Consider the following 69198-nt stretch of genomic DNA (forward strand, 5'->3'; position numbering starts at 1 on the left):
AAAGCTCAATTTCAGTTGACTCTTCTGAATCACATGAACATGTAAATGCTGCAATCTGTTATAAAAATACAAATCTGTCCCCTGTATTTTGCTCATTAAATTGCCATTTTCCCATTGTCATTGCTAAGCAATTTACATATGGGCAGAGCCTTATTTTTTTCTGTACAGTGCTAAATGCACCCACTGTCTTGTATAGGGCCCAGACATTTTCATTTTTGCCTGGAACATGAAGTCCTTCAATCCATCAAGGTGATATGTTGCCTTTACTGCACATCAGTAGTAAGAATCTTTCCTTCAAAATCAAACCAGCAGGGCATTTGAAATATATTTGTTTAAAAAATATTTTAATGTATTTAAGTAGTAACGCTAATAGTTTAAACAAAATGTAAAATTTCACTGTACATTTCCTTTACAAACGGCCCATATTCAAACTTACCTTATCAGAAAACTATGGAGGCTGACTTCTATTTGAAAAAAAAACTATAATGGTTTCTGAGTCACTCCACTGGATCGAGTGTAGCAGAATGATGTCCATTACAGCCAGGAAATGTCTATTTCTAGACGGGGTCATTATGGCAGCCTCCAGAGCTCTCCAGTGGCAGGTATATTGTAAAGCCAGACTAATACCTGACAAAAAGGTCGCTGCCAGGGTTTCCCATGAAGTATGCATAGTAAACTGATTGTACCTGCTAAACAATGTGCTCTATTGTGTAAAGTCTAATTTAAAGGATACCAGAGCCCAAAACATTAGGAGATATGGAGGGGAGCAGGCATGTATGGGTAGCTGTCCTGATGCCCACTGCTCCTCCTTCCCCCTCTGCATGCCCCCTTTCATACCTAAAGCCCCTCCAGCAGCCTCTTCTGGGTCGCCTGTCACTGCACTTGTGCTGGCCCGGCTGCGCGCGTCCAACAGCATGCATCAGGGAGTGCTATACGCATGACATAATCTTGACGTCATGTGCATACCGCAAGCGATCACACTATGTAGGACGCACACAGTCGGGCCAGCACAGGCACAGTGATGAGTCGGCCTAGAAAATATGGGTGATGCAGAGAACAGGGTGGGCATCAGGACAGCTACCCATACATGCCTGCAAACCCCCCCCCCCCCATTTCTCCTAATGTTTTGGGCTCTGGTATCTTTTAATGCAGAGTGTAAATGGACAGAAGATAACTATAAGTGTTGTCAAATCATCCCTTTAAATACTGACTCTTCTAAACTATGCAGGTTCTGGGGCTACTTCCATATATCCAGTGCCTAAACTACATCTAATTAGTCACAAGACCTATATAGTTAATATACAGCCAAGTACCTGTCTCTGGAACAGATTTTTTTTTTGGGGGGGGGGGGGGGGGTCTGCAGTAATTAGAATACTCCCAGTGTCCAGCACCATCTTCTAGCCTTCTTGTCACTCCTGGTGGCTTTCCAGCATCTGTGCACGGCTCTCTGCGTGTCACATGACCTGACACGGGTCAGCCGTGAGCCGCGCACAGCCGCCAGGAATATAAAAAGACATTGCCGGAGGCTTGGTAAGGCTGCACAGGGGGCAGGGCAGAGGGGGTTGTGCTTTTAGGCCAGTTGCTCAAGCAACTGGAAAGCACATGTATCTGGCATCAGGTGATCCCCGCCGGTGCCGGATACCGGAGTCTTTGCTGTATTACAGTTCGGCCCGGTTCATATTAGCTTTTAGCAGTGGATCCGGCTGTATGGTTTCTTTGTCCGTTCCGCTGAATGGACAAAATACTGCTGCAGGACCTAATTTTGCTGAACGTTGTGCCCAGCGTAATGAACATGGAAGGTTTTGCAGCACAATAGGAACCTATGTAAAACCGATGTTTACAGCACACTGGCTGTAAAAACGGACCGTTTTCCAGAATCCAGAGGGCCGGATCCATGCAGCCAGATCCGCAAAAAAACACAGATGTGAACTCGAGCATAATTAACAGGTATAATTTAACAACACTGATCTTATGTAAAACGGGCAGCCTGCTGCTTAGCTGGGTGGTAACTGGTCTCACTGCATTAGTCTACCTTTCAGATGATGTCCAAGCCTCCTAATGCAAGAGAATGGTTGGCAGACTGCAGCTTAGCCAGGCAGGAACAGGTCTTGCAGCTGTGTGCTGTATTGTGAACAGTAGTGTTAGAATTCAGGAGCCTGTGGTTTGGAAGCCTAGAACACACCCACTCAGCACCATCTCAGAACAGAACAGCAGGATGTAGTGCATTTCCTTTAACTGCGACACTTCCTCCATCCAATTGGAAGGAGGTTCTGAACCACATGGTGCCCAAATTTGGCCACTAATGAAGAGTGACTTCTGCATGCTCTGCATTTCATGAGATATTAGACAATAAAGCGCATTAGAGGAGTTCTGTCTCCAATACATAAAAAAAAAATGCACTTTTTTTAAATAGTATAGAAATGGCAACCGCCCCCTACGGAGAGAGAGGGGACCCTGGCAGGCTAGTCAGGCAAACAGTGGTCAGCCAAATACCTGTGAGTCACGTGAAGACGCACTGCCATGGCAACGTCTGGTATATGTATCGCTTCACAGTCCGTCCAGAGCTTGCCAGATTAACCCTGCGGGGTCCTCTCTCTGTGTATGCGAGGACATGTGGCAGAGCACTGCATGAGCCCAAAGGCGGTGGCTGCCAGTAAAAGATGCATTTGCATCACTTTTACAATAGAAAAGGGCCCATATGGACGGTCTCTTACAGATTTCTGCATCAGATCCAATGAATGCCTACAGGCCTGTTTCCACTAACATGTTCATTGTATGGGAAACAATGCATGATGCAGAAATATGCAACTCAAACAACAAGAAAACAACAAGAAAAAGAACCCATCTGTTGTATTTAAATAAACATACTGAACAAAGTATTTGCAAAATTAGAAAAACCTTTTATTGATATCTACACACTAACAAACAATTATTAAAAACATAGAATTCCCTGCAATGGGGATAACCCCTGCTAATTTAGACCGTCATATATAAGTTTGCAAATGCAAAAGTTGAGACTCCAGCATATGGGGGGGAAAAAAGGGACTAGTGTTCTGTCCAGAAAAATTGGGTGAAAAAAGTGAAAAATGTATATATGTGAAAAAGGTTAATTCTAAACCAAAATAGGTAATTGGTTAGTGATAAAAATAAGAGAAAAATTGGGGATAGTGCTAGTGTGCTAGGTCAAAAAACGTGAAGAAAACCCCAAGGAGCCTGGACAGTAGGCATCACAATAGTGCATGTACAATTAAAAAAACCTCACACCTCCCCCCCATATGCTGGAGTCTCAACCTTTGCATTTGCAAACTTATATATGACGGTCTAAATTAGCAGTGGTTATGGTTATCCTCATTGCAGGGAATTTTATGTTTTTAATAATTGTTTTTGTCAGTGTGTAGATATCAATAAAAGGTTTTTCTAATTTTGCAAATACTTTGTTTAGTAAGTTTATTTAAATACAACAGATGGGTTCTTTTTTTTGTGTTTGAGCTATATATGCACCCTACATCTGTGAGTTATTACTAGCTCTATGCGTTGTGTTGCAGAAATATGCAAATCGCATTTAGTGGAAACAGGTCCATAGGCATTCATTGGAGTCCATTTTTCTGCATCCATAATCCGCGTGTAGTGGAAACAGGCCCTTCGTTTTAGCCCCTCAAACATCAATGTTACCATACATTGATATTCTTGTATCATTTTATGATGCACATTTTTTTTATATTAAATGGCATTATTTACCATAACATTTTTATACTATTTTTTTTTTAAAATTATATTTATGACAGAACTCCTTTTAGCAGGTAAAACCTGCTTTGCTTTATGAAAGGAGGGTAACCCTGTCAGTAATTATTCTTCCCAGGGATGTCAAAAGCTGGACCTTTTTTTGTGTGGTGGTAAGCAGGGCTGCGGAGTCAGTACAAAAATGATTCAACTCCGACTCGTCAGTTTATGAAACCACCGACTCCAAGTACCTAAAACTGCTTCAACTCTGACTCCTCGACTCAGACTCCACAGCCCTGGTGGTAAGCATCTTCCCCATCCACTTCTACCCAAAAATGTGTTATGGATTGTTTTATTAGCAATTCCCCAACAACATCCAGAAGTCTCATAAAAATCTTAACCAGTCAAAAAGGCGCCTGAAATCACCAATGTAGCTTAACCCAACAACTCCAGTTCAGTTTTAAACAAGCCTTCAGTCCTCTACTTCCTCCTTGATGGACAGTTCTGGATCTAACCAGCTTGGTGGATTTTCTGATGTTCGAAGAGTTGGCTTTCATAGAGGAATGCAGTGCCGCATTCTGAGCAGGGGAAGAGGGGCATCTGCTCATTACCCTCTGTAGAGGCTTCCTTCTCGCTGAGAAGTTGCTCATGTTTAGGCCCAACACTGGCTTTCTCATGAACTTTTTGGTGCGTTCGGAGACCACTCTTGTGCATAAACACCTTACCACAGACTGGGCATATATTGGGGTTGTCGAAACTATGGAGTTTCTCGTGATTGAGAAGACTCTGCTTAACACCAAACCGTTTCCCACAATCCGAGCACTCAAAGTGCTTCTTCTTCAAATTCAACCCAAGATGGTTGTTGAGAATAGTCTGGGATGTGAACGACCTTCCACAACCTGAACATATGAAAGGTCGTTCTCCCGTATGTTTCAAGTAGTGGAGGAGCAGATCTTTATTTTTTGAGCATTTTTTGCCACATTCAGAACAGGTGAGGTAATTGTCACATTGATGAACTCGGAAGTGGGAAACAAGACTGAAAAACTGCTTGTAAGTTCGATCACACTTAAAGCAGCGGAAAGGTTTCTCAGGGATCACTGGTTTTATCTTGATATACGGCTTCATTGGACATTGCCCTCCAGGGTCTGCACTCCTATCCTGTCTATGTGGAGGCACAGATGGATCACCAGTGGAAGGGTCAGACATTATTCGCGTCACTGTTAATTCTGCCATGGCCAGCCTGATGGGAGTGGTGATCGTTTTTAATCGTCGAAAGAAACTCTGAATATTGTATCGTTCTTCAAGAGCAGTCTTGCTTGTTGAGTCATCTAAAAAAAAGCAGGACAATAATCAAAGGTTAATGATAATAACAGTTGATGGGAGACTCTCCAGGAAGGAATTTAAATGGAAGCTTAAGTAACCTGTGACATGATGAGATAGACATGTGTATGTACAGTGCCAAGCATATAAATACGTAGGCTGTGTTACTTTTCTTCTTACTCTGCCTAAGAGAGTTAATCTTCAGCTTTACAACTGACAGTTTTCCTCCAGTCTGGACCCAGTCGGACTATAGCACCCCTCACTGATAAGGGATTATCTGAGACGATGGACAGACTGTTTCATTGGGCTGAGACAATACAATAAATCTACTTTTAAAGTTTTTAAATATAACATAAAACTGCTGGCGATCTAAACGTCATTTTTAGAAGAAGTAGGATAGATACAACTGTTTATCTCATCAGTTTATTTTCACTTTAAAATGAGTTTACGCACAAGTCCAGAGTTCTAGAGCTACCAATGCAGAGGTGGACTGCATTTTCCAGGGAGGTGCAGTAATAACATTTAGTGTTACAGACATTTTATTAACTTTGTCTAATATAACCATTAAAGGACAATTGAAGTGAGAGGTATATGGAGGCTGCTATATTTATTTCCTTTTAAACAATACCAGTTGCCTGGCAGCCGTGCTGATCTAGTCGGCTGCAGTAGTGTCTGAAAAAAACTAGAAACAAGCATGCAGCTAATCTTGTGTTACAATGTCAGAAACACCTGATCTGCTGCATTCTTGGCCTGGGTCTATGGCTAAATCTATTAGAGGCAGAGAATCAGCAGGACAGCCAGGCAACTGGTATTTCTTAATAGGAAATAAATGGCAGCCCCCATATCCATCTCACTTTAGTTGTCCTTTAAGAGCGAGTTCTAAAAACACATTTTATGTCTGTACAGGCTACACCTGACATTGGCAATCCTTTGAGGAAGAAGAGATCTGTCTGGCTGGCTTACTCCAGAGAATCCCTTGTCTTCTCATTTACAGAGCAGGACTTCAGACTGCTCCTCATGCCCTCCACCAATCCTGAAAGCATGAATGGGAACTGTTGGCTTGGAGAAGTATTTGTGATCATAAAGTCAGCAATGCATTGCCACAGAAAGGCTGTAAAAAAAGATTGTTGGGCAGTAGGGTTTTTTACTACAATTTTGACTGCTGTCTGAAAAGCATGGGCACCTTAAAGTGTATTTAAAATCTTGGGAACTAAAGAGATGAATAAAGAAAAGTTTGTTTTTTCAGGAAAAGTTCTAACAAGTTAACCTCCTCAGCGGTATGGACGAATATATACGTCCATCACCGCCGGAGGTCGCCGCTCAGGCCCTGCTGGGCCGATTTTAATGAAATAAAAAGCAGCACACGCAGCCGGCACTTTGCCAGCCGCGTGTGCTGCCTGATCGCCGCCGCTCTGCGGCGATCCGCCGCGAGCAGCGGCGAAAGAGGGTCCCCCCAGCCGCCCGAGCCCTGCGCAGCCGGAACAAAAGTTCCGGCCAGCGCTAAGGGCTGGATCGGAGGCGGCTGACGTCCATGACGTCACTCCGCTCGTCGCTATGGCGACGATGTAAGCAAAACAAGGAAGGCTGCTCATTACTGCCTTCCTTGTTTATTCTGGTCGCCGTAGGCGATCAGAATGACGCTTCCGGAGCGCCCTCTAGTGGGCTTTCATGCAGCCAACTTTCAGTTGGCTGCATGAAACAGTTTTTTTTTTTTAATTTAAAAAAAAACCTCCCGCAGCCGCCCTGGCGATCTTAATAGGACGCCAGGGAGGTTAACCGAATTCACTTATTTGTAGAACTTGATGGATAGGTTGCACCTTAAAAAATAATCACAGAAATAGCAGGATTCTGGATAGTGTAGTATCCACTGAAAATGGAGCTAGAGTAGGTACAGTACAGGCAGTTCCCTACTTACAAACAGGTTACATCCCAGGAGTTTGTAAGTTAAATCCTGTGTTAACCACTGGGTTTTACTCCATTTGTTCCTGACCATTTTGACACTTCAGCTGTGTTGCCATTGAAACAGCAATAATGGTGTCTCGCTTTTACAACAGTTTGTGATAATCGTTTTCTGATTCTTAAAAAAAAAAAAAAATCTCTGACAAACAATCGTAGCCACACTGGCGGTCGTCCAGCAAAAACTTGCAAAAAAAAAAAAGTTAATGATGAGCTGAACTCGTCAATGCCGCCAGGGAGATTTCCTGTTTCTCTGCCCCGCCAGCTGCATTTTTTTCTCATCAGAGGGATTCTCCAGGCTTATTATTATTAATTTATTTATTTATAAAGCACCAACATATTCTGTGGCGCTGTACAATGTAAGAAAACAAACAAGGGATACATAATGATACAGACAATGATGTACATCAAATATGAACACTGATACAAGATACAGCACTGCTGATTACAATTTGATTTACCATGATGACTAAAATGTATAAATGTCTAACAGTGTGCAAGCAATTAAATTAGTAACATTCCATGACACAAAAGGGTGAGAGCCCTGCCCTTGCGAGCTTACAATCTAAAGGAATGGGGTGGAAACAAGAGGTGGGGAAGTATACAGTATATGTACAGGCAGTGCGTAATTAGGTTATTTAGTGGGTGCATGGCCTAAGCTAGAGAATATGCTTGTCGGAAAAGGTGGGTTTTGAGGGATCGTGTAAAGATTTCAAAGGTGGGAACGTGGCGGATGTGTTGTGGAAGGGCATTCCAGAGGAGGGGTGAGGCACGTGAGAAGTCTTGTACACGTGAATGTGAGGAGGTAATTGTAGAAGAGGATAGAAGAAGCTCGTGTGCAGATCTGAGATTGCGGTTGGGTTGGTATCTGGAGACTAGTGAGGAGATGTACAGGGGAGAGAGATTGTGGAGAGCTTTGTAGGTTAGGGTCAAGAGTTTGAACTGAATCCTCTCATTAATTGGTAGCCAGTGAAGAGCTTGACAGAGAGGGTCAGCAGAGGAAGAGCGAGAGGAGAGATGAATGAGTCGAGCAGCAGAGTTCAGTACAGAATTGAGCGGTGCTAGTCGGTTAGTTGGAAGTCCACCAAGCAATATATTGCAATAGTCCAATCTAAATATAAGAGCATGTACTAACATTTTGGTTGTGTCATGGGAGAGAAAAGGTTGGATATGTGCTATGTTTTGCAGTTGGAAATGGCAGGAGCTGGTTAGAGAGTTAATGTGAGGAGTAAATGAGAGAGAAGAATCAAATATTACCCCCAAGCACCGTGCTTTGGGAACTGATGTTATAGAAGTGTTGTTAACATTTATTGTAATATCAGGCAAAGGGGTGGACAGGGATGGTGGAACGACTATTAGTTCAGTTTTATTCATATTAAGTTTTAAGAAGCGAGAGGACATGAAAGAAGAAATAGCGGACAGGCAGTCGGGAACCCGTGTGAGGAGGGAGTTAAGGGTCTGGGGCCGAGAGGTACAGTTGTGTATCGTCTGCATATAGGTGGTATTGGAAACCAAATGAGCTGATTAAGTTACCAAGACCGTGCATGTAGATGGAGAAGAGGAGGGGACCAAGGACAGAGCCTTGAGGTACCCCTACAGACAGAGGATGTGAAGAGGAGGCCTGATCTGAATAAGAAACAGTGAAAGACCTTCCAGAGAGGTAGGAAGATATCCAGGAGAGAGCGAGGTCCTTTATTCCTATAGATGAAAGTGTGGTCGACAGTGTTAAATGCTCTGCCCCGCTGGCTGCCCAGGATGGCTGGATGCCTGTCTGCACGCTGTGGGTAGCGATCTGTGGTACTCCAGCGTGCAGAACAAGCATCCAGCCACCCTAGGGAATCCCTGGGCAGCGGATCGGTGGGCAGAGAATGTGCGTGGGTTCCCCCTTGTATGCAGCGGCTGTGCCGGCAGGGGATCCCCCTTCTATGGCGGCTGTGCAGGTGGGGAATCTCCCTCTGTGCGGGCGGGGGGAACCCCTTTCTATGGCGGCTGTGTGGGCAGCGGGATCCCCCTCCTCCATCTCCGAAGTCTCGTTCTCTGTACAGCTAAATTACGAGGCTTGATCTCGTAATGTAACCGTACAGAGAACAAGACTTCAGAGATGGAGGAGGGTGTGCGCCGCAGCCGTCGCTGGAGAAAGCCCTCGGGTGAGTAGATCTATTTACTCAACGGGCTGAGACGGGAGGGGGGAGGAGGGGGATAGGCCACCCACACAGCCGCCATAGAAGGGGGATCCCCCCCCACCCGCAGAGGGTGATCCCCCCCGCCCGCACATGCGCCATAGAAGGGGGTTCCCCCCGGACAGAGGGGGATCCCACCGCCCGCACAGCCGCCATAGAAAGGGGGTTACTCCACCCGCACAGCCACCGCATACAAGGGTGAACCCTTGCACATTCTCTGCCCCGCTGGCTGCCCAGGGATTCCCTAGGGTGGCTGGATGCTTGTTCTGCACGCTGGGGTAGCACAGACTGCTACACACAGCGTGCTGGGGGGGGGTGAGGGAATCAGGAGGGGGGGGGGGACATCTGGCTACTTATAAATCTGGCTAAACACCTGGCTCACTATATACCTGGCTGCACATCTGGCTAACTATACCTGGCTGCACATCTGGCTAACTATACCTGGCTGCACATCTGGCTAGCTATACATCTGGCTATATATCTCGGTCTTATACTCACCATTGGGGTGCTGATCCCTCGTCGCGTACCTCTGATAGCTTCCCCAGTGTCTTCTTCCATGTCCCTTGGCGGATTTTGCTTCTCCCTCTGCGATCACATGTCCCCCGTCGATTGGCGTTGAGGACACCAGGGTCACAGCGTCATCAACATCTTGCAGCAAACATTTTTTTTTTTATTGAATTTAATACAATAATCTGTATTGAATTCAATATAAAAAAAAATATTTGTTGAAAATTATTGGAAATTAATTGAAACACTTTTTGCAGGGAAATCCTGGGGAAATTGAACGCCAGGGTGGTAAAAAAAAAAAAAAAAAAAAACTTTTTCAATATAACAAAGTGATATTTATTTTTCAGGACAATCCAGGCTTTCTACTAGTAATACTTTTTTTCATGGATTATTTTATTCTTTCACCTTTGTCATTTTCACATGACAAGTCCCACAGTTATAAAACACAGTTATAAAACCCATAACAAAATATTCTTTGCCTCTTCCCAATAAAATGATTATATGCCTTATTTCACTAGCTGGGCATGCGGCAGACCATTATCCCCTGCCTGCATATGTGTAGCAATCGGATGCGACTGGTAGGGTGACAGTTTTTGGGCCCCAGTGCTGTGCAGATGCATTGCTAGGCAATGGCAGTGCAATGCATCTGTAGGGCATTAATACCACGAACAAATCCCCCTAGCGATCACAACCATTAGCTGTAGGCAGCAATCATTAAAGATGTAACATTTATTGTACTTATAAAGTGCCAACATGTTACATAGTGCTGGACATTAGTTAAGGTTACAGACAATATTTAGGGGTGAAGTACAGCAATAAGACAATACAGAAATACATGCAATTCAGATCATGCAACACAGTACGAGTACAAGGTAATGCTTAGTCGGTCACTGGATGGGAGCATGGAGATTTGGCCAGATGAGTTCACTCAGATCCATAGGATGTGTGCACAGTAATGGACGTGCGTGAACAGGTAAGAGACATAAGGAGGAGGACCCTGCCAAAGGTTTTAAAATCTAGAGGGAGAGGTAGGGACACGAAAGGTAGTGGACCAGAGTTCAGATGCGGGTTTAGAGCACCAGTGAGGGGGGTAGGCCAGAGTGAAAAGGTGAGTTTTGAGGGCCTTCTTGAAGATGTTGAAGGAGGGGGCAACTCTAATGGGGCAAGGTTGGGAGTGCCATAGTGTTGGAGCAGCTCTTAAGAAATCCTGGAGGCATGCATGGGACTGGGTGATGCGGGGGGCGGTCAGGCGAAGTTCATTGGAGGAACAGAGTGACTGGCTAGGTGTGTACCTCTGAGTAAGATTGGAAATGTAGGTTGGACAGGTTTTGTGGACAGATATGTAGGCCAGACACAATATCTTGAATCTGATTCTGAACTGGATAGGAAGCCAGTGGAGGGATTCACGGAGGGGAGCCGCCCTGGTGGAGCGATGGGAGGAGTCGATAATTCTGGCTGCCGCATTCATGATGGAATGCAGTGGGGCTAGTCGGGTCATAGGGAGACCAGACAGAAGGGCACTGCAGTAGTCAAGGCGGGAAATTATGAAGGCATGGATGAGGAGTATGGTGGCGACAGAGGTCATGAAAGGGCGGATCTTGCAGATGTTACGGAGGTGGAAGTTGCAGGACTTTGTGAGGTTTTGGTTGTGGAGGGGTGAAGGAGCGTGCAGAGTCCAGGGTGACACCCAAACAGCGGGTGTGAGAGGGAGGGCGAATGGTATTGCGGATAACATGTAACATGTATAGATATTACAGGGGTTAAAAAGGGGTTAATAGGCTAGGCAGTTAAAACTTAACTTAAAGAGAATCTGTACTCTAATATTCTTACAATAAAAAGCATACCATTCTATTCCTTATGTTCCCCTGTGCCCCTCTGTGCTGTTTCTGTCACTCCCTGCTGCAATCCTGGCTTGTAATTAACAGTTTTAGGCAGTGTTTACAAACAAATGACTGGCTTCTAACCAGAGTATCATAGGCTGAGAACAGCTTACTGTGTGGATTCATGCAGAGCTTGGAGGGGGTGTGTAAAGCTTCTGCCAATGACAAGCAGTGCTGCACATTCCACACATTCCAGCCTCTTGCCGACAGACACGACAGAGGAAAGAAGATAAGATTTATTACAGAGACAGTGCAACTAGAAAAGGTTGCAGTAAGACAGACCACATCAGAACAGGTATAGGAACTTATAGAATAGAAAAAAATAAGGCTCAAAATTTTGTTACAGAGTCTCTTTAAAGAGAATCTGTATTGTTAAAATCGCACAAAAGTAAACATACCAGTGCGTTAGGGGACATCTCCTATTACCCTCTGTCACAATTTTGCCGCTCCTCGCCGCATTAAAAGTGGTTAAAAACAGTTTTTAAAAGTTTGTTTATAAAAAAACAAAATGGCCACCAAAACAGGAAGTAGGTTGATGTACAGTATGTCCACACATAGAAAATACATTCATACACAAGCAGACTGTATACACCCTTTCTTTTGAATCTCAAGAGATCATTTGTGTGTTTCTTTCCCCCTGCAGCTATCTTCCACTGAAGTGTCAGGCTGTTTCTTCCTGCAGAGTGCAGACAGCTCTGCCTGTATGTAATTCCTCAGTATGTGAAAGCCCAGCCAGCTCAGAGGAGGATTTATCCAGCTTGTAAAAGATAAGAGAGCAGAGAGAAGCTGTTCTAATCTAAATAACACACAGGCAGTGTGCAGAGAGGGGCCTGGAGGGGGGAGATGCATCACAGAACCACAACACTGAAGAACTTGGCAGCCTTCCAGACACAGGCTGACAAGTCTGACAAGAGAGAGATAAGTTGATTTATTACAGAGATGGTGATAGTAGAACGTGCTGCAGTAAGCCAGAGCACATTAGAATAGCTTTTGGAACTTGTAGGATGATAAAAAACAGGATGCAATTTTTGTTACAGAGTCTCTTTAAGGGGAAAAAATCCTCTTTATTCTGAGCTTGTAAAAGCAGATGTCGAGTGTGCACGTACGTAGATTCCATGACCAGAAACACATCAGGGGACGTTTTGTGCCGTAGAATATATGTCCAAAAACATTAGCTAGTTAAACGTGGATTTGAACGTTAAAGGACCACTATTGCGAAAGGCTTAATTTTGAAATACCCCCATAGTAGTTACTGCACACATACAGAATTAGGGCTCATTCACATCTAGGGCGTTTTGCGTTTATTTTTTAAGCACCGGCGATTTAAAAAAAATGCCACAAAATCGCTTGTGCAATGAAACCTTATGGGATAGCTCATATCAGCGCGTTTTGTCTGCTTTCTGCTGAGCAAAGCACTGCCTGTACCATTTTTCAGGTGAGTTTCCTACAATGGAAAGTATAGGAAAAGCGCAAAACTCACAAAATCGATTTATGTGACGACTGCGTTCACGCTTTCATGAATACATACATTGTATTTATTCATTTCCGGGGCAAAGAGTTCAATAAACAAATGAATAAACAAATCGCTCTGCAAAAGTGCTTTAGAAAAGAGTTTTATAAAAATCGGAGCGCTGGCATCAGCAATTACGATTTTAGAGGTGAACAAAGCCTTATGCTGGGAATATACAATAAGATTTTTCAGGCGATTTACTGTCCGATCTTTTTTTTTTTTTAATCGATTTTCTGATTGATTCTCTTATCTTTTCTTATCAATTTCCATTCACTTCTATGAGAAATCGATCAGAAAAACAACCGAAAATAAGATCGGACATGTCGGAAATTATCTATCGAACCATCTTCTCTTCTGAAAAAACGTATGGTGTATTCCCAGCATTTCTGTGTACTTCTTTTTCATTGTTAGTGGGAGTTTTTTTTAACATCCATGTGAGCCCTGTATGCCGTGATGCAGGGACACTGACTTAGGGCTGGTGCACACCAGAGCTGTTCTGAAGCGTTTTCTAAAACGCTTGCTTGCAGGGGGAAAACCGCTTGGCTAATGAAAGTGAATGGGACGGTGCACACCAGGGCGGCTAGTTATTTTCACAAAAGCAAACTCTGCAGCATTTCTTGGATTTCTGAAGCGTTTCAGCCTTCAATGTTAAGTATAGGAAAAACGCTCTGAAAAACGCCAGATCAGAGCGATTTTCCAGGCGTTTTTGTTACAGTAGCTGTTCAGTAACAGCTTTACTGTAACAATATAAAAAATCTGCTACACAAAAACGCTCCCAAAAACGCTAGGCATGTTAAGGAAACCTCTCTAAACATGCCTAGAATCGCTTTGAAATCAGCTCCAAAAACCGCTAGCGTTTTGTGGATCTGCTAGCGGTTTTGGTGTGCACTGGGCCGGACTGTAGTAACTATCTAAATAAACAAATGGCAGGTAATTACCAAGGCAGCTTTCTGCTGCTCCAGTCAAACAGAGCATGTGAGTAAATAAACCCGAGCTTTAGAGCAGTGGCAAGTGAACTCCATTTAGCTGGAGAAGCAGAAAGCTGCCTTGGTAACTGCCTGCTTGAGGAAAAATGGGAGGGGGGGTTGATTGCTGTGATGTATCTGAGCGTGCACAGAGTGTTCCCATCGATTTATATGACAGTTAGGGCTCAGACACACTATAAGCGGTTTTCTGAGCATTTTGTGATTGATCAGCGCTTTTGAAAAAACGATCCGATTCACTTTCTTTAAAATCACGGTAAAAATTTTGTAAAAATCGCCGAGATTTTTCGCATACGCAATCACATTGATTGTTACTGCAATTTTAACTAAACTGAATGGGAGCAATTTTTAAAATCAATCACAAAGCGCTCAGCAAGTCCTTAGGGAGGGAGATTTAAAAAAATAAATAAAAAAAAAAAAAACAACTACAGATCAGGGCTCTTGAGTTATGGCCGCTCTCTTGCATGAAAAAAATGGCCAACAGAGCAAGCGCATGTAATTGGAGGCCTCCCTCCAAGGGGGAGTAAACAATGTAAAATGTAAACAGCGGGAAACAGCGGCCCTGTTCTAATGAAGCTGCTGTTTTATAATAGTTATTTTACTCTGTGCAGGAGCAGGCTTTGTAAATGCCATGCCAATGGCGAACAGAAGACCTAGCTCCTGACTTGCAGCACTGTCCGATTTCATCTGCCTGTTCGCAAACTAGACAGATCACTGTGTAAGTGGCAGATGAGGTCGACTAACTGTTTTGTTTCTAGTTATTTAATAAGTGAGATTACTTTTCATACAACTGGCTATGCAGTATGCAAAGTACTAACCTCTGTTATGGGGATCAGAGAACTGTCTGCGGTCAGTCTGCTGTGGGCACCCCACGTAAGGCTCCTCTCCTCTCTCAATCTTTGATATTACTGGGGGTGTCACGCTGATTTTCCCTTTAAACAAGACAAAATAAAGAATAAGACAAATACAATAGCCCAATTTCAGCCAAAACATAACTTTAGTAAAGAAAGCTATAGCCTTTTTTGAAGTTTTCTTCTTGTTTGTTCTCACTGATGAAAGTTCAAGTCACTTTCTGCACTGAATACACCAAATATGAAGCCATAACAAGGGAAAAAAAGTGAGACAAAACCATCAAATTCTGAAAGTGGGATGAAACGCCATAGTAACTGAAAAAAATATCATCCAATAAGAAATTACTTATTTAGCTTACTTATCCTGCTGTTTTTGGTGTTCACCGTCAGATTTAGGAGAAATGTGGTAAAAAAAAAAAAATAATAATAATAATATTTCTGCTGGTTTCAATCTTTACTGTTTTTCTGTGATGCCCAAGTGACATCACTTCTGCCCTTTTCTTTCCAACTTAGCGCGGTGTTCATTTACTGCCACAGCTTGCGGTCACTCCCACAGTAAATATCACCTAGACCAGTGATCTGCAAACTTGGCTCTCCAGCTGTTAAGGAACTACAAGTCCCACAATGCATTGCGGGAGTCTGACAGCCACAGTCATGATTCATAAAGGCAAATGCATTGTGGGACTTGTAGTTCCTTAACAGCTGGAGAGCCAAGTTTGCAGATCACTGACCTAGACAACAGGTTAACGCCTGGTACACACCATGCAATTTCTCGTCTGATCAAAGGGTCGGTTACATTTCCAATAAGTCCGATTAGCTCCTGATCGATAAAGAAACTGATTTTCCAATCGCTATTGCACAAAATCAATCCCGTAATCAAACAGGAGATGATCGGGCATGTCTGGAATTATCGATTCAACCGGTGGATCTGACAGGAAATTCCATGGTGTATACCCGGCCTTACATCACTGGGTAAACTCTTCTAAGGGTGGCGGGAATTAATTTACCAACTGGTCATAGTATACCGTATCTTATCCAAAATAGGAAGCTTTCTGTTATTTGCATGCTGAGATAAGCTCTTTACTGTAACCCCCCCATTCCAATCCCACAAGTTCCAGCAGTAAGGCAAAGGCACCAAGACTAGGTAAAAACTGGGGGTGGGGGAAGAGACCTACAGGGACCTATTTTTTTTTTCTTTTTAAAAGAGGGTTTATATTTCTTTTCGGGACACGATTTTTTGGCATTTTTTATTTTTGAATGTTACAGCCTCCTTGAAGGACGTGTTACCTCTTCCTCACTCTACAAATTATTTTCACAGCAGAGTCTGTCCCTTTTCAAAAGATTTGCTCCACTAGCTATCTGGGCAAGAAGTGAGGGGGAAAACCTCACCAGCTGATACTGCTGTAAGTACTCAATGGTGCTACATGCCTGGCTGTTTTGTAATTAGTGAAAAACCAAACACTCTCCTAACATGGAGCTCTGCATTCGTGCCGCTCCAATAAACAAAACATTTTTCTGCGAGTGTAAACCGGGCTTAAAGAGACTCTGAAGCGAGAATAAATCTTGCTTCAGAGCTCATAGTTAGCAGGGGCATGCGTGCCCCTGCTAAAACGCCACTATCGCACGGCTAAACGGGGGTCCCTTACCCCCCGAAATCCCCTCCGTGCAGCCGGGGATCTCTTCCGGATTGAGGCAGGGCTAACCGCCGCAGCCCTGCCCCACGCGCGTCTGTCAGCGCGTATCTCCGCCTCTCCCCCGCCCCTCTCAGTCTTCCTATGTTGGCACCCTGTGGTGTGTCTACAGCTTTGTCATATCCAGACAGATTCTCAGACCACCTGTAACTGCTGATAGGTTGGGGAGCTGGCACTGTGACAAGTGGGTGGTCAGGAATATCACCCAGGTGAAGTACATGGCAAAAAGCAGCAAAACAGTACGTAAAGGACAAGTGAAGTGAGAAGAATATGGAAGCTGTCATATGTATTTCATTTTTTACAAAACCAGTTGCCTGGCAGCCCTGCTGGTCTATTTGGCTGCAGTGTCTGAATTACATCTGAAACAAGCATAAAGGTAATCTAGTCAGATCTGACAACAATGTCCAAAACACCTGATCTGCTGCATGCTTGTTCAGGGTCTATGGCTAAAAGAATTTCAGAGGAACAGCAGGACACCCCGACAACTGGTATTGCTTAAAAGGAAATACATATGGCTACCTCCATATCCCACTAGCTTCAGTTGTCCTTTAATAGTAACAAAGTATTAACCTCCTTAGCGGTATGGACGAGCTCAGCTCGTCCATTACTGCCGGAGGGTGCCGCTCAGGCCCTGCTGGGCCAATTTTCATGCTATAAAAAGCAGCACACGCAGCCGGCACTTTGCCGGCCGCATGTGCTACCTGATCGCCGCCGCAGCGCGGCAATCCGCCGCGTGCAGCGGCGAAAGAGGGTCCCCCCAGCCACCCGAGCCCAGTGTAGCCGGAACAAACAGTTCCGGCCAGCTGGATCGGAGGCGGCTGACGTCCATGACGTCACTCCGCTCGTCGCTATGGCGACGAGGTAAGCAAAAACAAGGTAAGCAAAACAAAACAAGGTAAGCAAAACAAGGAAGGCCGCTCATTGCGGCCTTCCTTGTTAATTCTGATCGCCGGAGGCGATCAGAATGACGTGACCGGAGCGCCCTCTAGTGGGCTTTCATGCAGCCAACTTTCAGTTGGCTGCATGGAATAGTTTTTTTTTTAATTTAAAAAAAACCTCAAACAGCCGCCCTGGCGATCTTAATAGAACGCCAGGGTGGTTAACTTATAAAATGTCAACCCAAGGTGAAAATAAACTAAAGAGATAAACATTTGTAATTATCCTCCTACTCCTAAAAGTGACTTGTAGCAGCCTAATAAGTGTCCCAGAGTTAGAAAAAGGTCAATAGTTCATGTATTTTATCTCACTCTGCTCTTAGATGTTGTATTCTGCCAGGAAAACTTTTATGGCTGTAATTAGCTTATCAGTGATGTGTACTATATTCTGGACAAGGTACCCACAAGACAGAAGCTGTCACTTCCATGCCTAGAAATGAACTGGTTATTAATATGTTTTGCACTGTACATACATGTTTATCTCATGTCACATGTCACCTCAGATACACTTTAATTTTCCAGTTATTGGAATTATATTACCTTACCTACTGCCACAAGATTCCAGTAATTGTCCATCATCACCTTCTTATAAAGCTTCCTCTCCTTATCGCTCAAGCTCTGCCACTCCTCCTCAGTGAAAAAAACTGCAACATCATCAAAGTGAGGGTGGGGCTAAGAAGAAAACAATTGATGAAACTTACTATTAAATGATGTCCACTTTTCACTTTCATTTTAGTTTTCCACAAATGTGGAGCTACAGTTTCTTTCACGGAAAGTATGTGAATTGCAGGTACTTCATCAAGTATGGCTTCATTTTACCTATATTTTCACTGCCTTGTCTCTACCAGACCTAGCCTACCAGTTAGGTGAGCCTGCACATGAGCTGTGAGCAGATATTTGGCACAATACGATGTCTTGCAGCTGTGAGCACACTGACATGCATGAAGGAAGTAGTGAGGGCCTGTTCTCACTTGGGCAATTAGTGGGTGGTTCCCGCTAATCGCCGAGGTGCTAGCGCTTTTTTAAAGCGCTGGCACAATAGAAACCTAATGGCAGTGATCTCACTACCGCGATTGCCGATTCCTATAGCGGTATTGAGCCGCATCGCATTACGACTGGAACTACCAGTGGATGTATGCGATGATCGCATCACACCACGGCAATGCGGCTAGTGGAAATGGGCCCTTAAATGTATGTGGATCGTAGAAGTTAAAAACTGGCACAGGCGGCCTTCAGTTTAAAAGGGCGCCCGCTATCATAGGGGGCGCGGGGGCCAATCACTATGCTAACTGCGGCTACAAATAAAGGGCCCTAGCGTTTTAAGGGGGCGATTAAAGTTAGGTGTGATGTGGAAAGGGGTTAAAGAGAACCCGAGGCAGGGGGGGGGGGGGGGGGCGCAGATGGGATACAGAGGCATGTTCTCTGCCTAATGACATGCCTCTGTGTCCCCACACCTCCGCCACACTATGGCCCCCCAAAATTAGCGATATTATTTGTCGCTATCTCGGAGGTAAACATGGGGAGAGGGATTCCCTGCTCAAAACACCCTCTTAATATCCTCTGTGCTTATCTTAGGGCAGGGGTCTCAAACTCGCGGCCCGAGCGCCATTTGCGGCCCGAGGGCCATTTACGGCCCTCGGTACAATATTTTGTGGCCCTCGCCGGCAAAAGCTTCCTTATAGTTTGCTTCAGTGCTCCCAAGTAATCTGCCGCATCCCCGCCGCTAAACGAGGGCTGCAGAGCCCCGAAATCGCCCGGGGGGCAATCCGCCGGCATTTCCTGGAAGGGGCAGAGCTTTCAGCTTCAGCTCTGCCCCTCCTGCCGTCAATCGCCGCATGGATCGCCGCCTCTCCCCGCCCCTCTCTGTGAAGGAAGAGTGAGAGGGGCGGGCAGAGGCGGCGATGCGCCGTGATTGTTAAATTCCTTATGCGGTCCAGCCTCATCCTGACTTTGCCTCCTGCGGCCCCCAGGTAAATTGAGTTTGAGACCCCTGCCTTAGGTGGTGTTGCGTAAGGTGTGCTTTAAAGCAAATGTATCCTCTATGCAAGGAATCGGATGCAGACTTGTAGTCCACAGGCTGTGCACTTGTGAGACCACTAAAGTGCTCACGGGAAACTACCCTCAATAGTACCATTATGTGTATATGAATAGCTGCACAATTATTTATATAGCACCGACATCTTCCTCAGCACTGTATAGAGTATATAGTCTTGTAACTTTGCAACCTAAATTGAGAAGGATATGGATTTTTCCTTTTTAAAATAATACCAGTTGCCTGACTCTCCTGCTGATCCTGTGTCTCTAATACTTTTATTCACAGCCCCTCAACAAGCATGCAGATCAGGTGCTCTGACTGAAGTCAGACTGGATAAGCTGCATGCTTGTTTCAGGTGTGATTCAGCCACTACTGCAGCCAAAAAGATCAGCAGGACTGACAAGCAACTGGTATCGTTTAACCACTTGCCGACCGCGCACTCATACCGCGCGTCGGCAAAGTGGCAGCTGCAGGACCAGCGACGCAGTTCTGCGTCGCTGGCTGCAGGCTAATTAATCAGGAAGCAGCCGCTCGCGCGAGCGGCTGCTTCCTGTCAATTCACGGCGGGGGGCTCCGTGAATAGCCTGCGGGCCGCCGATCGCGGCTCGCAGGCTAAATGTAAACACAAGCGGAAATAATCCGCTTTGTTTACATTCGTACAACGCTGCTAACAGTAGCAGCGTTGTACCAGATCAGCGATCCCCGGCCAATCAGCGGCCGGGGATCGCTGTCACATGACAGGCAGGAGCCTGTTAGAGGCTGCACAGGACAGATCCGTTCCTGTGCAGCCTCGGATCTCCGGGGGAGGGAGGGGGGAATTTCGCCGCGGAGGGGGGCTTTGAGGTGCCCCCCCCCGCAACACCCAGGCAGGCAGGAGCGATCAGACCCCCCCAGCACATCATCCCCCTAGTGGGGAAAAAAGGGGGGCGATCTGGTCGCTCTGCCTGCACCCTGATCTGTGCTGGGGGCTGCACAGCCCACCCAGCACAGATCAGCTAAAACAGCGCTGGTCCTTAAGGGGGGGTAAAGGGTGGGTCCTCAAGTGGTTAAAAGGAAACATCCATATTGCTCCCAGTTAAGGCTCCCTGTAAAGCAGGGGTGTCAAGATCAAATACAAAGTGGGCCGGAATTGAGCTCTGGGACACCTAGTCGTGGGCCAACCTCAATGTCTAGTGGCTACCCTACCCTCCCTAAAGTTTCTTGGTGTCTAATCACCCCCCTCTATCCCCTATACAATTCCCTGATGCTTAGTGGTCATCCCTCCCTCATCTATAGAATTCTATGTTTAGGGCCCGTTTCCACTGGCGATTTGGATGCGAGGCCCTCACATCCCACAGCAAGTACTTCCGGTTGTCTTCCATACAACCGGATGTGGCGTCATGCGGGTTCCTGTCGGCGGCTTTGGGGACTCAGATGAGTGCTGTGGAAAACTGCAGCATGCTATCCATAATCTCCCCCCGCGTCGCATCGCGTAGGTAAATTAGCGTCAATGGAAACTACTCCATTGACGTGAACTGTTTGCAGTTTCCTTGCCTTGCGGAGCAGTTTCCGCCCGCATTGCAACGAGTCTAGTGGAAATGGACCCTTAGTGGTCCTCCCTCCCCTGTACAGTTTCTTTGTGTCTAGTGGCCCCTTCCCTCTCTTAGACAGTTCCCTGGTGTTTAGTGGCCCCTTCCCTCTCCTAGACAGTTCCCTGGTGTCTAGTGCTGTCCCCCTCCCCATATGGCTTCCTTGGTGATCTAGAGCTTACCCTCCAATATAGTTTCTCTGGTGGTCTATAGTGGGCCAAACATAATGCAAAGTGGGGAAACCACCTGAGGGCCAAATCTGATGGCTCAGAGGGCCAGATTTGGCCCACGGGCCGGAGTTTGACATGTATGCTTTAAAGCAAACCTATGAGGATTGCACTTAATAGCACGGACCCGCTCGGACCCAGGCGCAAACAGCCAAACCTGATTGGGTCTGTGCTGCAGCACAGAGCTTGCATATGTGCAGTAGCACGGACCTGATCGGGCTCGCCTTTTATTTCCCACCGGAACCCGAGCAAGTCCGTGCTAGTGCACATATGCCAGCTGTCGACACGTTTTTTCTTAGGGGTTCCAGCACTGGAACGCGCCTGTGAAGAAGGACGGGGAAGACTCTTTAGTATCCAGAGGCTTTCCTATACTGAGGCGAGTGCCCCTTCAGGTACACTTTGAAGGATACTAGAGCTGAAGTGAGTAGAAAAGCCGGGGGGCGGGTCAGAAAGAGGTTGCAGGCATATAATGCAAGCTGTCCTGATGCCCACTTCTTGGGGGGGTTCTCCTCCATCCTCCTTACCCCTGGCAGCCTCTCCCTGATCAGCCGGGTCAGGCATTAATGCACAGGAGCTGGCCCAGCTGCGCGCCCTACATCGCACGGCCGGGAGTGCTCTGTGCTTGCCAACATACCTCTCGTTATATCAGTTACTTCACAGGTGCGAGTACAGCCCATGCCTGTGTAGTAGCACAAAGCCGCTCGTGCACGGAGGCAAAAGCCCTACAGGAGCAGCTTCATACAACTGCACAGGCCATCGTAGCTCCTGCGCAGTGCGGGCGCACTCATACACAGACGGGAGTGCAGATATGCAAACATATTCAACAATCTCTTGTCAAATATGTTCAGAGTGCCCCAGTGCCTAATTGGAGGGGGCAAAGAGGATAGGGGAAGCCTCTGGATCATCCAGAGGCTTCACTCTACTAAGTTTGCATTTCCCCCCTCGCAGGGTCAAGCCACAATGGTCAAGATATTTACTCCAAACTTACATTAGCCAAGTTCAGCTTCAAAGTCATTGGGAATCAGGATAAAAACCGAAAAAAAAAAAAAAAACCCAGATAATTACCTAAGGAAAGGGAAGGCTCTGGGTCCTAATGAGCCTTCCGTCTCCTCTCCCGGTACCCGTTCCAGCGCAGGATCCCCATAGCAGCATTCAACCAATTTGGGCAAATGCTGCTGTACCTGCGGTGGAGGATTCAAACAGGGGAGCTACCGCTGCAATGTGGAGACCTGGGTAAGGAGAGGGAAAGCTCATTAGGACCCAGAGCCTTCCCTCTCCTTAGGTAAGTATCTGGCTTTTTTTTTTTCTTTCATCCCAATTCCCAATGACTTGTGAAGGTCCGAGGTGATTAAAAAACAAAAATCGACTTACCTCGGGCTCCCTCCAGCCACTAGCAGCCGACCTGTGCCCTTGCCACAGCCCCGGTGGCTCCCGATCCCCTCTGGTGCAGATGCCGACCTCGCCAGGTCGGTATCTGCTTGAGCTTCAGCATGCGGCTCATGTAGTAACACTGACGTCATGCGGACTTGTACTGCGCAGGTGCAGCACTACTGCACCTGAGCAGTACAGTCGGGATGACGTCAGCGTATCTACGTGAGCCGCACGCTGGAGCACAAGTAGGCCTCTTGTACCGGAAGTGACCACGGGCCACCCGCGGGGAGCAGAGCTACAGCGAGGGCACAGGACGGCTGCAAGAGGCTGGAGGAAGCCCGAGGTAAGTAGATTTGTTTTTAAATCACCTCGGACCTTCACTTTAACCACTTGAGGACCGTAGGCTTACACCCCCCCCTAATGACAAGGCTATTTTTTACCAATTAGGCCACTGCAGCTTTAAAGCCTCGCTGCAGGGCCGTACAACACAGCACACAAGTGATTCCCCCCCCTTTTCTGCCCACCAGCAGAGATTTCTGTTGGTGGGGTCTGATCCCTGCTGGGATGCTTGTCTATTTTTTTTTTAAATATTTCTTTCTTTCTTTCATTCTTTTAATAAATTTACCCCTTTATTTCTTATTTTTATTTAACTCCCTCCCCCCATCAGCCAATCACAGCGCTCGGCTCTCATAGACATTAGCCTAGGAGAGCTGATCGCAGTGTGCCTTAGATCACAGCGCTGTACACTGTAAATAGACATCGGTTTCGCCATCTAACAGTCTCCTAGCAGCGATCGCCGCTGGGAGACTGATGGCGGAGTGTAGCTCTGTCACTCAAGCGGAGACGCGCGCGCGATCTCCTGCAAAACCCCACCCCAGGACTTTACAACAAGTGGCGTTAGGCGGTCCTGGGGCTGCCGCTGCGTTCACGCCCATCGGTGTGACCCGGCCGTTAGGAAGTTAAGTACAGATGAGAAAGAGGTACTTACAATTTCAGAGAACCCAGGTATCCACTTCTCCACTTCTGCCATATTCCATTCACCTCTATCTTTTGCATGCGAGGACCAAAGCAAACTGACGTCTTCTGGCTGCGGGTCTCGGACAATTACAACTTTATACGGCAAAGGGTCATCATCATTCTTCTCGAGGACAAGAGGACCTGGCAAGTAAGATTCTTGTGACTGGGTGTAACAATGCCGGTACTTCGTATAAAGCACTTCAGGATCCAATCTAACGACCTCAGGAAACGGGATCGCCTGGCTTTTGCCCTTCAACAAGATTTTTGTTTGCGTCCCAATGCTTTTACTTTGCTTAATGGTGTTAGTAGAAGCGGGCATCAGTTTCACCACACTGGTGAAAGCATTCTTACGGGTGGGTGTTTGGTGTGGAGGTCTGTATTTCCTCTGTTTACTTTGTTTGAGTAGTAAAAGTTTTTTTGCGCTTTCTAGAGGAATCAGTGGTTGGATCATAACAGTGCGCCCCTCAGAGCTTCTTGGTAGGTGTGATTGTGTTGTATGAGAAGCAAAACCATATGGACTGTCAACTTCCTCTTCAAGTCCGGGGACTTTGACTTCCAGGATCTCAGAATCATTCAAGTCCTCCTCTGTCTTGATATTGGTTATGTCCATCGGCAAAGTTCCACTTTGACTTGGTTTAGCAGAACCAACTGGAAAATTGTTGAGCTGATCTCTTGTATTAAAATACATGGGTGGTCCGAGACCACCAGTGTGTTGGGAAGCTGGTGGGAAAGGGTCCTTGAATTCAGGCACAGTCTTGATTCTGGGATCATGAAACTGAAATGTTCGAGATTGAGTGGTTTGTGTGGGAATCACAGAACCAATTGGAAATGAAGAAGTCGGGAGTTTGCCGACCTGGACATTGTGATGAAATCTTGCTATTGGGCTTAAAGGAGGCATAACAGGCCTAGTTTGTATTATGGTTGGCTGATTAGTATTCAGAAGTTTAATTTTTGGGGCACGGAATTGCAAGGGTGCTGCTTGTGCTGGAACCATAAGGTTATTCTGGAGTAACGAAGACTGAGGTCTACCCATCTGCACAGTGCAGGACACCGGATTAGTGGACTGTGGTGGTTTAGTGTCACATTTATTTGTCTGGATAGTATGTGGTTGACCACCAGGCCTGTGCTGTATTGTAGCAGGCGGAAAACCACTGAACCGGACCACATTGAGATGAAGGTTTCCAATCTGGTTAGGCGGAACCTTATCCACGCCAATCTGATTTATCCCTGGTGAAATAGCACGTACATGAAAAATCCGGGGTGGGGGTCCACTTAGTTGTCCTGTAGGGGCATTGGGTCTATTAACTGGCGCCAAATTAAGACCAAGATTTTGCAATGGAGAAGCTTGTTGTCGAGCAGGCACTAAAAGAAATGACTGACCACCAACCTGTAAAATGGAGGCCGGTTGCCCTGTTCCTAAAGGCGGCTGATTGTTAACATTTGAAGGATGGTTACTGGGCTGTGACTGTCGGGAATTGTTTCCACCACTTTGATCCATTCTTTAGATAATTTGCTGAAAAAAAATAAAAATAAGAGACAGTTAAGCAGACCATACACTACTCAATTTTACCGTTGATATACAGCAGATTCAATCACTCTAGTGTTTGAACTCTGTCTTGTCACATGACAGGAAGAGGACAGACTGAGTCAGGGCCAGTTCTAGCTACAGTGGGGCCCGGGGCAAAAGTAACTTGGGGGTCCTCCTAGCCAGGCTGTGGAGTCAGAGTTGGAGTCAAAGTCAGAGCCATTTTGGGTACTTGGAGTTAAAGGTTTCATAAACTGAGGAGACCGATTCGGGAGTTGGATGATTTTTGTACCAAATCCACAGCCCTGGTAAGTATTAGACTAAAGGTAGCCATACACTGGTCGATTTGCCATCAGATCGACCAACAGATAGATCCCTCTGATCGAATCTGAGCAGAGAGGGATCGTATGGCTGCCTTTACTGCAAACAGATTGTGAATCGATTTCACTGTGAAACCGATTCACAATTTGTGGAGCTGCCGCTGCCCCCCCGCATACATTACATGATCCGGCCGGCACGAGTCCCCTGGTCTCCGCTGTCTCTTCTCCGCTCCAGCTTCACTTTACTTCCTGCCAGGGGAAGTTTAAACAGTAGAGGGCGCTCTACTGTTTAAACTTCCTGTCGGGACAGGAAGTGAAGCCAGCCAGATCCCAACGCTGAGAAGAGACAGCGAAGAGAGCGGGGACACGCGCCGGCGGAACAGGCAATATATTGCCGCTAGCGTCGGTCATTGGACATTCGAACGCCGCTATCGACGCACTCCCGACCCGCCGGTGATCGAGCGAAATCTTCCGCACGGACGGATCGATGGGAACGATCGATTTTGGACGGAAATCGATTGTTCGGTTAGCGTTTGCGCAACAATTTCACAGCATATTTGATCACAGTGATCGAATCTGCTGTATATCGGCTGGAAAATCGTTAAGTGTATGGGTCCCTTAAGGAGTCGAGGAGTCAGAGTTGGAGCAATTTTAGGTACCTGGAGTTGCAGTTGGTAGTTTCATAAACTGAGGAGTCAGAGTCGTATGATTTTTGTACCAACTCCACAGCCCTGCCCCTAGCACAGTCCCACCCCCAAAACAAATTCACCACCCTGGGCCCCCGAGCTGGCTGCCAGGTCCCATCCCAACCCCAGTCACACAATATCATTAGGTGTCCATCATATGTCCCCAAAAGCATTATTGGGGTCCCTATTTCCTTTCTTTCAACCATACAAATGCAGAGTGTACACATAGCAGAGTTATCTAATCCAGTCAGGACACAGGAGGTAGCACTGTGCTCTATGCTCTGGACTTCTTCTCTTCCTCATTCCCTGCAGGCATGTATGGTGGTAACTATAAGTGGAGAGGAGGGTAGAGTCCCATTGGGGGGGCCCTGGGGAAATTGCCCCTTTTGCCTGTATGGAAGCCCAGGCCCTGAGTGGAGGAGAACTGCTAAAAGCAGTTAATTCCTGGTACACACCATGCAATTTCTGGTCAGATTGACGGGTCGAATGGATAATTTCCAACAGGTCCGATCTGATTTCCGATCATTTTTCTGATAACTTCCATACAAAATAGATCAGAAAAACGGTCGGAAATAAAATTGGACCTATCAGAAATTATCTATTCCACCCATCTACCAGACAGAAAATTGCAGTGTGTACCAGGCACTAAGCACCGGACATGGGAGGACACTAGCCAGCGAACAGGTACGATTATGGCTGTCGGCCGGAGGAGGATATGGGGGGAAGGGGGGGTGGTGGTATGAGGCCTGGGTCAATTTCATGCTGGAATCGATTCAAAATCTGTGTGTAGTGTGTGAGCAGCCAACAGATCCCTCTCTGATTGGATTTGATCAGAGGGGGTTCCATTTGATGGTCGATCTGATGGCCACCTTTGGGAAAGTTGCCTCCTTCAGCTTATCGACAGTAAGAATGTGCACACACAGAGTACTCACGCCCACAAAGATTGGACTCAATCTCTCAGGAGAAAGTTTGGGCCGAGTGTTGTATAGATGTGTCAGTAGCTAGCCTCTAGGCTAGCAACACGTTCTGTTGCTATGGGGGTAGCACACAATAGAGCTGCATGGATTAGGAGGAGTAAGGAGAGGAAACAATGGACTTGACTGGCGCTTGGACGAGATGATCTGGCAGTCCGAATCTCTTGCAGATGGAGATTGAGGTTTGAGATTAAGTTTGCACGTAAACTGCAATTATTAGTATTTTATAGACCAGGCATGGGCAAACTTGGCCTTCCAGCTGTTAAGGAACTACAAAACCCACAATGCATTTGCCTTTATGAGCCATGACTGTGGCTGTCAGACTCCTGCAATGCATTGTGGGACTTGTAGTTCCTCAAAAGCTGGAGGGCAAAGTTTGCCCATGCCTGTTATAGACCATCTCTAGTCCTGAGTCACTGGCCCAGAACAAGCATGCACATCATAGACCATCTCTTGTCCTGAGTCACTGACCCAGAACACACATGCAGATCATAGACCATCTCTAGTCCCGAGTCACTGACCCAGAACACACATGTAAATCATAGACCATCTCTAGTCCTGAGACAATGAACCAGAACAAGCATGCAGATCACAGACCATCTTTAGTCCTGAGTTGAGTCACTGACCCAGAACAAACATGCAGACCATAGGCCATCTCTAGTCGTCGTTGACCCAGGACAAACCTGTAGATCATAGACCATCTTTAGCCCTGAGTCATTGGCCCAGAACAAGCATGCAGATCATAGACCTCTCTCTGGCCCAGAACAAGCATGCAGATCATAGACCACTAACTGACCTAGAACAAGCATACACATCATCTGATCTCCCAGCCTCATGCTTGTTCCAAGTTTGTAACTGAAGCATGATAAACGAGCATGACCTTCAGGCACCCGGCATGCAAATTACTTTATCATTTGTTTTGCACCGTAAGACGCATCTCCGTGTAAAAGGCAAAAACCAGGGAAAAAATATTCTAAATCTGAAGCATCTTGATTGTGCAGGGGCAACTTATGGAGCATTTCACCCTTCAGCTGACAGTGGTTCTCCCAGGGTCCCAGACAGTAATGCCAGGTGTCCCCCCCCCCCCCCCCCCAAGTGGTCTTTCAGCCACCCCCCAAACTAACAGCAATCCCAGGGGCCCTTGCAGAGTAGTGGCAGCGCACTCACCTCTCTGTCTTGTGTTCTATCTTCATCATTAGCTTAGGGATGATAATGAGAAAGTTGGAGGGGGAAGCGAAGTACCAGGAGCTGGCCAAAATAATGTATTATTTTGTCCATAAGATGCACAGACTTACCGCCCCACCCACTCTCTTGGTGGAGTAGAAAGCCAGTCTTGTGTATTTACTGCAGCTGACTAGAATTTCCGCTTGTCTATAGACGCAGTGTAAATTGCTCACCTTTAGTGATTTCATTAGTGCTCACAAGTATTTCCCATTAAATCCCCTGGAGCCTCTTTGACAAGTCAGTAGCATCATAATGCCTGCAGCAGGATTTTATCAGAGCCAGCCAGCGCCAAGCACGAATTGTGAAATGCCCTGCCAAAAGGCATATGTAAGGTTCTTGCTGTGCCAACAAAGATAAGCTCATTCTACACAGAGTTTATTGCTCATCCAGGTCACTGGTGACTATTATCTTTGTTTCCATCAGCCTGAAGGAGTACACTTGAGTACCCTGGTAGAATTTCTGGTATCTTAACAATTTTTATAGAAATGATAAACTTTTGTTTCACTCATGGTTAGTGGTTGTCTGAAGCCATTTAATTTTAAACAACTGCGTTTCTTTTTAACCTCCCTGGCGTTCTATTAAAACCGCCAGGGGGCAGCGCAGCACATGATAGCCGCTGTGCAGCGGCATCCCCCCTCCCCTTCCGATCGCCTCCGGCGATCAGAGCAAGCAGGAAATCCCGTTCAGAACGGGATTTCCTGTTTGGCTTCCACCATCGCCATGACGACGATCGGGATGACATCATGGCATCGGAGGGAGTCCTGATCCACCCCTTAGCGCTGCCTGGCAGTGATTGGCCAGGCTGCGCAAGAGGTCTGGGGGGGGGGGGGGGGGGGGGGCGGGGGGGTAGCGGCGAATCGTCGCGGAGCGGCGGCAATCGTGTAGTACACGCAGCAAAGTAAAAAAAAAAAAAAAAAACAGGGTCTGAGAAAATCCTCCGCGGCCGCTTACCGCCAGGGAGGTTAAACGGAGTCCTCCTACAGTTTTTGCGGTCCACCACTGTCTCCCTATTAGCAGTCGTGACTGCTTACTAACGCCGCTGCTGAGTACACAGGCATGTTCTGTGCACAATCCCATGCATCTGTGTCTCTCTATTGCCGCCGCCCAGGCTAGCGACAATCTGCTTGTCGCTAGCCTTCTGTATACCTGAAGCTTGTCAATAATCATCAGCTCAGCCTGCCTCTGTCCCCTCGCTCCCCGTCTCTGTAAGCTTCCTCCAATCAGAAACTAAGCCACGACCCAGGAAGTATTTACTTAGCTTCGGATTGTAGGAAGCTTACAGAGGCGGTGAGTGAAGGGGACAGAGGCAAAGGGAGCCAATGATGAGTGGCAAGATTCAGGTATACAGAAGAGGAGGGGGGGGATTGACTAGCGGCAGCAACAGAGAGACACAGAGGCATTTGATTGTGCGCAGAACATGCCTCTGTCGGAGCAGTACTTTTCAGCGTTGCCAGATTTGGGCGCAGCCAGCGCCGCCAGACTGTAATGGGAATCAGTCTATAGCGACGCTCAGTGAGTAACGTCGGCTCCGTCAGAAGACGGAGCTGAAGTTGCTTAAAAAACACAATAATTCGGCCTCCAGCAATCGCTGGAAGCCAAATTATTTCATTCCCCCATTATCCATAGCGGCCTGGAGGGGTAATAGTAATTAATACGGGCCGGACTTGTGCAGAAGCAGGATTAGCCATATACCGGCTGTATCCTGCGCCAAATTCAAATGTACGCGCCTCTGTGTCCTCTTAAGGTTTAAAAAACCCACCTCGGGTTCTCTATAAGCTGGGCTGTAACCATGTCCAATATCACTCTAAAGGTGGCCACAAATGGTCCAATTTTTAGCAAAGAATCATTTGAGCGATCAGAAAAAAATCATGTCATAATACAATAACTACTTCACACATCAATGAACCAATCTGTACTTCCCATCTATCACAACTGATTATAAAATAATGTTTTTTCAATCAACAAAATACTTTTGAACAATCACTTTAAAGCTGGATTGTCACCATAAAAATCAAATTTCAACAGCAACTGGTCTGAGTGTATTAAGTGATATGCTAAGATGCTAATCCTGCATTCAAAACTTTTTCTGCTGTTATGATTTGGGGTCATCACATAGCTAAAGCCTTATACACACATCAGACTATAGTCTTTGGAAAATGAAAGATCACAGACCAATCTTACCACCCTTCATGTAGTATGAGAGCCATACTCTACACAGTCTTTTCTATGGAGCTGAACTCCACATCAGAAAAAAATCTTTGCAAGATGCTGCACACACAGATGCTGTACAGACACAAAAGATCAGTATCTGCAAAAGATCTGTTCCTGTCAAAAATCCATTCCTGCAAATTGCAATGATAGTCTATGAGATCTGCAGATCATCATACACACATGATTTAACTGACATTCATCTGCAGATCAAGTAATCATCCGCAGATCTGAAAATCCATCCTGGTGGATCTGATCTGCAGATGAATATCAGTTAAATCATGTGTGTATGATGATTTGCAGATCTCATAGACTATGAATGCAATTTGCAGGAATGGATTTTTGGCAGGAACAGATCTTTTGCAGATACTGATCTTTTGTGTCTGTACAGCATCTGTGTGTGCAGCATCTTGCAAAGATTTTTTTCTGATGTGGAGTTCAGCTCCATAGAAAAGACTGTGTAGAGTATGGCTCTCATACTACATGAAGGGTGGTAAGATTGGTCTGTGATCTTTCATTTTCCAAAGACTATGGTCTGATGTGTGTATGAGGCTTTAGGAGCACTGGCCCTTTAATTGCCATCAGCTGGCAAAACCGTTGCATGATTGGGGGGGGGGGGGTCTTTTTATAATATATTCCTCCTCTTCCCTTCATTTCCCCCTCCTAATGACAGAAGACAGTGCACTTCCTAGTATAGAACTCAGTGAGAGTGTCTGAAGACTCTGGGAGGAGGGCGAGTAACGAATACACAATTAGCAAGAGGAGAAAAAGAGTGAGGGAGGAAATTATGTCAGGAGGTCAGAGGTAACCAAGATGTCTAAAATAGGATTCTTTTCTTTCATAAAATTCACATAAATCATACTGTGGACAGTGCAATACATCTGTTATGTAAGTAGAACTAGTATTTATTTACTTATATATATGCATTTTTTATTTCTAGGTTAGCATGGGTGTCACGTGTTGGCATGCACCTAGCATAAGGGCCGGTTCACACGGACGCTTGGCGGCGTCTACCGTCAAGCGTTCGGGACCCATCGGCTAAACTCTCCCATTCAAGTGAATAGGAGCGTTTAGCATTGCGCGGTTACCGTCGATTGCATAAACGCGGCGTTCTGATCCCGATTTAACGCATCGTTTCGGCCGTCCCTAGAAGCCGCATGCAACGTCCAGGGACGGCTAGCCGGCGCGGCTTCATGTCCCCTGCGGGGAAGAGAAACGCCGATCGCGACGATCTCTGTACCGCCGCCACCGAACGGGACGTCACAGGACGACGCGACTTCCTGGCCGCCCCAACGCCGCCTGCCATCCATGTGAACCGGCCCTAAGCCTCTAGCTTTTGTCAACTGACACAGGCATCCTGGCAAAAGAGATTTTATGACGGGAAAGTCGGCTAGGCATTGGTAGAGGGAGGACTCATGTGAGAACAGGGTTTGATTAAATGTTAGTAAAATATCGGTAAACGTACCGATATTTAACCATTGAGATTAGGCATTGACAATAGTGAAATATTGCTAATTTACTGAAATTCAAGGGGGTTGGACATAGGTACAATTTTACAATATTGGGGGCTTCAGTGGCTAGCTAAGCTGGCGGGGGGGGGGCTGAATCTGGCTAATACCGCATTTCAACTCTGGCTAAGTTTATTGGGGGCTAATTCTGGGGGGCATCTCTGGCTACCACATTGCAATAGCGTGCCCAAATGTGGGGCGGGGGCATTTATATAACCTCGCCCTGGGAGCTCTATGGCCTAGAAACTGCTCTGAATTGGAAAGCCGCACCATTGGTAACCTGCAGTTGTTTTGTTTTTTTAATGTACGCTCACTTAGTATTGCATTAGTTTTGGAATGCAGTCATAGCAGGTGACACTCAGAATAGTATTTCTGTGGGATGTAGGGCATGCATAATGCAGAATAACACAAGCCACTTTTCTGCTTTGGTTGAGTAGCAGATTGACATGCTGTAGAAACATTCCATAGTGACATTACCAATAGTGAGACTAGAGTGACTCTATGGGGCATACAGGCTCTGGCGCTCGGCCTCCAAAGCCTCCGCAGAACTACAACTCCCAGCACTACTTGTCCCTCAGAGTAAAGTATGACGTGTACAGCCCCCGTGTTATCAGATCGCCTAGGCTTTATCACCTGGTAGAATAGAAGAAGTTCGGTAGCTTGCCCTCCCGGGGAGCTCAACCCGCCCCCGCATACGCAGATCTCAGTTGAGGAATCAGCGGCCTCTCCGGAGTTCCACTGCTTGCTTTGCCGCGCCTATCAGCAAATCAAATCTGCTGCTAGCCTGCTACTAGCTGCTTCTGCGCACCGGAAGTGCCTCGGTTACCATGCCGGTGGCTGCCCTAACCCAAAATGGTCGTCGAGACCCAGAGCATGCGCGGAAGGCTGCTGCCCGCATCCACAATGTCTGCAAGCCGGAGATTCACCCCGGACTGGAGGAAGTGACATCAGACTTGGGAGGGGGGAGAGAAAGTGGAAGAATATTGAGGAGAAAAAGTAAAAAATAGTGCCCTGAAAGATGTTATGTACCATGTTATGTTCTTTAAAAGTTCTCAACCGTCCTGAAAACAGAGCATTATTTATTCATTTTTTAATTATCCAATTTCAATAACGAGACTTTGCATCATGGGTGTGCAGAAACTGTGATGCTAATAGTATACCGTAACCACAAAGCAGCAAACATAGCCATCTATAACCATTAAATAATAAATGCAGTAACAGTTACCCCGGACACCAGAAAATAAACGCAATGGGCAACATGTCAGCACAAAATAAACGCAATGCAGGCAACATGTCAGTATAGCGGAAAATTGTATACTCACCTTCGGTAATTTTCCTTTCCTAATGCGTCCATGGCAGCACCTATGGGTATGTCCCGCCCCCCTCCTTAATAGGACAGGTGACTAGATAAATTGAAGGCAGGTCCAAGCTCCCCCGTCTATGTACTTTTCGGCCGCACCGAGCTAGGGTGGGCGCTATGTGCTGCCATGGACGCATTAGGAAAGGAAAATTACCGAAGGTGAGTATACAATTTTCCGCTTTCCTCATGCTTCCATGGCAGCACCTATGGGATTTAACTAGAGTAATGTAAGAAATAATAGGGAGGGAACATTTTTGCTGCTGAACAAGTAAATTTTTATTAACCTAATCAGTTCCAATTTAGGATTGTAAAGATAATATAGCTTTGCCAAAACTTAAAGTAGAATTTGCGGCCGGGTCCACCCGGTAATGCTGCATAAATGTATTGATTGTTTTCCAATTTGCCGCCTGGCAGATCTTGTCCGCTGATACATTGGTGTATGCTGCCCAGGATGTCGCCACCGATCTTGTAGAATGCGCCTTTAGTTGCTTTGGTGGTTCCTGATTGACAGCCCTGTATGTGGATTGAATTGCCTTGACAATCCAAGAGGCGATGGTTCTTGATGAGGCCGGTTCTCCTCTTCTGTATCCGGACGGTACCACAAATAGCCTTTCCGTTTTTCGAAAAGATGAGGTAGCTTGTAGGTATTGTTTTATTACCCGTCCGATGTCTAGCTTGTGAGGTAGTTGAGATTGTGTATCTTGGAATGTAGGCAACGTCCAGTCCTGATTAAAATGGTAGACTGTGGCTACCTTTGGAATATGATGTTGTAAGGGTCTGATGACAACTCTATCCGGAAAGAATGTTAGATAGGGTTCTTGTGTTCCTATTGCCTGCAGCTCAGATACTCTCCTAGCTGATGCGATGGCGAGCAGAAACGTCGTTTTCAGGGTCAAATTCCAGATGGATATAGAGTCTATAGGTTCAAAGGGTGGACCGGTTAATGCGTCCAGTACAAGGGGTAAGTCCCATTTTGGGAATATTGCCTTTCTTGGTGGTTTCATCTTTATTACTCCTCTCAGGAATTGGATTACTAACGGGTTAAGAGCCCATCTGATGTTCGTTAATGCAGATAACGCGGTAACTTGTACCTTTAAGGCTGCATAGCTCAAGTCTCTTTCAACTCCCGTTTGCAAGAAAGATAGTATCTGTGTGACGTCCGGGGTCTTTGGATTAAAGTTATTTAACTTTGCGTATTGCACAAATCTATTCCATATTCTGTAGTACGTTTGATTAGTTGACGGTTTTCTGGACTGCAAGATGGTTTTTATGACTTCTTCTGAGCAGCCTTTATCTCTTAGGTTCTCCCTTTCAAGAGCCATGCCGCTAAATTCAGCCTGTGAGGGTCCGGATGGGAGACTGGGCCCTGTGTTATCGTCTCCTGTGTTACCGGAAGGATCCATGGTGGTTCGATCTTGAGTTCCCACAGTAATGGGAACCATGGACGATGCGTCCAGAAGGGTATGATTGCAATAATCGTTACTTCCTCCTGAGCTAATCTGTTGAGTAGTCTGTTGATCATAGGGATGGGAGGAAACACATACCCAATCCTGAATTTCCAAGCAACTGTTATCGCATCCGTCCCCTCCGCTAGATGGCAGGGGAATTTGGAGTAGAATCTCCTGCACTTCCTGTTGGTAACTGTTGCCATTAGGTCTATCTCCGGAGTGGTCCACATGCTGCATATGGTATTGAAGGTTGCCTGGTTCAGAGTCCACTCGTTGTTGTCCATTGTCTTCCTGCTGAGGAAGTCCGCGGTAATATTCATGGTCCCAGGTATGTATGTGGCCTTTAGGTTCAGTAAGTGTGTTTCTGCAAATTGCATGATTTGTGACGTTTGTTGCAACAGTCCTAAGCTCCTCGTACCACCCTGTTTGTTGAGATAGGCCACAGCTGTCCTGTTGTCCATCTTGATTAATACAGACTTGTTGGTAATGATTGGCAAGAAGTATTTCATTGCTTGAAGGGATGCTCTGAGTTCTAATATGTTTGCCGGTTCTTTCGATCTTTCCTGGCCCCACGTGCCCTGAGCTGTCTGTTGTCCCAGATGTGCACCCCATCCCTTCGAGCTGGCGTCCGTAGTTATTATAATGGGAAGTTCCGTCTGTATGGGTAGGTGCCTGTTCAGATTTTGACGACTTAGCCACCACCTCAAACTGTTTTTCATTGATGGTGATAGTTGTATCCATTGTTGTATCGTTTTCTTGTGCCACTGGGATAAGAATCCCCATTGAAATGGCCTTGTGTGCCATTGTGCCCAGCGTACCATAGGGATGGTCGCGGTTAGAGAGCCTAGTAGACTTAGGCAGTGCTTGGCTCGAAGATGGGATAGTGGTAAGGTTTGTCTGATTTTTGATATAATCTTCGTGATCTTTTCCTCGGGTAATCTCACCGCGTTCTGTGTGGTTTGAAATCTGGCACCGAGAAATATCATATCTTGTACTGGTGTTAATTGACTTTTCCGCCAACTGATTAACCATCCGAACCTTTGGAGAGTCTCTAACAAGATCGTCTTCTGAGATTGTATCTGTGGTTGATCTTGTGCAAGGAGAATGATGTCGTCCAGATAGTGGTACGTTCGTAATCCCTGGAGACGAAGAAGAGCAATGATCTGAATAAGAACTTTCGTGAATGTTCGTGGTGCAGTGTTTATCCCGAATGGTAGACAAGCAAACTGGAAGTGTTGATCCTGTATTGAGAATCTGAGGAAACGTTGGAAGTCTTTGTGTATGGGGATATGCAAATATGCGTCCTCCAGATCGACCGATAACATCCAATCTGATTTCCTTGTTGCTAGAATGATTGTTTGCAGTGATTCCATCTTGAATCGGGGTAATCTTATAAAGCTGTTTAGTACTCGTAGGTCCAGAACCGGTCTGAGGTTGCCCGTCTTCTTTGTTACAAAGAATAGAGGTGAGTATAATCCTTTTCCCCTGTCCTGTCGAGGCACCTCGACAATTGCGTTCTTTGCCATTAGTTCTTGTATGTATGACTTCAGAATTTGTCTTTTCTCTGTCGATCTCGGGATGCTTGTGGGTACGAAGTGTTGTTCCGGAGGTTCCTTTTTGAAACTCCATTTGTGGCCGTATTGAATTGTGTCTATCACCCAAGGGTTGGGAATATATTCCGCCCATATGTCCCTGAAGTATTGGAGTCTTCCCCCGACCGGACACACCTGGGCGGTCGCACCGTCAAAAACCCTTCGTAGCTGAGCCAGTTGACGGGGTCGATTTTTGTTTATTAAATTTTCCCAAGGTTGTTTGACTAGGCTGCCAAGCTCTGCGGTAATCTCTTCCCGGCCTGTAGGACCTTGCGTTTTTAAATCTTGCTTGCTGAGTTTTAAACTGTTGGTTAGTGAAGGGTTTTTTTGTCCTTCTATCCTGGGGTATCAACCCAGATTTTCCTCCTGTGACTCGTGTGATTGCTGTATCCATACGCTCTCCGAATAGGTTTTTCCCGTCGTATGGAATCTTGCACCAATTTTGCTTCGAGTTTGGATCGGCCGACCACGACCTCAGCCACAGTGCTCTCCTGGTCGTAACTGCATACGACATAGACCTCGCAGTTGAGCGTACTATGTCCACTGCTGCCTCACTGACGAAGTCTGACGTTAGTTTCAGTTCTTGCAACGCTGCAATTAGTTGTTCTTTGTCGGCATCTTCGTTAATTAATGATTCCAGATTATCCGTCCAGACTTGGATAGCCTTTCCCACCGATGTTAGTGCAATGGCAGGTTTAATGGCGCCTCCCGAGATTGTATAGTTCTTCCTAAGATCCATATCCATTTTTCTGTCAATAGTGTCTCTAAAGGAGATTGCATCTTCCAATGGTAGCGTAACGTGTTTTGCTAGCCTCATAACCGAGGCATCCACTATAGGAGCATTGTCGAATTTCTTAATATCTTTCTCGGGTAACGGGTATAGTTTAGTCAATCTGTTGTTCATGGTAGCCTTTTTTTCCATCTTGTTCCATTCTTCTGAAATGACCGCGTCAATTTCTTCCATGAGTGGGAAATGGGTGCAGGATTTCTTTAAATGTTTATAATATATTCTTTTCTGTTTTTTCTCCTTCAATTCTTCTTCTTCATCATCTTCCCATTCTATGGCCTGTCTTACAGCTCTTACGTATGGCTCGACTAGGGCGAAATTGAAGCCCACTTCATTTTCTTCACTATTGGATTCCATGTCCTGTGGTAAGACAGAGGTTCCTGGTTCAGATTGAGGCGGTAGATTTGAAATGTATTGTGCCATTGATTCCTGAACTGCATCCTTGATTAGTTGTGAGACCTCTATCGGCTGCTGCTCCCCTGTCATCTGACCAAAGCAGTCTTCACATACCATTTTCCCCGGTAGAGTATCCTTTCCGCATGCCCAACAGTGTTTGGACGGTCTTCTATAGTGATGCCTTCTTGGCGATCTGCTCCTAGATCGATCGCGCCTAGACGATCGGTATGTTCTTGACTGTGATCTTCTGCGCGATCGTGATCTTCTGCGTGATTTTGATCTTCTTCGTGAATGCGATCTTCTGCGTGATTGCGATCTCCTGTGTGATTTCGATCTTTTTCGTGACCTTGATCTTTTATGAGATGGCGATTTTCTGCGTGATTGTGATCTTCTGCGAGATTTTGATCTGTCGCGTGATTGCGATTTCCTGTGCGATGTTCTAGAAGATTGCGATTTTGCTGGGGAACTTGGTCCTGGAATTTCCTCTTGCGATCTTCTGGGGCTGTCAGGAGACATAAAAATATGTCTCTTAAATAAAAAATAGTGCACTCTTTTCCCTGCAAAAAAAGGACCTACCTTGAGCACCTACCTATCAATCTGGGCTTGGTCTGTGACAGGCGCAACAGAGTCCATAGTGTAGCTTGACTTCCCTGTGACCAGAGAAAATAGGGCTGTGATGAGCAAGCTATGCCTGTGCAGTATGCTTAAGCTACATGTATACATCAAACAAAAGCTATGCAAAGATTGCTTTTAATAATGAATAGATGCCACCTACCTCCAACGAGTTTGAATCTGCTTGATACAAAGTGACATTCGGTCCGGTAGTCTGCAGCTCAGACACTCTCCTAGCCTGACTGCGGAGACGCCGGGCCGCCATGCCGACAGCTCTAAATAGGCTGCTGGCCCCTCCTCTAGAGCTCTCTCCGCCTCTGGCACTCTTCCGGGCGGCTGGAGCGCACCCGGAGCCGACTGCTCCACAGATGACCTCACTTCCTGGTTCGCTGTACGCGGAAACCGGAAGTGACACGCCGGCCGCCCGACATTGCCTGAGCGGTGGAACGCAGGTAGACCAAAGTCCTGCCGGCCTGATAGCAGCGATTTAGCCGCATTTTTTATATGGACACCGCGCAAACAGGAGACCATTGGTCTCCTACTGACAGCCCCTTACAGCGCGGTGTCGGTGCCCCCAAGACCAAGAGAACGGGGCTGCTCTACACTCATTTAGAGATATGAGCCCACACCAGGAGAGGCTGAACCTGGTGGGATTATCCACGGATGGTGGAAGATAGGTGCAGAAGCAAAAATAGCACACCTGTTTATAAGGTAAGGACGAAAAAAATAGACGGGGGAGCTTGGACCTGCCTTCAATTTATCTAGTCACCTGTCCTATTAAGGAGGGGGGCGGGACATACCCATAGGTGCTGCCATGGAAGCATGAGGAAAAAATAAATGCAATGCGGGCAACATGTCAGTACAAAATAAACGCAATGCGGGCAACATGTCAGTACAAAATAAACGCAATGCGGGCAACATGTCAGTACAAAATAAACGCAATGCGGGCAAACATTTCACCAGAAAATTAACGCAATGCGGGCAAACATTTCACCAGAAAATAAACGCAATGCGGGCAAACATGTCAGTACAAAATAAACGCAATGCTGGCAAACATGTCAGTACAAAATAAACGCAATGCGGGCAAACATTTCACCAGAAAATAAACGCAATGCAAGCAAACATGTAAGTACAAAATAAACGCAATGCGGGCAAACATGTCAGTACAAAATAAACGCAATGCGGGCAACATGTCAGTACAAAATTAACGCATTGCGGGCAACATGTCAGTACAAAATTAACGCAATGCGGGCAAACATTTCACTAGAAAATTACCGCAATGCGGGCAAACATTTCACCAGAAAATTAACGCAATGCGGGCAAACATTTCACCAGAAAATAAACGCAATGCGGGCAAACATTTCACCAGAAAAGAAACGCAATGTGGGCAAACATTTCACCTGGAAAAAAAAAACGCAATGCGGGCAAACATTTCACCTGTAAAAAAAAACGCAATGCGGGCAAACATTTCACCTGGAAAAAAAAACGCAATGCGGGCAAACATTTCACCTGGAAAAGAAACGCAATGCGGGCAAACATTTCACCTGGAAAAGAAAGTATTTACTCACCTGGCAGCAGAGGCGGGACAAGGTCCTCCAGCACCCAAGGCTGAGACACCAAAGTGCGCCCCTCCATCCCTGCCCCCCAGCCATCACACACTGATTGCTATTAGACTAAGAGGCGCCACGGGGCCCACAACCTTCCCAACACCTTAATATCTAGTTATCTGGCTTACAGTCACTGCCATGTATCCCCTTTTCTTATTTCTCTCTGCTTCAAACACAATTAGGAATGACAGCTGAATGAATTGTGCGCCCCCTCCTACACTGCGCCCTGAGGCTGGAGCCTCTCCAGCCTATGCCTCGGCCCGGCCCTGCCTGGCAGAAGTCTCCGGCCTCTGTCGCGCTGCTCCCGGGACCACCTTCCTCCTGCTCGTCTCCCGCGCTGACAGGGCTACGGCAAGATGGCGCCCGAAGCCCTGTACTGGAGACACAAATAGTCTACAGTACAGGGCTTCGGCAGCTATCTTGCCGTAGCCCTGCTCGCCTGCCGGTGTCGGAACAGACACCGGAAGAAGGAGGCTGGAGCGGGGCTGCGGGCAATGAACTGGCACGGCGTCTATAGACGCCGCTGCCAGTTCATGAGTATAGAGTGACCAGAGTCCCGAGGCCGGGACGTCCCGCTGCTGAAAGCGGGACGTTTCCCGGGACCTCATGCTGCCTGGGACAGCGGACCCCGAATCCGGGACGCGTCATAGGGGCTCGCTACATGATAGCCGCTAAGCGGCGGCATCCCCCCACCCACTCCGATCGCCTTCGGCGATCAGAGTATGCAGGGAATCCCGTTGAGAACGGGATTTCCTGCAGGGCTTCCCCGGTCGCCTTGGTGACGGGGCGGGATGACGTCACCGATGTCATGGACGTCGGGACGTCATAGGGAATCCCGATCCGCCCCTCAACGCTGCCTGGCACTGATTGGCCAGGCAGCGCAGGGCTCTGGGGCAGGGGGGAGCGACTCGGCGCGGCGGATTGCGGCGGATCGGCGGCGAGCGGCGGCGATCGGAAGTTACAAGCAGCTAGCAAAGTGCTAGCTGCTTGTAACAAAAAAAAAATTATGCAAATCGGCCCAGCGGGGCCTGAGATATCCTCCTGCGCAGGTTACCCCGAGCTGAGCTCGGGATAACCGGCAAGGAGGTTAAAACCCATTAAAACCACAAAAAGAACAGGAGGGAGCGCTACATGATTTCCACTAGTCACCATGCGGTTAATGCACAACACCATCGCCCAGCCTTGGCCTATGCAAATCGTGTCTGCCACCGACCTGGTCTGACCGTGTGTGGACCCGCCACCGACGCACACCTCTGAGGCCTCAAAAAAGCAGCTGCAAGTTCTGTAGGTACTCAAAAATTGATTGTTGTTGTGTAGCTTGCTGGTAACTTCATTCTGAATAGCTGCAGCACTGTTCCTTTATGTTATCTTCCATATATGAGAACTGCACAAGGTATATACCTAACTTTCTCTCTTTTGGCAATAACACATGTTCCGTGTATAACAAGACCTGGTGATCAAGGTCCTCAGAATTCAATAGCTACTCAAAGACCTTCTGGCGTTCAATTTTCCCAGGATTTCTGTGTAAAAAGTGATAAAATTTATTTTTAAAACTTTTCTTTTCCTGTAACTTGCCAAAATGTGTCAAGCAAGGGTCTAGTATACAGTGCAGGAGAGTGTTGATGTGTATGCAAGTTTATACTGTTCACAGCATGTTTTTATGGATGGACATTTCTGTCCATACCGCTAGGGAGGTTAAACGTTGCCTAATGTTCTGTCAGTAATATTTTTAAAGTTTGTAAAGAAAAAAATTGAGGTTGGCAAAACTGCATGTCACTTGTTGACTGGTGAAAGTTAACTGTGACACACTTACTACTGCAGTGCTGTGGGAATGTGGCAGATCCTTTGCTTCAGTTCTTTTAACACTTCCTGACATAGCATTTTTCTTTTTCCTCCTGCACCTATGACTGCACACCGTTTATATGGGAGCATAAGAGCATTGTAAGGAATAATACACATACCTCCCAACTTTTGAAGATGTGAAAGAGGGACACTTAAGTACAGTGACCAGATTTTGTAGGCTCAACCTGGGACAGGGCGGCCGAAAAATGGGGGGCTATGCCGTGCCGAGAAACGTGGCGGCTGCGGCGCGCGCAGCGCCGGAAAATGGGCGTGGCCATGACATTCTATGGGCGGGGCTAACGTAATGATGTAACAGCGAGGCATAAGAAAGCAGTGTTTACGCCATGATGTGGTCAAACGAGGATTCGCATCATGGGTGTGCAGAAACTGTGTGATGCTATTTAATAGTATACCATAACCCCAAAGCAGCAAACATAGCCAACTATGACCATTAAATAATAAATGCAGCAACAGTTACCCCAGACACCAGAAAATAAACGCAACGGGCAACATGTCAGTACAAAATAAACGCAATGCGGGCAACATGTCAGTACAAAATAAACGTATTGCGGGCAACATGTCAGCACAAAATAAATGCATTGCGGGCAACATTTCAGCACAAAATAAACGCATTGCGGGCAAACATTTCACCAGAAAATTAACGCAATGCGGGCAAACATGTCATTACAAAATAAACGCAATGGGGGCAAACATGTCAGCACAAAACAAACGCATTGCGGGCAGCATTTCAGCACAAAATAAATGCATTGCGGGCAACATGTCAGCACAAAATAAACGCATTGCGGGCAACATTTCAGCACAACATAAATGCATTGCGGGCAGCATTTCAGCACAAAATAAATGCATTGCGGGCAGCATTTCAGCACAAAATAAACGCACTGCGGGCAACATGTCAGCACAAAATAAACGCATTGCGGGCAACATGTCAGCACAAAATAAACGCAATGGGGGCAGCATTTCGGCACAAAATAAACGCATTGCGGGCAACATGTCAGCACAAAATAAACACATTGCGGGCAACATGTCAGCACAAAATAAACGCATTGCGGGCAACATGTCGGCTACAAAATAAACGCATTGCGGGCAACATGTCAGCACAAAATAAACACATTGCGGGCAACGTCAGCACGACATAAACGCATTGCGGGCAACATTTCAGCACAAAATAAACGCATTGCGGGCAACATTTCAGCACAAAATAAACGCAATGAGGGCAAACATGTCAGCACAAAATAAAAGCAATGGGGGCACATTTCACCTGGGAAAAAAAGCATTTACTCACCTGACAGAAGTCCCCACACGCAGCCGGCCTCTGGTGTGTGTGCAGCTCTCCCGGACGATCCTCCTTCAATCCCCCGCTCTCACAGGCAGAGCAGGGCCATGGCAAGATGGCGTCCGGAGGCGGAGCCCTGTACTGGAGACACAAATAGTCTCCAGTACAGGGCTCCACCTCCGGACGCCATCTTCCCGTAGCCCTGCTCTGCCTGTGCCTGCCGGAGGACAATGCAGGCTGCTGGAGCAGGGCTGCGGGGAATGAACTAGCGCAGCGTCTATGAGACGCTGCGACTAGTTCATTCAGTAGGGTAGCCAGAGTCCCGAGGCCGGGACGTCCCGCTGCTAAAAGCGGGATGTTTCCCGGGACCTCATGCAGCCTGGGACAGCGCCCCCCGAAGGCGGGACGCGTCCCGGGTAAAGCGGGACGTATGGTCACCGTAACTTAAGCCACGCCCCCTTTCCGGCCTTAAGCCACACCCCTGCTTTTGCAGGAGGGTGACAATGGGAGGAAAGAGTTTGCGGAGGAGGGTACCAGTGGGTGGGAGAGGGTGACACTGGGTGGAAAGGGGGGGTGCCAGTGGGTGGGGAGGAAGGTGCCAGTGGGTAGGAGGAGGGCGTTAGTGGAAAGTGGAGGGTGTCAGTGGGCAGAAAGGAGGGTGCCAGTGGGCAGGGAGGAGGGTGACACTGGCTGGGGAGGAGGGTGCCAGTGGGGGAGGAAGGTGCCAGTGGGTAAGAGGAGGGTGACACTTTGTGGGGAGGAGGGTACTGTGGGTAAAAAGGAGGGTGCCACTGGGTGGGGGAGAGTGTCAGTGGGTAGGAGGAGGATGACACTGGGTGGGGAGGAGGGTACCTGTGGGTGGAAAGGAGGGTGTCTGTGGGTGGGAGAGGAAGGTGCCAGTGGGTAGGAGGAGGGTACCTGTGGGTGGATAGGAGGGTGCCAGTGGGTGGGAGAGGAAGGTGCCAGTGGGTAGGAGGAGGGTGCCAGTGAGGAGGAGGAGGGTCTCAGTGGGTGGAGAGTACCAGTGGGCAGAGAGAAGGGTGACACTTGGTGGGGAGGAGGGTGCCAGTGGGTGGGAGAGGGTGACACTGGGTGAAAAGGGGGGTTTCAGTGGGTGGGGAGGAAGGTGCCAGTGGGGAGGGAGGTGTCCCTCCCTCTGAATGCCCCCACCTACTGTGAATGTGTGTCCCCTTGTATGCAGAGTTCGTGCAGCGGAGCGGGCAGTCCTCTTACCGTTGATCCATGCATACCAGCAACTGGAGTCTCTCTGCTTCCTGTTTCCTATGACATCACAGGAAGCAGATTGAAGTACGGTACGCATGGATCAACGGTAGGATGACTGCCCGCTCCGCTGCGCAAACTCTGCATACAGGGGGACACAGATTCACAGTAGGTGGGGGCATTCAGAGGGAGGGAGGGAGCGAGGAATGAAGCCGGTGTAGTGAAAATTTTTGCTACCTATCATATTTTGCAACTTGCCATAGAGGACAGTGTATGACTGTGTAGGCGTGGCTCCTCTCTGTTAACACGCCTGTAATTTTTTGCAACCACAGATCCCATTGAGCTACAAGGGGGATTGTTCCCTCCAGGGGGGGTTATTAGTTGAGCAAGAGGGGGGATTGTTTCCTCGGGGGGTGGGGGTTATTAGTTGAGGAAGAGGGGGGATTGTTCCCTCCAGGGGGGGGGGTTATTAGTTGAGCAACAGGGGGGATTGTTCCTTCCAGGGGGGGTTATTAGTTGAGCAAGAGGGGGGATTGATCCCTGGGGGGGGGGGGGGTTATTAGTTGAGCAAGAGGGGGGATTGTTCCCTCCAGGGGGGGTTATTAGTTGAGCAAGAGGGGGGATTGTTCCCTCCAGGGGGGGGGGTTATTAGTTGAGCAAGAGGGGAGGGTTCTGTGTGAGAATAGGGTTTGGTTGGGTTGCATTTTCTGATACAGATAGGTTAAAGTCAATGGCTAGGTTGCACTTTCTGATAGCTATATCTATAAATAAGTGCAACCGGTTGCAAAATCTGATAAAGTTGCAAAAAAATTTCACCACACCGGCTCCCGCATCCCACATTGGCGCGGCTGGCGTCTCAATCATTTTTTTTCCGTCTTCATTCTGCCCAGCCGGCCGGGACATAAGGGGGGGTGCCAGGGATAGCGGCAGAGCCCCCCAAATCGGGTCAGTCCTGAGGAATCCGGGACGGTTGGGGGGGCATGATACACAATAAAACAAAGGAGCCCCTAGTCCTTGCATGCAGCTGCATAAGTCACTGTACCGTAGACCTGAGGAAGAGGCAGGTTCTGTGAAACGCATCATCCTTTCCAGTGTCCAATAAAATTCTTATCCTTAAACTTCCTACTTGAGGTAAGAATGTTTCATTACCAACATTTACCCATTGCATACTACTTTGGGACGCCCTCTCCCATTTTTGTGTATAGTTTCCCCTCCCCTAGGGGTGTCCCCTGAGATAATTTTTCAGTGGTCCTTCTTCTGGAGTGCAACTCTACCTATTCTGAAGAGGATACCCAATCCCTGTGGAGACCCGCCTAATACTGCGGTTTCCTAGCAACCCAGGTTTGTAAGTAGTATTTGTTTCATACATTATTTCATTGACAGGCAATACTACACTATCTGGCACTCCTGGTGTTTTCTGTTCCCCCCCCCCCCCCCCCCCCTTTCCCGGTTCCTGATGTTTGCCACCCAAATTTCATCAACTGGACACCCCTCATCACAGTATGGAATAGTTTGTTATAATTACTGAAAGTTACCATTGCGTGTGTGTGTTTTTGGTATTTTTTAGATGAATCTGTAACCAGTAAAACAGAAGTATTTCACAATCCTTTCCTGAGATGGAAGATAAAGAAAGATAAGTGACAGTGATTGTACCCCAAGTTAAATATGAGGGAGAAAAACATCTACAGTATAGGTATGACAAGTAATTTGTCTTCATCTGGCCAAGAACAGTCCACCTCACTATGCTCTGTACACAATCAGCTAAATCGGGGGGGGGGGGGGGGGGGTTACATGTGGGGGGATTGGGGGTAAGGAGAAAACATCAGAACCTGACACTTATGAGAAGAAACAGTGTGAAGAGGATCAGTGTGATCTAACTGCCTTTCATAAAATGTTTAAAGTTAAAAAAGAAGAGGACACCTGTTTTGTGGAAAGAGACATTTATAACAGTCAATGTGAAGATGACATCCATAAAAAGTCAAGCATGAGGAGGAAACGTCCTGCCAGGAACATGTCATGTATCTTTATTTGTTGAAAAAGAATCTACCTCACAGTCCTCCATAGCTACACAACAGAAACAGACACAAAGGATAGATAATGATTCAGTACGGGAACACAGCTCTTATGAGGAGCAACAAAGTGAAGATAGTCAGGTCAGTTCATCTGCCAAGAGGAATCGTCTTCTGGGGAGGATGACGTGTGTTCTGTGCAAGAAGACAAACCTCCTGGAGATCATCCGAGTGTTGAGAATTTTGAAATAGAGGATACACACTATACCAAGAATGCACAAGGACGTCACAAGCCAAAGTTTCTGGGACGCTCAAAAGAGGTCTCAGAGGATCTCAGAAGAAAAGTGGTTGAAGCTCATAAGAATGGAAAGGGCTACAAAAGTATTTCTAAAGAGTTAGGCCTTCCCATTTCCACAGTTAGGAATATCATTTGCAAGTGGAAGAGATTTAGCACTGTTGTTACTCTCCCTCGAAGCGGACGACCTGTAAAGATCAGTGCAAAGGCTTGCCGTTCTATCCATATGCAAATTACAAAAAACCCAGGTGTGACGGCAAAAGACGCCCTAGATAACATCTGTGTTCATGAGTCCACTATAAGAAAAACAATGAGCAAGTGGTGTTCAAGGGACTTTACCATGGAGGAAAACACTGAGCTCCAAAAGGATTAACTGCTGTCTCTAGGGCCGGATTTAGGACAAGGCCACCTAGGCCATGGCCTAGGGCACCACAGGAGCAAGGGCACCAAAGCAGCAGTATAAACTGGAGCCGCATTTGCAAGCTTGCAAATGCTGCAATGCAGGGAAATCAGGCAAGTGCCTGACCATGGTACTCTGCTGCTAGCCACCTGTGCAGCAGCCACATTGCTCTCTGTGCATTTTTGCATCGTGGCTGGTGGCTGTGGACTCAAGTAACATTAAAGACGGAAAGTATAGGAAGCTTCAGCACTGGAGATTATTGGAGAAATTAGTGACACTGATGGATGGTGGAGTGCGAAGGCGAGCTGGCTACCTATACTAAAAGGGGGGAGGGAGGGATTAAGGGAGTAATCGGGCTACCTATACTGGAGGGAAGAGGGAGTGTTCATCTCGCTACCTATACTGAAGGTGGGCGGCTGGTGACAGTGGCCTTGGGTGGTAAAGAGTACAAATCCGGCCCTGGGTGTCTCCTTCATGTGTGATGGAGGACTTACCGGGAGCTTTACAGACTAACGCCAGGTACACACATTCCATTATGATTGGCCAATCACTGAGCAATTTTACCACCATGTAGTATGATAGTTTACCAACACAATCTGCTCATAGTATTCAATATCTGTTGACGTTGACCCTTATACTTCATGGGGGGTGATAGAATTGGTCAGTGATTGGCCAATCATAATTTAAAGTGTTTACCAGGCTTTAGGCCTCTTTCCCACCAGGACGTTGCGTTTTAGGGGACGTTATAGGTCGCATAACGTGCCCCTAATGCAACGCATGGTGGTGTTGGTGGAGGACGCTACCTAGAGCTGCGTTATGCAGCTCTTGGTGCGCCTTTTTTGTGCTATAGACTGCAGAGACCACGTGATCCGCATCACGTGGTCCCACCAGCCAATCGCCGCACAGAGGAAGTAAACACTGCACGTCACACCGTGCAGTGAATATTAATTAGCCATGTGGCTGGCTGAGGAGGAGGAGGGGGGGAGACCTCCTCCTCCAACACTACTGAGCATGTGCAAACAGTCTAACGCGGCTTAGCCACGTATAACGCACAGCATGCAGCACTTTAACCTGACGTGCAGCGTTACTATGTAACGCAACGTGTGCACTGTGAACAGCACATCGATTTTTCATTACTGTGCGGTGGGCTGCGTTACAAGCTGCTCTAACGTGCGCCTGTAACGTCCCACTGTGAAAGCAGCCTTAGAGTATGTACACACATCAATTTTGATTGATTAATGACTGGCCAATTTACCACCTCTATTTAGTATAACAGATTGTGTAGGTAAGTTCTCATACTACATGGAAGTGGTAAAATTAGCCAATCAAAATGGGCGCTTAACTTTTTGGTCAATGTACATATGATATCATGGTATTTGTTTTTCTTTTTAAGTGTGCCTTTAACAAAGCGTTACCCCAACTGTGAAGCATAGTGGACAGAATATAGAGTTCTATATCTGCTGCCTCAAGGTTGGTAAACGATGAGAGATAAATCAGTGCCAAATCAGGAAATTCAAACTGCATCTGTCTGTGGTACATAACTTAGAAAATCTGGGATGGTTTAGCTTTCAGGGACAACAAATGGACAATTTGCATATTCAGCAGTGATGCACTGTGGGACACTTCATATGCTCACTCCAACCTGAATAGTCAGAATAATCACAAATACAAGAAGGCAACAATTCTGCTTAACATAGCTTTTTTGTGTGTGTGTGGGGGGGGGGGGGGGGCAGACGTGGACGCGGAAAGGAAAGCAGACAACACAGCGCAGCACAGCCGACCCAGCAGCCAACGTGTGGGGTAGAGCCCATAAAAACTCTGTGCCAAACTACCACGGACATTCTTGTGAGTGTGCATTTCTTTTAGCAATAACATACCTCCCAACTTTTTGAGATGAGAAAAAGGGACACTTAAGCCACGCCCCTGATTACTCCCCCACCACACCCCCTAGCTGCGCATACCATTAAGATTTCATAAGAAAAATATGTTGTTTTATAATTCAAACCACACTGGTCCTTTCTATCCTGGTTTATTTTCCTTCATAGTAACATTTTAAAATTAGTAATATATCAATTTAAAGGATGGGAACAAAGTTTAGAGTCAATCAAACACATTTTGTAGTATAGAAATATATATATTTATATAGAAAGAGGGACAAAGTCCTGAAAGAGGGACAAATGAGGAGGAAAGAGGGACAGAGGGACAGGGCTCCCAAAAAGGGACTGTCCCTCCGAAAGAGGGACAGTTGGGAGCTATGCAATAAAGTGTTTTTACGGTTTTACGCTATGGAGGTTCTGATTGTCTTTTTGAGGTGTTATGATCCTGTGAAGTGAAAGCAGTGGAGACAGTGGACAGAAATCGATCTAGAGGGCAGGGGGCTGCCAGATGACCCCGCAGGCACTGAGGACCCATCTAACAGAGGGTCTGTTGTAAACGGTGAGTCCCCACTGCTTGGGGTGTGGTGGAGGTTCTCACTGGAGTGGAATCAAGGCTGTACACTGCTGGAGGAATTCTGAGGAACTGTCTGGCCACTGAGGCTGCTATATGAAATAGTTGAAGCTCGTGTGCTTACAGGATTATTGTGCGCAGCTTTTTTGTGATTAATGTTTAGAAAACCTCTCTAAACATGCCTAGAATCGCTCTGAAATCTGCTTAAAAAACCTCTAGCGTTTTGCGGATCTGCTAGAGGTTTTTGGTGTGCGCTGGGCCTTACTCTGTCTTTTCTGCTCGGCCTGAAATGGTGTCTGCATTGCCAGCCCTCCTCCCCAATGAACTCTGTTGGAACTGCACTGTCATATCTAGTTTGCTTTGTAAACACATGTGAGCAGAAAATAGACCGGATTTCAGCAGCTTCTGCAAAGGGGTGAAGTGATTTAGCTTCTATTTCCCTTCTCAGCCTCATGTCACACTGAAATGCTCTCAGCCAATCAGCAAGGAGCAGGAATGTGAGAGTGGAAGAAGGGGTGATAACAAGACTTTTTTTTAGCTTCCCTCTCTCCTGCAATGTAGGAGAAAAGAGCCAGGATTACTCTGATAAGATCCGTTACAGCTTACAATGCATGGTCAGGATGTAGATTACATAATAAACACAGAGCAGTAGGTAATAGGAATTTGAGTTTCTGGCGGACTATCCCACTTTTATAGAGATGATTGTTGAGATGCAAATAATTCCAATTTTATGCATGATTATGCACATTGTTAATGCAGATTTATGCAGCTTGACAATGCACCAATAGAATCCTGCTGAGTTGGTCTATTTTCTAGCTGCATACATTTGCATATACAGTTTGCATAACACTGCAACATCTAAGAATTATTTGCATCTCATTGACCATTCTTTCCTCTTAAATGTTGTGCACACATGATTAGTTATTACTGAAAGTACAGGGATGTGCATATGAAACCGGTCTGTTACTCACTCCTTCTATGTGTGTGTTCCCCGGCTTTACTGAAGCCTGTCACCTGTATTCACTGTTGTATGGGTAACGCTCTCATACGGTAGTGAATACAGGCTTCAATAAGCCGGAGACCCCACACACACGAGCAAGAAGTAATAGGGACGGGATGGCTGGCATCTGCCTATATACTCAGCGCTTTGGGCCAGTTTTATAGGCACCACCTTGTATGTGGTTAAACTCATGTTGCACTATTTATCTTTTACCCATAATCCCCATATCTCCTAAATATCTTTATTTTGAATGGGAAAGCCAGTGGTCACATGACAATGCTCAGAAATGTGGGCCCAAATGCAAAGGGCATGTTAAGTGGAGCGGCGGTGAGTTGGAAGGAGCGAGCGTAAGTTAACAGCATGCGCTATCTGCACTACTGCAGCATAGTGTGCACTGAGCTTGCGCTGCTGTCATTAAGCTGCGCTGCTTTAGCAGCACAGCTTGATGAATCAACCCCAATGTCATTTGTACAACTTGTACACGCCAGTCGACTGCAAGTAGAGTTGGGCCGAACCTCCGATTTTAGGTTCGCGAACTTTCGCGGAACGTTCGGTTCGCGTTAAAGTTCGCGAACCGCAATAGACTTCAATGGGGATGCGAACTTTGAAAAAAAAAAATAATTATGCTGGCCACAAAAGTGATGGAAAAGATTTTTCAAGGAGTCTAACACCTGGAGGGGGGCATGGCGGAGTGGGATACACGCCAAAAGTCCCCGGGAAAAATCTGGATTTGACGCAAAGCAGCGTTTTAAGGGCAGAAATCACATTGAATGCTAAATGACAGGCCTAAAGTGCTTTAAAACATCTTGCATGTGTATACATCAATCAGGTAGTGTAATTAAGGTACTGCTTCACACTGACACACCAAACTCACCGTGTAACGCACCGCAAACAGCTGTTTGTACTAGTGACGGCCGTGCTGGACTGGTGCGCACCATGGCGAGAGTGCAGGTTTTTCAGCACTGAACAGAACAGGTATACAGTGGTGGGTCCACTGAACAGAACAGGTATACAGTGGCGGGTCCACTGAACAGAACAGGTATACAGTGGCGGGTTCACAGAACAGGTATACAGTGGCGGGTCCACTGAACAGAACAGGTATACAGTGGCGGGTTCACAGAACAGGTATGCAGTGGCAGGATCACTGAACACAATAGGTATGCAGTGGCGTGTTCACTAAACAGGTATACAGTGGCGGGTCCACTGAACAGAACAGGTATACAGTGGCGGGTCCACTGAACAGAACAGGTATACAGTGGCGGGTCCACTGAACAGAACAGGTATACAGTGGCGGGTTCACAGAACAGGTATGCAGTGGCAGGATCACTGAACACAATAGGTATGCAGTGGCGTGTTCACTAAACAGGTATACAGTGGCGGGTCCACTGAACAGAACAGGTGTACAGTGGCGGGTCCACTGAACAGAACAGGTATACAGTGGCGGGTCCACTGAACAGAACAGGTATACAGTGGCGGGTCCACTGAACAGAACAGGTATACAGTGGCGGGTCCACTGAACAGAACAGGTATACAGTGGCGGGTTCACAGAACAGGTATACAGTGGCGGGTCCACTGAACAGAACAGGTATACAGTGGCGGGTTCACAGAACAGGTATGCAGTGGCAGGATCACTGAACAGGTATGCAGTGGCAGGATCACTGAACAGGTATGGAGTGGCAGGATCACAGTACAGGTATGCAGTGGGCTGAGGGCTCACTGAACAGAACAGGTATGCAGTGGCAGGATCACTGAACAGGTATGGAGTGGCAGGATCACAGTACAGGTATGCAGTGGGCTGAGGGCTCACTGAACAGAACAGGTATGCAGTGGCAGGATCACTGAACAGGTATGCAGTGGCAGGATCACAGTACAGGTATGCAGTGGGCTGAGGGCTCACTGAACAGAACAGGTATGCAGCCAGGAAGAAGTTAAGCCTAACTAATCTTTCCCTATGAGAGACAGTCTGCAGCAGCTCGCCCTACTCTCACTAATGCAGGCACACGAGTGGCCGTAATGGCCGCCGCTGCCTGCCTTATATAAGGGGGGGGTGGGGCTCCAGGGGCTAGTGTAGCCTAATTGGCTACACTGGGCCTGCTGACTGTGATGTAGAGGGTCAAAGTTGACCCTCAGTGCATTATGGGGCGAACCGAACTTCTTCCGCAAAAGGTTCGCGTGCGGTACCCGCACGCGAACCACCTACGTTCGCGCGAACCACGTTCGCCGGCGAACCGTTCGGCCCAACTCTAACTGCAAGATAGTCTTGAGTTGAGTTGCCAGTTGGATTGGGCAGAATACACGATATTTGTCAATTGTTCTTTAGCTACATTTTTTTTACAACAAATGTATTCCGAAACTGCAAAATCTGTCATTTATTGGAAGTTTCAAACAACTTTAATCTAACAAGTGTACAAGGCTTTAGTTCAGTGAAATTTTACGTTCTCTGGGTACATTCATGACTTATCGAGTAGCTATAATAAAAAATTTGATAATTAATAATTACTGTACAAAACTAATGACCTAATAAGAAAATACTAATACATCATTTAGGCCCCTTTTACACTTATACTTCCACCTAACGCATCTCAACGCAATGGCCATTAAAGTCAGTGGAATATGTTACACTTCCTGCAATGCTATCTGCCAGAAGAGCTTTAGCTGACGCAGAAACTCAGGTTAGAAAATTAGGTTACTTCGGCACCGAGCTCCAAAGGTGGGTGCCGTCATAGCACTAGTGCAAGAGTAATTTGGGGATCCGGCAGTCACCTCTCCCCGAGTTGCTACAACTCAAAGGGGGAATAGTATTTAGCACTGCCAGGGATGTGAGTGGCAGCAGGGTGAGCCGGCTTTCGGTCCAGCTCGCTGACGGCGCCATAATATGTACTCCCTGTAGAGGGTTCTGTGTCCCCGTTGCTGCTCACCGGGACCCTTTGGAAGAATGGTACACGCTCCATTTTATGCACAAGCGCGGCCATGCTGCACTCGCACAAGCATGGCCACTCCTGCACAGTAGCATGGAGCCACTCGAGCACAAGTGGTTCTGGCTTACTGGGCAGTACGCACATGCTCGTGCAGATGAAGTATGGCCGTGTTCGTGCATGAACAGGAGTTCAGCCCGGATCTGAAATCTTTTTACCAGAGATTCTCCTCGGGTACACTTAAAGAGGAACTCCAGTGAAAATAATGTAATAAAAAAAAGTGCTTCATTTTTACAATAATTATGTATAAATGATTTAATCAGTGTTTGCCCATTGTAAAATCTTTCAAATCCCTGATTTACATTCTGACATTTGTTACATGGTGACATTTTTACTGTTGGCAGGTGATGTAGCTGCTGCATGCTTTTTTGGCAGTTGGAACCAGCTGTAAACAGCTATTTCCCACAATGCAGCAAGGTTCACAGACAGGAAACTGCCAAGAGTACTACTCAGAATTTCTTTATGGGAGGGGTTTCACCACAATATCAGCCATACAGCGCCCCCTGATGGTCTGTTTGTGAAAAGGAATAGATTTCTCATGTAAAAAGGGGTATCAGCTACTGATTGGGATAAAGTTCAATTCTTGGTCGGAGTTTCTCTTTAAGGGCCGGTTCAGAAAGGCGTCTGGACCAGCTGCTCAGCATCTCGCCGGAATCCTTTTCTGCAAGTGCGCAGGAAAGCATTTTCTTTTCTCTGCCTGAAAGAGTTAAGGTGACCGTATATCGGGTGACTTGGCAGCCAATCGACCATCCGATTCGATTATTATGATTGAATGAAAATCGGTGGCACCAAGTGCATGTCAAATCGACAAAGTGGCCAATTTTGAGCCGAAATTGGTTGCATGAATTGGTTGGAAATACTGCAAGTTGTCGTGGTCGGGCGGGTGTGCGGCAGTAACGGCAAGCGATATCTGGATGAGCGACAAAATCCCAGACGCTACTCCCCAACACCCCCCCTCCCCCCCCCCCCACCCCCCTATACTTTACCTGTCCGCGGCTGCTCTGAAATGTCTCAGGCCGTTGTCCTCCATGCATAAATGCGCCCCACATGGTTGCCTGAATATGTATCACACATGTGCCCACGTTACTCCAGCAAGCAGGTGGGGCGCATGTATTGACAAAGGAAAGATCCAGGAGCCAGTGGCAGACATGGACTGGTAATATATAGTCCACTGATCTGTCTCTGATCAGATGTGATCGTAGCGAGATCTGTCTCTTGGTTGATCTGCCCATACATTGTCTGATGTACGGGCACCTTTAATATTCAGCTATTGAACTGACAGGTTTTTTTTCCAGTCAGACTATAGCAGGGGTGTTGAAATCAAATATAAAGTAAGACAAAATTGTACACTGGGTCCTAGCCACAGGCCAACCTCAATGTCTAATGGCCACCTCCCTTATAAAGTTCCCAAGTGTTTAATGGCTTCCCTCCAACCCCTATACAGTTACCTGGCATCTAGCGGTTCTTTTCCCTCCCCTATACAGTTCTCTGGTGTCTAGTGGACCTCCCTCCCCTATACAGTTCCCTGGTGTCTAGTTGCCCCCACTTTCCCTATACAGTTCCCTAGTGTTCAGTGCTCTCCCCAACCCAGACTGCTACAGGGTAAAAATAACGAAAATGTCAGAAGAAAGGACGCAGACTCTCCTCGATTTATTTCCCAGTACAATGCAAATTGGGGAAAGATCCGTGAGAGCCTTGTGCGCCACTGGCCAGTTTTAAAACTAGATCCTCAGATAGGGTGTGTGGTCGGTCCATACTCGCAGATGGTGGCGCGCCAAGTCTGAGGGATCACCTAGTGCATTCAGATCTTTTGCCGAAGTCAAATTGGCTGTCTAGACGAATCCCAAATGGTATGCATGTGTGTGGTGATTGCTCGGTATGTGAGTATGCGGAGGTGAGTGGAAACTTTTGAGCACCACAGCAACAAAAAATATAGGAGATTCGCAGTTTCATTAACTGCAATTCTGAGTGGGTGTTATACCTTATCCAGTGTCCGTGCCCCATGATTTAAGTTGGAATGACAGCGAGGAAATGAAAGACATGAATATCTGACCATGTGAGCAACATCAGATGTGGGAAAAAATAAATGGAGAATATAGAAGTTCTGTGGTGGAGCACTTTGGTGAATATCATGCGGGGTCCACCGCAGAGACAGAGAACAGGTTCTGCTACAACAGGAATGCAGGTGGATATACCTGCTAAACTCACTGTCCCCAAATGGATTGAATCAGGAACTGGAATATAAAGTATTCTTGTAGAGACTGAATGCACAAGCAGGGCTGCTCAAATCAGATCCGGGAGACATCCGGATAGTTGCTATCCTGATATCTCCCAGTAAACCTGGGCAGGGGGGGGGGTCAATCTTACCTGTCTGATGTCTTCTTTGTCCGTCCCTCGGCGCCTCCCACAATGCGGTTCAAGCGGCGGTCACGTGATTACAAATGCTTCCTGCTTCCGGGTTGAAGGAGGAAGTGTTTGTAATCACGTGACGCGCGTGGAGCGCATCGTGGGAGGCGCCGAGGGGCGGACGAAGAGGACGTCAGACAGGTAAGATTGACCCACCCACCCCGCACAGGTTTACTGGGAGATATCCGGATAGCAACTATCCGGATGCAGGCCCGTTTCTAGGGCCGTGCGGCCCGTGCGGGCGCCCTGGGCGCTGAAGGAGTGTGGGCGCAGTAATGGAGGGGGGGGGTCAGCCGCGGGGAGGGCAGCCCGACCTCTCCCTCCCTTCCTCTCTGGGCGCCCTCCGTGCTCCCCCTCCGAGTGTGACTGCACAGGTAGCGCTGTCTACAGAGCGCATTAGCGCAACTCACCTCCCTCCCTGGTTCCAATCGCCGCCGATCTCCTCTTCTCTTCATAGCTGCTGATAGATACACACGCTGCTTCCTGTTTAGCCGGAAGCAGCGTGGGTAACTGTATCAGCGGCTGTGAGGAGAAGACGGAAGAGGAGACCGGCGGCGATTGGAACCAGGGAGGGAGGTGAGTTGCGCTAATGCGCTCTGTAGACAGCGCTTCCTGTGCAGTCACACTCGGAGGGGGGAGCACGGAGGGCGCCCGGAGAGGAAGGGAGGGAGAGGTCAGGCTGCCCTCCCCACGGCTGACTCCCCCCTCCATTACTGGGGGCGGGAAGCTACCTATCTAACCACACTGGGGGGGGCAGCTACCTATCTAACCACACTGGGGGGCACCTACCTAATCTAACCTATACTGGGGGGCATCTACCTATCTAACCTATGCTGGGGGGCACCTGCCTAATCTAACCACACTGGGGGGAGCACCTACCTAATCTAACCTATACTGGGAGGCAACTTCCTAATCTAACCACACTGTGGGGCACCTACCTAATCTAACCACACTGTGGGGCACCTACCTAATATAACCACACTGGGGGGAACCTACCTAATCTAACCACACTGGGGGGCACCTATCTAATCTAACCACACTGGGGGGCACATACCTAATCTAACCTATACTGGGGGGCACCTACCTATCTAACCTGTATTGGGGGCAACTATTCTGACTCCCTATATTAGAGGCACCCACCTAGCTAACCGGTACTGGAGGCACCTACCTATGTAACCTATACCGGGGGCACCTGCCTATCTAACCTATACTGGGGGCAACTATACCGGCTACCTATACTGGAGGCACCTACCTGGCTAAATGGGGGCAACTATACTGGGGCACCTATGCCTGGCTACCTATACTATGCCTGGCTACCTATACTGGGGGGACCTATAGCTGGCCACCTATACTGAGTATAACTAGACCTGGCTAACCTATACAGCGGGCATGTATACCTGGCTCCGAGGGGGGGGGGGGGCGCAATTTTAACACCTTAGCCCTGGGTGCATTTTAGCCTAGAAACTGCCCTGTCCGGATGTCTCCCGGATCGGATTTGAGCAGCCCTATGCACAAGTGTTTGATAAGGGGATAGAAGCTGGAGCTAACAAGGCAAAGCAACAATGGATATATGTTATAATAAAGTTGGACACTTTAAAGGGAACCTGAAGCAAGTAAAATTATTTAAAATAAACACATGACGTAGCTGCAAATGAATATTACATACTAACCTCACCGTCGGTCCCTCTCAGAAGCTCACCATTTTCTTCTTACAGTGATCCCTTCCAGTTCTGACAATATTTTGTCAGAACTGAAATATACCAATTGCTGTCAGTTATATATCAGCTGCCGTCAGTTACAACTGAATGTGCAAGTTAAAGTCCATGTTTCCCTATGGCTCAAGTAGGTGATATTACAATTTAACAGTGTGCTGACCAGGAAGCTGTTATGGTGTAATGGGCAATTTTAAAATGGAGGACAGAGAATTCCACAGTGGACAAATGGGACGCAGGAGAGGAGAAAGAGATTAAGTAGTAGACTACACGGGAGGTAAGTATGAGCTGTGTATGGTTATTTTGACTTTTTATTTTCAGTTCAGGTTCTCTTTAAGGCTACTGTAGTGCTACAGCTCAGTGCAGAAACATAGATGAGCAGCGAGGTGGGAGCCAGCCCTATTACGCTTTGGATGTAGTATTGGAAAAGCAGAAGGGACTGGCCAAACCCTCACTGTGTGTGCATAAATGTGGCATCCCAGCCCCTCCATGTCATACACTCTGATGAAGTCCGCGGTAGGCGGACGCAATGCGTCAGTGGACGAGGCTTAAACTTGTGACGGAGATCTGAGCGCTCCCCATCAGCAATAAACATCTGCTGGTAGAATCCTCTGCCCTGTGTGCAAGTGAGCAGCCGCCCCCCACCGCGGACGCACGGCTGGGTTGAGCGGCAAGCTCTGAAGGAGGACGCCGACTCCTGAGATCCTGAGATGACACGTGCAGTACTGACTGAGCCTAGGATTGGTGAGAAATCGGCAAGTCCAGTCACACTGTAAAGGCTGACTTGGCTACCTCTTGAGGGCAATCAGCTTATCTCGTTAAGCTGTGTTAGCAGAGCCTGGCTACCTCTGTCTCTCCACGCTGTAGAATATCGGGATTGGTACCGGTACCAATGTTATTGAGGTGTGTATAGTGACTGGGTTATGTGAGTGGAGCACTCCGCAGGTTTTTCATATTTTAATTGATTTTATGGGTGAGTATGCCTAAATTTGCACACTTTTTGATACAATAAAGCATTTATAAACGGTATCCCCTGGGCTGTCGCTTTCTGTTTTTTGATCAGCAATTGCCTTGGTTTGTGTGACTGCCCCTAACAACTGTTAGTGTGGGACCTTTATGCAAGGGGTGAGATAGACAGTAATTGTATTAGATCAGTGCTTCCCCCCTAACTTGTCCATGTGGCTTCCCTGGTGTCCTAGTGCTTCACTTACAGTATAGCTTCCCTGGTGGTCTAGAGTGGGCCAAACAGAGGCGTCTGAGCCATTAGGCAGGTATACATTTTTGCCTAGAGCGGGCAGGAGGAGGGAAGGGCGCTGCTGAGTAGTGAGAGAAGAAATGTCTCTCAGCTCATTAAGGTATCAGTTTACACAGCAGCAGCTAACAGCAGCGCCTGACTCCATACCTCCCAACATTTCAATGTCCCAAAACGGGACAATTAGGCCACACCCCTGTCCACGCCCCCAATCCCCAGTCACGCCCACCCCAGGAAAAAAAAGTTGTTGTTTTTTTTATAATTGTTATTAAATTACTCCCAAATGGGAGGGTGCCGGGGTGGTGGTGGTGAGGAGAAGGAGGAGGGGGGTGGCCAGGCAGAGAGAGGGGGGGAAAAAAGCCGATCGAGGCACCAGCCCGCCCGGTATGCGGCATGGATGGCCGCCGCCATCATTATCCTTCTCCCTCCTCCTAATATGTCCCCCAGTGTCCCCTTCCCCCCGCACAGTAATATGGGCAGCGGAGCGGGCAGTAAGTCTTACCACTGCCTCTCCGCTGCGTACCGGGATCTCCTCTGATCTTCTCGCTTCCCGTGATGTCACAGGAAGCAGGAAGATCAGAGGAGATCCCGGTACGCAGCGGAGAGGCAGTGGTAAGACTTACTGCCCGCTCCGCTGCCCATATTACTGTGCGGGGGGAAGGGGACACTGGGGGGGACATATTAGGAGGAGGGAGAAGGATAATGATGGCGGCGGCGGCCATCCATGCCGCATACCGGGCGGGCTGGTGCCTCGATCGGCTTTTTTCCCCCTCACTCCCCAGCGGCCGGGACCAGGGGAGGGGGCAGCGCGGGACAGCGGGACGGCCCCCCAAAATCGGGACCGTCCCGCTGAAAACGGGGCGGTTGGGGGCCCTGCCTGACTCCACTGACTGATACATTCATTTCCTTCAGCTCAATGATTCAAAGAACCACAGTAATGAATGAGTCAGTGAGAGAAGGCACTCATCCTAGTCAGGGATCCGAGTACAGCATCAGCTCCTGAGTCCTGAGATTCATTCAGTCCCTCTCTCTCTGCTACTGGTAACTGCATGGATGTAGAGACTGTGTAGCAGCCAGGCATGGACTGCCCCCCCAGGCTGCCTTTTATTCAGTGATTTAGGGTTGGTCCTGTGTCTGCTGTATTCAGGTTTGTTGATGTAAGGCAAGGTGAAACACTAGGCTAGCTGATAAAAGTGCAATTAGAGGGCAGGCAAGCTGGTAAATATACACAGCATGATGCAGAGGAGGGTCCGTGGGAAAAAATCTGTCTGGTCTCTCCCCATTGTTAAAATGACTGCATGTGCAGATCAGGTGTTAAACAGGATGAAAAGTTTTGACAGTTCCTAGACTCCAGGAGGGCTGCTTTCTGACTTGTGTGAGAGACTGGCCAGGACAGCAGTCCTATTACCGGCAACTAGCCTCTGTGTAATGTGGGACTGCAATACAGATTAGTTCTCTGCTCCATCACAGGCTCACTCCACTATTCTCAGTTCTCTGCTCCATCACAGGCTCACTCCACTATTCTCAGTCTCACTCCACTTGATGTAAGGCAAGGTGAAACACTAGGCTAGCTGATAAAAGTGCAATTAGAGGGCAGGCAAGCTGGTAAATATACACAGCATGATGCAGAGGAGGGTCCGTGGGAAAAAATCTGTCTGGTCTCTCCCCATTGTTAAAATGACTGCATGTGCAGATCAGGTGTTAAACAGGATGAAAAGTTTTGACAGTTCCTAGACTCCAGGAGGGCTGCTTTCTGACTTGTGTGAGAGACTGGCCAGGACAGCAGTCCTATTACCGGCAACTAGCCTCTGTGTAATGTGGGACTGCAATACAGATTAGTTCTCTGCTCCATCACAGGCTCACTCCACTATTCTCAGTCTCACTCCACTTCTCCTCTCTCTGGGCTAGTGCACGACAAAATCGCAATAGCAATCGCTAGCAATTCGCGAATGCGACTTTGTGAAGCGATTTTTGAAAGAATCGCGCCAATAAATGCTACCTGCAGCATGTTTGCGATTTTAAAAAATCACAACACTGCTGTGGGAACACCCTCATAGGGTAACATTAGCCCAGCGCTTTTCAAATCGCTGTAAATTTGAAAAGCGCTCTGAAGCACTCTTGGTGTGCACCAGCCTTCTTCATTCACCTTTGTTTCCCTCTTTCCCTAGTGCTGGGTGTCTGTGTCTTCTTGTCATACAGGAAAGCTAAATAAAAGTGCAATCCTGGTGAGGCAAATATCTTCTTCCATCTCTTTCAGCTTTTCTCTCCTCATTATTTCTCTGCATAAGAGATCAGACACACCATAAGGTAGTGAAAACCGGGAGATTAGTAGAGATGGTGGTGAAGGGGAGGACATAGGTAGGTGTATGTGGGCGGGGGGGGCCATTGGCCTTGAGGGAATTACAGTGGCCATACTTCTGTTGACTTGACAGCCGATCGACCAACCGTTTTGATATTCGCAAATCGGATAAAACATTTTGGGTGGAAATTGGTTGAATGTATCAATCTGAGATGTTGGGAAATCTTGGGCCAATGTGGTTGTCAGGTACGATAATCATGGAGTGCGATAACCACGAATTATAGACAAGACGGAAACCCCGGCCGTGGTCCCACAAAATGTTTTGTGCCCCCCTGATGCCTGTACTTTACCTGTCACACTGTTCACAGAGTGTCCTTGCTGTATTTCCGCATTGGCGCTCCACGTGATTACTGGCATATACGATAGGGGGTGAGTGTGTGACAAAATTTGGGCTGAGGCTGCCATGATAACGGGCCTCTAGTCTGTGTTTCCCCCAGGCCAGAAGGTCCCAGTCCTCCCCTGGTAGCAGCATAGTGTGTGTGCGTGTGTGTATAGTGTATGTGTGCTCTGTGTGTGTGTGTGTGTATAGTGTGTGTATGTGTGTGTGTGTGTATAGTGTGTGTGTAGTGTGTGTGTTTATAGTGTGTGTGTAGTGTGTGTGTGTGTGTATGCCGCAATAAGTGTATTTTCTGGTGAAACGCTGCTGCATTATGAATTTCGGGGGTCTTGGGGGTGGGGTTCACCCCAGCAGTGGTGATCACCACAAGGGGTGGGGGGTATGGGGCTGGGGGCAATCACGGGGGGGGGGGGGGGGGGCGCCACAGGATTTCTCGCCTGGAGTGACAAAATGGCTAGAGACGCCCCTGGGGCCAAACATAATGCAAAACCACTTGAGGGACAAATTTAATGGCTCTGAGGGTCAGATTTGGCCCGCAGGCTGGAGTTTGACATGTATGGACTACTATAGCCTACTTCACTTATAAGGAATTACAGCTTTCCTGGCAGAGAACTGAGCTTCTGAGAGTAGGGGATAAATGAAAAGATTAATAGTTCATATATTTTAGCAGATAAGAAGTACGCGACACACTTTTTCATTGAGCTGAGAAAATTCTACTTTTTTAACATAACATAAAACTGTATATTTAAAAGATATTTTTAGAAGTGGCAGGATAGATACAATTATTTATCTCATCAGTTTATTTTCACTTTATGCATAGCTAGCAAAGCCATACCTCCCAACTTTTTGAGATGAGAAAGAGGGACACTTAAGCCACGCCCCTGCCACACACCCTGACCACGCCCCCATCACAACCCTAGTCACGCATACCATAAAGATTTTATATGAAAAATGTTGTTTTATAATTCAAACCACACTGGTCTTTTCTATCCTGGTTCATTTTCCTTCATATTAACCTCTTGACGACCAGCTAACGCCGATTGGCGTAAACTGGTCGTCTGCGGGTTTCCATGGAAACGGCCGCTCGTTCGAGCGGCCTTTCCATGTCCGTTCACGGAGGCTGTCTCCGTGAACAGCCGGAGAGCCGCCGATCGCGGCTCGCCGGCGAAATGTAAACACGCGGGGAAGGAATCCCCGCTGTTTACATCATACGGCGCTGCTGCGCAGCAGCGCCGTAAGGCAGATCGGCGATCCCCGGCCTCTGATTGGCCGGGGATCGCCGTCATTTGATAGGCTGAAGCCTATCCTACAATGCGCAGGACGTAAATCCGTCCTGCGCAGCTCAGAGAGGGAGGGAGGGGGACGGAGCGCCGAAAACGCTGTGGAGGGGGGCTTTGAAGAGCCCCCCCCCCCCGTAAAGCGCAGAGAGCCGGCGGCGATCAGACCCCCCAGCAGGACATCCCCCTAGTGGGGAAAAAAGGTGGTAAGTCTGATCGCCCTGGCTAAAACCTGATCTGTGCTGCGGGCTGTAGAGCCTACGCAGCACAGATCATTCAGAAATCCACTGGTCGGCAAGTGGTTAACATTTTAAAATTAGCATTATATATCAATTTAAGGATGGAAATAAAGTTTAGAGTCAAACACATTTTTTAGTAGAGAAATAAATATATTTACATAGAAAGAGGGACAAAGTCCTGAAAAAGCAACAAATGAGGAGGAAAGAGGGACAGGACTCCCAAAGAGGGACTGTCTCTCTGAAAGAGGGACAGTTGGGAGCTATGAGCAAAGCAGTCCCAGCACGAAAAAATGAAGGTTGGCCGAGTGATAGGAATATGCTCCAGGTAATAACGACGAGCAAGGCTCATATAGGCCACCTACAGGTGATACCGCTAATTGCAGCAAATGACCAGCATTGATGTCTGCCTTCCCTAACCCAAAATGGTAGATGTGGTTCTGAGCATGCTCGGAAGTCTGTTTGCCCACATCCAAGATGGCCGTAACCTGGAAGTTCACCCTTCGTTTAAAGGAAGTGACATGCCCAGGGAAGAGGACGAAGAAATAGCATGGAGGAGAAAAGTACTGTTCTGCAAGATGCCAGGAACCTAATGTAAGGTAATGGGACAATAGCATAATGCACAGCATGCTGTGCAGGTTACTTCTCTGCTTCCCTGATCACATGACCTTCCTCTACTAGCTAGCTGAGCTACACCAACGCTGCCAGCCAGCCACAAAACACACAGGTGTCAGCATTAGGCAATAGATTCGTGCCTGGTGAGGTCACAGTGTTACAGGGTATAGAAGAAAGCTGGGAGTTTGTTCTGTGTGTTGACTGTACTGGGCTGTAGTTTCTGTAGGTGTCTTGTACTAAATGATCTCATCATTTAATATGAAACTGGATATTATTATGTCAGATTAGTAATGTATGCCAAAAATGAGGCATCAGGTTGGAACTCTAATTACCCCCACTTTCTTTTTAGTTATAGTAGATAAGGTTTAGGATGCTTGTTCTGCAGGTTTCACTGAAGAGGCTATCCAGAGTCTGCCTTTATTATATGTGACTTGTGCACTCAGGACATCTTGAATACAGCCAGAATATGGGGCACTAACCTCCTGTTTTTTAAAGGAAACCTTAGACGATCGAATAAAAAAAGTTTTATGTTGGGGCTTCCTCTGCAATCTGGCTGGTAACCACGGGAGTCTACGGCTTCCTGCGCATGCGTGTGAGCTCCCCCATCACGCTCCCGACACCAGGAGAGTTCTGCTCCCAGACGAGGGAGTGTGCTTGGCCTAACTGCGCCTGCGCTGACTGGCCCTGACTTGCCGATTTATCGGGCTGGATTGTAGAGGCGGCTGAGGAATACGATGAGGAATTCATCAGCACGAAGGGGGCTGAAGGAAGCCCCAGCTATGTATAAAACGTTTTTTTCCCTTCATCTCAGGTACACTTTAAGGCCTCTTTTCCACGGACATCTGAACTGCTCGTTTGTTGAGCAGTTCAGCAGCATCCTGTCTGCTAACCACGACTGCCATTTGGGTACAGTTAAAATGCAGTAATTGTAACATCAAGCACTAACACGTGGCGTTAACATGCAGTGAAAAACATTGACATGTCTGAGCACGTCTGCAACAGCTGTGCTCAGATGCAACTCTATAGGGGAGCTGTCTGTCCACCGTCCACGTAAAGCACTAGCAGGCGTCTGGACGGGAGCAGCTAAAAGGTGGTAAGATGAGTTGAACCTGTGAAGATGCTTGTGGAAAAAGAGTCCTAAAGGATACCCAAAACATTCAGAAAAGTTAATTGGCTCCAAATACCCCCCCCCCCCCCGGACTACTACACTTAGAATACAAGATACATACATATGATTCTGGTACGGATTAGATTGTGAGCTCCCCTGAGGGACAGTTAAGTGACAAGACAATATACTCTGCTTAGCGCTGCAGAGGATGTCAGCGCTTTATAAATACTAAATAATAATAATACTCACCTGCGCAGTATATCCGATCCATCCTCCGTGTGGCCATGCCCGCCTTTCTCCTGTGTGTTACGTACGTGTTTTTTAGATTGGATAGCGTTCGCCAGGAACACAGAAGAAAGGCAAGCGCAGTCACAAGGTGGGTAGCTTGGATATACTGCGCATGGGCAGGCGAGTACCTCCGAGTCAAAAGTCAGTGACTTAAAGTGACCCTCCAGACTAAAAATCGACTCAGCAGCACTGAAAAGGCCTGGTGTTTCTTTAACAGTTTCACAGCTACAGAACGTTGTTTCTCTTATACAAGCCTCATTTTTAGCTGCACAGAAGAAAACTGCCCGGGCAGTTTTCCCCTTATGCTGTGCAAAGCATGATGGGATTTCTGATGTTCTACTGTTTTGGTGCAATTTCTTTTTTTTACATTTTGAATTTGACATTTGAAGCCTAGCACATGCAGCTGGGAGGGGTTATCAGGACACAGGACAGTTGGAACTGTGTCTCACTCTCCCTGTCACCTCCTTTCAACCAAAAAGATGGCAGCCCCCATGAATCACAAACATTTGCCTGTTCTTTTAAAACAGGGTGGGTAAAAGACTATATTACCTATCTATTTTAATTAACATAACTAATGTAACTTAATGACAGTATGTTTGTTTAGGCTGAAGTTCCCCTTTAAAGTCACGGCCGCTACCAGAGCAATTTTTGGGGAAAACCGGTAAGCTTCTGCACACATTCTCCCCCCCCCCCCCCCCCATTTCTGTAGCCTCCATTTCCAAACTGCAGTTTGCCTTGGGTATACTTTTAAACTGTGGATAGTATTTATGATAACCTGCTAATACATCACTAAGCTTTAACGAGTGAGGGCCTATTCACACTTAAAAGCGCAAACCAGTGATTAGCGCAGTAAAATCACTGTACACTTTCACGGTTCAGATTGATCGCTTTATTAAGCACTGTACTGTGATCGCAGCAAAATGCTGCAGGTAACGCATTTTGCGATTGGCGCTAATCGCCCGCGATCGGCGCCAATCATGGCAGTGAGATCACTGCCATAGGGTTAGAATAGCACTAGCGTTTTAAAAAGCGCTAGAGCTTCAACGATTAGCGGGAATTGTCTGCTAATCACCGTAGTGAGAATTAGCGAGTAGAATAAAATACTGAGTCCCTAAGCCCTGGGACCCACTGGCAGTGCTTTTGCAGCACTTGCCGGCAATCCGCAAAGCGCTGCAACGGGATCCTGTGGTGGTGGTTCCACTTGCAGGGTTCCTTACAGCATTTTGGGAGCATTCACATCAGTGGCTGCAGAGACAAAATCGTGATTGTGAGCAGAGATTTCACTCCAAATGTTTGGCAAAGGATTAGTACATGTGGGTCATTCCATTTTTCTCAAGGGTATATACAAAAGTTCTGTAGTCTGGGGCAAACCTCTTTAGTTAATCCCCTTCCGGCTCTGTCCAGCACTTGCATGCAATGGAAGTAATTTCTTATTAAGCCCTGTACACGTTCTAGATGGTTCCTGGCTCAGGCAGCTGGTCAGGTAGGTCTCTGCTGATAATCTAGCATATGCTTAGCCTCCTTGCAGAGATATCCGGAGTGCTGGTTCGTCTCCACAGAGTGCAAATTAAGTGCACTGTTCTCCTTACCCCTCTTGCTGTAACTTTGAAGGGCCGTGGTCAGGTATCGTCCCGTGACATGGCTGAGAGTTAAAATTACAGTTGTGATTTGTCACAGCTGAGGGTGTATTACACAGGCTAAACTCTCTAAATACATACAGGGTGGATTAATCTGTGTATTCCTTGTGTCCTGTACATGAGTTCAGGTCCACTTAAATGCACATCACCACAAGCTACAGGTGTCAAACAACTCAGGTCCTTGAGAGCAATATCCATACCAGTGTTTAGGATGGACTGAGAAAATGAGTTATGTGTTCTGCTTGATGAATCCCACCTTTCTTCTGGATCCTCGGCAACGGCTCCCGTAAATTTTGCCAGTTGGGGCTTACTGCACCTGCGCGGCCTGTCACACTCCCGCGGCTGGGAGTGAGTAGGGGAGCATGCGTTGACTGGCATAACCTACGGGCAGGGCTGTGGAGTCGGAGGTTTCATAAACTGAGGAGTTGGATGATTTTTTTTTTTTTTTTTTTTTTTTTTGTACCGACTCCACAGCTCTGCTTATGGAGACCCATAACCGAGGATCCAGAAGACGGAGGCCGGCGGCCTGGGTGCGATCAGGTCGGAGGGGGCTGGAGGAAGCCCCAGGTATTTATAAATTTTTACTATCCCCACATCTCTGGTACACTTTAACCTCCCTGCTAGTGGTTTCCTAACCTTAACCCCCCTTCCCCCGGTGGTGCCTAACCTTAACCCTGGATTTTCAGATTAAATAATGAAATTTGATGCTGAAAGTTTTTTTTTCTCTTCAATTTCAGATGGATCTGTAACCAGTAAATCGGTATTTCACAATCCTTTTCTTTGGATGAAAGATAAATGAAGATAAAAGTGACAGTGATTGTACCCAGTGTGTGGAAGACCATAAGTCAAATATGAGGACAAAACGGCCCATGGGCAATATACGTAATATGCCTTCATCTGGCCCAGAACAGTCCACCTCACTATGCTCTGTAACTGCGCTACACAATCAATTAAGGGGGGATAAGGAGACATCAGAACCTGACTCTTATGAGGAGAAGCAATGCGAAGAAGATCAGGATGATTTAGCTGTCTGTCAAAAAATTGAAAAAGAGGACGACACCTGTTTTGTGGAAAGAGACATTGATAACGGTCAATGTGAAGATGACATCCATAACAAGTCGAGCACGAGGAGGAAACGCCCTGCCAGGAACGTATATCGTTATGTATCTTCATTTGTTGAAGAAGAATCTACCTCACAATCCTCCATAGAGGCACAACAGACATGGACACAAGGGAGAAATAATGATTCTGTACCTGAACACAACTCTTGTGAGGAGCAACAAAGAGATGGTAGTCACGTCAGTTCATCTGCCCACTGTAAAACTGTTCAGGTTAAAGAAGAGGAATTGTCTTCTGGGGAGGATGACGCGTGTTCTGAGCAAGACGAATCTTCTGGAGATCTTACAGGTGTTAAGTCTTGTGTCATAGGGGATACATCCCATACCAAGAATGCGCAGGGGCGTCGCAAGCCAACGTTTGTAGGGCGATCAGAGATTTCTGAGGACCTCAGAAGAAAAGTGGTTGAAGCTCATAAGAATGGAAAGGGCTACAAAAGCATTTCTAAAGAGTTAAGCCTTCATATTTCTACAGTTAGGAAGATCATCTGCAAGTGGAAGAAATTCAGCACTGTGGCCAGTCTCCCTAGAAGTGGGAGACCTACAAAGATCAGTGCAAAGGCACGCCGTACTATCGTTAAACAGATGACAACAAACCCGAGGGTGACAGCAAAGGATCTGCAGGCATCTCTTGCCCTTGATAACATCTGTGTTCATGAGTCCACCATAAGAAGAACGCTGAGCAAGTGGTGTTCATGGGACTTTACTGCGGAGGAAATTGCTGAGCTTCAAAAGGCGTGACAGCTGTCTACTGCAGGTTTGATACAGACTCCCGGGTGTTCCACAAACTTACTGGAACATTGTGCTGTGGGCACTGTGGACATATGGGGCTATTTGATCTTTTTTTGCAAGTGTATATTGTTGTCTTTTTGGATACTAAAAGAGCATTGTGTGCCACTAACAAAGGCGTCAATTCATTAAGTATGAAACCTCCATCTCCAGGTGCCCAAAATTACTCCCGACCTCACAGCCCTGATTTAAAGTGGAGCTGGAGTGACATGATGGTTGATTTAGTGTTTGCGGATAGCCCACGTTAAGATTATGCTTGGAAGAACAAAGAGAAATCGAGAGCCCGATATGGTGTAGTATTGTTAAGTTGGTTGTGGTTAAAAGCAAAATATTTAGATATACTCACAAACATGGGTTACCCATAGGCAACCACTTCAAGTGCAGGTGGGGAGTATTAGAACCTGACCCCACTCAGGTTTTTAAGATGTCGCTCTCTGTAGATAGGAAACGGGGTAGCACCCCTCCACCGAGGGTGGACTCAAGATTTCAGCAAGGCTTGGTGTACAGAGGCGCCAGAGTAGAATAAAAACGTTTAAAAACCGTCTAAACAGAGGCGCTCACTTCTGCATCTAGACCCATTGAGTT

General features: G+C 47.2%; 2 protein-coding genes across 3 annotated transcripts in view; one reads left to right on the top strand and one right to left on the bottom strand.

The window, feature by feature from the left end:
* Nucleotides 1-4056: 4056 nt before the first annotated feature.
* On the bottom strand, nucleotides 4057-33071 carry LOC137534303 (uncharacterized). The gene is made up of 5 exons (XM_068255736.1): nucleotides 32830-33071; nucleotides 23723-25264; nucleotides 18079-18205; nucleotides 14875-14988; nucleotides 4057-5048 (listed from the first exon to the last, which is right to left on the bottom strand). The coding sequence occupies exons 2-5, from the start codon at nucleotides 25247-25249 to the stop codon at nucleotides 4231-4233; spliced, it is 2586 nt and encodes an 861-aa protein (XP_068111837.1). The 5' UTR covers nucleotides 25250-25264; nucleotides 32830-33071; the 3' UTR covers nucleotides 4057-4230.
* Nucleotides 33072-63517: 30446 nt separating this feature from the next.
* LOC137534311 (ankyrin repeat domain-containing protein 11-like) overlaps nucleotides 63518-69198 on the top strand; it is a 9543-nt gene continuing 3862 nt past the window's right edge. The window contains exons 1-2 of one of the 2 annotated variants that reach the window (XM_068255750.1): nucleotides 63518-63660; nucleotides 67447-69198. The exon at nucleotides 67447-69198 is cut by the window's right edge and continues 3862 nt beyond it. In XM_068255750.1, the coding sequence (XP_068111851.1) occupies nucleotides 67561-68565 (1005 nt within the window). In that variant the 5' untranslated portion in view covers nucleotides 63518-63660; nucleotides 67447-67560 and the 3' untranslated portion in view covers nucleotides 68566-69198. The remainder of the gene's footprint in view (nucleotides 63661-67446) is intronic. The other variant, XM_068255751.1, reaches the window with a different exon arrangement.

Source organism: Hyperolius riggenbachi, chromosome 10, assembly GCF_040937935.1.
Source record: "Hyperolius riggenbachi isolate aHypRig1 chromosome 10, aHypRig1.pri, whole genome shotgun sequence".
Classification (NCBI taxonomy): Eukaryota; Metazoa; Chordata; class Amphibia; order Anura; family Hyperoliidae; genus Hyperolius; species Hyperolius riggenbachi.

What these genes read in the sequence shown, in the direction of transcription:
- LOC137534303 (XM_068255736.1), bottom strand. Translation starts at nt 25,249, where the DNA reads ATGGATCAAAGTGGTGGAAACAATTCCCGACAGTCACAGCCCAGTAAC. An exon ending in TACCTGGGTTCTCTGAAATT is followed by an intron (nt 18,206 to 23,722) that starts GTAAGTACCTCT and finishes TTTTCTTCTTAG; the next exon opens with CCCCACCCTCACTTTGATGA. An exon ending in CTGGAATCTTGTGGCAGTAG is followed by an intron (nt 14,989 to 18,078) that starts GTAAGGTAATAT and finishes TCTTGTTTAAAG; the next exon opens with GGAAAATCAGCGTGACACCC.